Source organism: Dermacentor variabilis, chromosome 3, assembly GCF_050947875.1.
Source record: "Dermacentor variabilis isolate Ectoservices chromosome 3, ASM5094787v1, whole genome shotgun sequence".
NCBI classification, from domain to species: domain Eukaryota; kingdom Metazoa; phylum Arthropoda; class Arachnida; order Ixodida; family Ixodidae; genus Dermacentor; species Dermacentor variabilis.
Genome location: NC_134570.1, coordinates 65,718,252 through 65,790,340, shown reverse-complemented (window position 1 = coordinate 65,790,340; position 72,089 = coordinate 65,718,252). Strand labels below are relative to the sequence as shown.

The 72,089-nt window shown below is 46.4% G+C and overlaps 1 protein-coding gene across 1 annotated transcript; it reads left to right on the top strand.

The window, feature by feature from the left end:
* The first annotated feature begins 19,331 nt into the window (after positions 1 to 19,331).
* Positions 19,332 to 54,285, top strand: LOC142573976 (uncharacterized). Its single transcript, XM_075683173.1, has 10 exons — positions 19,332 to 19,387; positions 26,913 to 26,969; positions 27,115 to 27,203; positions 29,863 to 30,438; positions 37,597 to 37,765; positions 38,357 to 38,496; positions 40,154 to 40,286; positions 41,205 to 41,372; positions 51,916 to 52,047; positions 53,275 to 54,285. The coding sequence occupies exons 1-10, from the start codon at positions 19,385 to 19,387 to the stop codon at positions 53,476 to 53,478; spliced, it is 1,671 nt and encodes a 556-aa protein (XP_075539288.1). The 5' UTR covers positions 19,332 to 19,384; the 3' UTR covers positions 53,479 to 54,285.
* The last annotated feature ends 17,804 nt before the right edge of the window (positions 54,286 to 72,089 follow it).

Sequence of the window (72,089 nt, the reverse complement as noted above, 5' to 3'; positions counted from 1 at the left end):
ATCTCTGTTCAGCGTTCCAGTTTTTCGCGCATCTCTCTGCACAACATTGTAGCTCTTTGATGCCAAATTTATAATTAAATACGTAAAGCATAATGCTGTTTGGAGCGTCATCACCAAAACACTAGAAATTAAGAGAAATTCTTGTCGGCTATAGAGAATAAAACACCATGGATATGGGTAGCAAAACGTCCAAAAAGACCGAATGTGGCAGCGCACCTCGAAACAAGGACATAACACAGATGGAACAAACATGAGCAAAGAGTGTTTGTTCACTCCGTATTACGTCTTTCTTTCGTAGGGCGCTGCCATGTTCAGTCATAATTAACCAAGTAGCCCACCAGTACTTCTTAATGAAGAAGAGTGGTTCCACGAAAACTATAGGACTCAAGTTTCGGCAAAGTTTCTCGTTTCTTTTGACTATTTGAGATTGACTGGTAAAGTGTTACACTTCAAGGTGTGCATATTGCTTTTGAAGAATGCTTGTTGTGGACTGAACTTGTTTCTTAAGGTCTGGACTAGCAAGCATGTCAAGGAGAAAGAACATCCCTCTGATTTAAAGTGGGCGTCGAACAGCAACGCTAAATGACAAACAGAAACGAGCACGATAACATTCATGTTTAAGGCCTTTACGCAAAGATGTTTTACTGCACCACTTTCGCACAGTCCTGCGTGATAGCTTAAAAAATGAAAAACACCCACAAGTATTCTTTGTCTCTCGCAGTCTACCTGTTTTACTGCCAAGAAAGCCAGAGGCACTCAATACTACTTTGCTTGATTAATAACTTAAATAAAGAAACCATAAAAACTAAAAAAAAAAAATGTAACTCGTCGATCAGCTGAAACGGAGAGAACAGACTTTGATCGCCGCTATATAAGAAGACCATGGCAAGAAAAAAAATATTAAAAAGAAAACGTAAGAACAATGAAATAAAAAAATTAGAAAGAACGTAAGGGATTGTGGATACAGCGGACGTTGATCAGAGAAAGAGAGAGAATGAACTTTAATGAAAAGGGTGGCTCAATGGCTTAAGCAGGGGCGAGGGTAAATGGTAGGAAAGTACGAAATCTCATCAGAGCTAGCGACTGCATTTGGGATCGCAAAGCAGCACCATGGAAGAGAAGAGGTTTTTAGGCTTATAACGAAATAATGAGTGAGGTTTCCCAATCAGCATCATGTGAGAGCTCCGCCAAAACTTTTCACAAAGAGCAACCAATTTTGATTCATTTGCGAACTATCGATACGGGTTGAACATTTTCTCTCAGTTTTGTAACTGTGGTTCATTAACGCGGCTGTTTGGGCACGTTGGTATGACATGACTGAAGCATTTAGCGCCCACCAAGAGGAGGACGAAAAGCAGACATGAAACACACAGCGCTCGTGGGTTAAATTAATTCATCAAATTATCCGGCTCTGTGTGCCGAAACCACGATCTGATTATGAGGCACGCCGTGTAGCCGGGGGCTTTGGAATAATTTGGACCACCTGGGGTTCTTTAACGTGCACCTAAATCCAATTACACGGGTGTTTTCACATTTCGCCCCCCACGGAAATGCAGCCGCTGTGGCCGCGATTCGATCCCGCGACATCATGCTTAGCAGACCAATACCACAATCACTAAGCAACCACGGCGGTTGCGCTCGTGTGCTTAACGTGTACTTCACTCCATCGCCTTGTTGTGTACCAAAAAGCTTCAATCATGCAACTGTGGGCCGCCTAAAAGTTTGCAAGGCTGCATAACGTGACAACTTATTTCCCAATTTGTTTCCTTCCTGATCGCTGCGTTAGTCTGGAGGTGCAGCAAACATATACAGTATAGTTTGTAGAGCTCAAAGTAGTTTTGAAGACTGTGGCGTTATATATATATATATATATATTCGTGCTAAGTGCAAGCCAAATAGCATGTACAGATGGCTTTCGACCGAATTTTACTGCATTGTGACATCTCTAGGGTAAATTTTTCACAAAAGGAAGTCGCGCACTTTAGCTACCTTTATAATCGTGGCGAAGATGGCGAGAGGTGTGATAGTTCAGTTTAAGGCAATCTACTCTGAATATTTTTTCTTTTTTTTTGCTGAGTGAAGTTTTTCAGTGTTTGATATGTTACGCACGAAAGGGCTTTCTTGCTTGCCAAGTATTCGCAGCGTTCTCTAGCAGAGCATGTGAATTTCAGTGCGTGGCGTGTTGGTGTAGCACTCAACATTTCTTCAACTCATCCTTCGAGGAGCGCAAATTCAACGTGCAATATATGTTCCCTCATCTTTCCACTTAAACATCCTGTATGCGTTCCGGTCACCCGCTATCTATCCTGGTGTTTGCAATCGAAGCGAGAGGCTCCTTGGAATGCTCCCTTATTAAACAATTCGGGAGACGATAATTTGCTTTCAAGTGGAGAAAAGGGAAGATGGCAGCACGAGATGCTATTTTTGATCGTTGCGTGCTGCCTGTAGAATAATGACTGTTCACTGTCTGTAATGGCTATATGCTGAAAGTTGCGCACATCTCCTCGAATTCAAAAGAACTACGCGCGCAAACACTCACGTTCTCGCGGATTGCACTGTGTCGCTTTGAAGGAGCCACATTGGCTTACAATTCACTAAGGATTTGGTAGCCCAGGAGGGAATAATTACTAATGCAACCACACTCAGAAGCTTCTCGGGCTGCATATTTGATAACCCGCATTTATAACATTAGGCACAGTCGCGCATGCGCGGGCAGTGCAAATTTCTTTTCACCTACAAGCAGTATCATTCGCGATGGGCACCGTGATCGTACCTACTCGCACTTGACCACGCGCTGGCGCAAGTGCGAGCGCAAAGAGCAGTTTAGGGGCACTTATTCTCCGTTCCATACATAGCAGTCAGCGCTGTGGAAGCCACGCAAGAAGTTCGCTCAAGAAAAGTGGTCACTCCGCGCGTTCCGTATATTCTTCGCTGGGCGTTCCATCCATGCTTCGCTGCGCATGAGCATGCACGTGAGGCTCCGTGCGACCGGTTGCGAAAAAAATACCCCAATAGAACAAACAAAATGATATATAGCAACACATTAGCAGTCCTATTCCACAGTGTGTTTGTTTCAAAGGTTTAAAACTTGCTTCGTTCAATACTGAGGTTATATAAAAAACGGTTGCGCACAATTTCGGGGAAAAAACATAGAACTATATCCATGTGCCAATGTAGCCACTGCAAGAAATCTCTAAAGCCTCCCCAACGTTGACTGCTATGTATGGAACGCAGTGTAGCAGCTTTTTTAGAGATAAGCAACAAGTCATTTGAATGAAAGCGGAGGCCTATACAACGTTTCAGTAAAAAGACGGCAACGTGTGCTGGCTTGTCAAACATGGACCATTCCATCGGGAAAGGAGATAAGTTCCGCCAGCAGAATTTTGCGGTCGTTTCCAGAGATTTCTCATTCGCGTCACTCGGTTCGTGCGCTTTTTTTGTGTAATTTATTGGCGAGGCTGTTCGTGTGTCCATGCTTGCTTCCTTTTCTTTGGAACAAGTACACTTTCGAACGTTTTCGCGCGACATATATAATTTGCGAGGCAGCGCCCATGTCGTGCAGCAGCGGGGGTGGTTGCGGCAGAGGATTGCAGGTACAGGCTGGTTTAACCTGGCGATAGAAGCTGGCTATTGCTTCGCCAGAGCGCCTCGTGGTGGCTACCGCATTGAGAAGCTGTGCGAGACTGCACCACCTTTTGGACGGACCGAGGTCGTAACGGAGAGAGTTGTAACGTTTCTTCCCTAAGTAATGAAACGTCGCAGTTTCGCGCGAAACGCTAAGCATCGATTGCGATAGCAAATTAGTGGACATGTGTACGATGTAAGGACAGTAGCTTTATCGGCTGTGTAAACTTGTAAACATAGGCATACTAACTAAATTAGCAAGCGTGGAGTCATGTTCGCGCAAGCAAACCTGGACACATCAGCTCAATTACCCTGGAAACTCGCCGTCAAGACGCTGGAGTGAGGACGCGCCGCAGCAGCAGCGAGCGAATTGACATTCGTGCTGCCTCTTCCCCCCCCCCCCCCCCCCCCAACGCGAACTTAGCCGCGAAAACACAGCGCACGGCGGACTCTGTCCTCGTCTCAGTTGGCTTCCAACCCCCCCCCCCCTCCGAACCCTCCCCGTGGAGCCTTGCGCGCGAAGGAAGACAGCGCGCTTCCTCCCCGTTTTCATCCCTTGCGTGCACCACGAGATTGAACCAGAACCCGCACACTCTCAACTTCTAGCGATCGCCACAGAGGGCGAAAAATCAACCGCAGCGCGTTCCAGCATAAGCGCGTATGTGGAGCCACTGTAATTTGGTCGCATACTTTAATTTGTATTTCTTCTACGGCTCAATATTTGATCTATAAATGTACACATAATAACCGTCAAACATAGTTAACGTGTAACTTTCAGCAAAATAAACAGACAATTGTTTTTATTAAAACTTACGCTATTAAAGCCTGTGCTTTATTGAATAAAGGTTTTGAGACCTCACTGACGTGTGACAAGCAGCAGCCCACTGGTATCGATTGCAGTCCGTGCCGTTTATCGATTAAAATTGTACGGCGGTTATATTTGCGAACGGGGTGGTCGTTTCCTTTGTGCAGCATCACGCTGGTTCGTCTTAATTAGCCAACAATAATATCTCAGCCAGTTTATGCATCCGACATTCGACAGCCGCTACCAGACGATCGTGTTTAAAGACTGTGAATTTCATCAGCTGCGGCGTTTCACTGGCATGATGGGTACATACACGGCTTCCGTCGTCAGTGGTCTGCCGCGTCTAGCCGCGTAATGACGGGTTGCTTGAAAAAAATGTGCTTGCTAGCGTGAAAACTCGTCGCTGGAACCGAGCACAGTCTGTCTGGAAACTACCCAAGAAAGCGGATTAACCTTTCAGCTTCTGGGTGTGTGCACCGGTGAGTAAAAAAAAACACTGGTTCGGCTTTTCAACTTTCAATTTCTTCGGTTGCAAGGCGGGTAAAACAGATTGCTGTAGCCATTTTTTTTTCAAAGTGCAAAATCGTAATGAAGTTATTGCTCTTCAAAGACGATTCAGACAAGGCTCTTGGTATTTTGCCACGTTGCTAAAATTCCCAACACGGAGTACAGTATAAAAAATAAATAGTTTTGGCTGTGTCTGCTTGAATGATACACTGCGATAGATTCGCATCAAATTAGTGCAAGCGTGCTTCCGGTGAGACAGTTTGAATAATATAATTTGATACATAATAAAGTTACTGTATTTATTACCTAGTAGCTGGCAAAATTTTTATCGAGGCTTCACAAAGCACGGCCCGCACAAGGACACCATTGAAAGAAATGCACGCTCAAAACAGTGTTGTGTGTGTGTGTGTTTTCTGTCAAGGAGCGTTTTATGCACTGTTCTTAGTCATACATGAATCACAAACCCACCCACGCTTCCACGATAGTAACTGAGGCTTTCTTCTTTTGCCTGCAGCCTCCAAGATGCTGCTCATATTTGATCACCACTTTAGACTCTATTGTCTCTGGACGTACAAGTCACCAGTGAATGTGTCACCACAGAGGCAGAATCCTCGCAAGGTATATATCTGAACACTTCAACTAGAACTGTGATTTGTTCATTTATCGGACAAACTTTTGTTTCACCATTCTTTGCGTGCATGTTTGTCATGGCTTCATGATTTCTCTTTTCAGGAAGAAGGACAAAAGAGAGATTATTGGTTTGCAAGCAGCCCACGCCAAGCCATAAGAAGCTCAACGGACACCATAATGAAAACAGGTCCTCTTGAACTACGTGCCTCACCATGATATGTTTGCAAGTTTACCATATAGAGGGCCGTAAGCCCTATCAGGAAAGCAACAGTCTACAGTTTTGTATCGTACCGAGCGGGAATGCTAAAATTTGACATACAAGCTTACTTAATTTTAAGGGCATTTTATGACAATCGGAGAAGTAACAAGTTGAGTTCCAACTTGTTTCTTTTCTCGTCATGTAGCAAGCTCCTACTTGGTAATGCACAAATTTTGTCATCTGCTATTTGAAAATCAGGTTGACAGGCATTACCAACAAGTATCACATGCTCCTTCATAGCGTTAATTTGTTACATGAAACTGCAAAGAATTTTAAAGCCTTCAAAACCACTCAGTGCAATATTGAGGAAATGATGCTTTATATTCACGGAAACTCTGGCAGTCACTCTTTACTTTATTATTCTATTTTTTATTTAAAGTACGCTCAGGGCCATATGCCATTAAAGAGGGGAGTGGTTACAAAGGAGTAGAGTAAGACAAACAAACAAGAGCAGTGAGTTTTGGTAATATAATGATTCTCCTGATTATACAATTCTAGCTAATGTATTGCAAAACAAAGTTTGTTATAGGTGATGCCTACGATACTTGAGAGAAGGTGGTTCCATTCCTGAGATGTATGGGGAATGAAAAATTGAAAGAAAGACTTTGTGTTGCAAGAATCAATTCCTGCGTTACTGCGATGATCGATGCAGTTTGAAATGTACTTGAGGCCGTGGTATGAAGTCGTCGCGAAGTGTGGTATGACGGAAAATTGTATGAAATAGCGAAACATGGCGACTAGCTAGGGGAATAAGTGCTGGTTAGCTTCATTAAGGTTATACTCGTGGTACAGTTATAATTAGAATGAATGATACGAGCAGAGTTATATTGTACTAGTTCAAATGAAGTAAGACTGACGCGACTGTGATACCATATTGCAGATTCACATTCAAGTTTTGAGCGTATTAGCGTCTTGTGAAGGTGTAGCTTTAAAGTGGACAGCGCTTTGGAAAAGTTGCACTGCAAGTAACCGAGCAGGTAAATTGCCTTGTTAATGACATACTCTATATTGGTCCAATTATTTTATTTGTAATGTGTACACCAATGTATTTATAGGACATGATGAAATCTAAGGGAGCATTGTTAAGATGGTAAGTGATAGGGTTAGAATTAGATTTGGATATTGCATTTTTCATTTGCGAAAACTAGTAACTAGGCTAGCCCTGCAGCGTAAGAAATGGCTAGAGCAGGCAACTTCACACAACTGGCCTACTCCACACTTCTCAAACACGACGAACCAAAATCAATTTTTCTTTGTCTTCAAACAGCAGATGACATACCTGAGGACACTGTGTTCATAAAAAGTTCTTGAAGTATACTCGAAGTTTGGCTTAACACTCAGCCAATAACAGTGGACGAGCAAGGGAAGCCTCAGCGTGGGAACTTATCTTCGTCACCGCCCTCACAGATATGTCTGATTTTTGAAACGCTGGCTACAGGCTTAGGCTTCCCTTGCTCACCTCTGTTACTCAACTGACGTGTTAATCTCCTTGTAACCCTTTTGCAGAGGAGTTTCCAGCACTACTCAATATAATACTACTTTCTTTGAGGCAACAGCTACAACAACAACTTCAAAAGCAGCCAAACGATTGCGGTGAAAGCCGAGGACAAGGAAGTGCGTGTCTCTCGCCTTGGAAAGGGGGGGGGGGGGCACCGGCTTCTTGGCCAAACCCCCGTAGCTGGGTACGTGCCATGATATAGGAAGCAAGAAAGATTTCCTAGTGGAAACGCTCTGCAACCTCGCCGGCTACAATTCGTAAGTTGCCATATGTGCGTAATGTAATTAATTCAGAAGGTAGTTAGTCAATTTTATTCACTTAGTTGGACATTGGCTTGGATTTCTCGCGCAATTAATGTCGGCCCCCTCTGAATGATACAGCTCAAGCACTGGAATTTTGTTACCAGCAACAGGGGAGTTCTAAAACATTCAGTAAAACCTAAAAATCATTGCCCTATCCTCTGTAGTGGGTACGTGCCACAGTCGAAGACGTTCATCATCATCATGCACCAGGCCACGTGACGCTCGAGAGCTGAGAAGAAGATTGGAATTCGTGTAGCACTGCCACGACTCTCACTGCTCTCTTTTCTCCAAGGCTGCCCAGTACACGCACCGGCATCGAGGCACACTTTTCCAGCGGTGCCCTAGGCTCCTCTGTTGTCCCACCGCTAGCCGACCTTGGGTAACGAACTTTTCAATTGCTTACGAATGCTTGCATGAACTATCGAATGCGTGGGTAGCCTTCTCGGGAACATTTCCTACTGACTGCGGTGTGAAACTGCACTGGTTTTATTAACCGACTGAATTCTAACTGACGCCGGTTGGGGTGGGCTTTACAAAAAAAAGATAAAGATATAAAAAATGGTATCGAAGCGTAGGCAAAGCCTCCAGCTGCTTCTTCGCGTGTCTGTGGCTGATGCACCCACATTTGGCTCGCCGGCTAACAGGCTCAAACATTGGAACGCTCTGGTCACCGATTCGGAATGCGTCATGCATTGTAGTACCGCGACCGCTGAATCACTGCCGCTCTATTAAAAAAGAAAGAAAGAAAGAAAGCTGCGGCCGGCCACATCAGGCGGGCTGCAATGGGAGCGAACGTGACAGCCGAAGTTGCATTCACGGCCGCTTGGCTGGGCAGAACGGCGCTAGCTCTAGGGGATGGCAGGCGTCCGGAAACGGCGTTCCAAACGCGCTCCTGACGCCTTTTCTATGCCGATCGCTGTAAAGTCCCTGTATATGGCTCCCGCAGGGAGCCAGAGTCATAGTGTTTCTCACTAACACCTCGGGGGAAATCTGGCGCCGCCATCTATGTCACATGTTTCAAATGTTTGTTTCAAATGTTTTCATTCACGCATATGACATATTCCAGTGAAGTTTACTCACCTACAATGAATAACCAAGCGAACAAAAACGAAAACAGACGACAAACGGTTCCAATGCGAGCACGAATCTTGTCGTCTGTCCTCCAACTTTAGCGTCCCGCTGATACTTTTTGCGTTTCATATGATTGTGCATGCAACAACAAGTTCTCATAGTTAAACAAAACATCTTTTTGTGTAATAATAAAGCTAAAACAGCTTTTTACGTGCTGTTTTAGTAGGAACTTAATCATTATGATAGACGGGACGGTGCTTGCCTGGCTCTCCGGGAATGATGCCAATCCGAAGTCACAATATACCGGCATTCCCATGCATACCACAGCGCAGCGGCGCCAGATTTCCCTCTACGTGATATAGTGAGAAACTCTATGGCCAGAGTGGGGCATATGCCCGCCATCTGTCAATCCACTTTTGTGCAATGGAGCGACCTGTCGTTTACGCAGCGGCTATTTCATTTATTATACCCTCAAGACCACGGAGGTATTACAGGCGGGATCCATCCCACAAGCTTGTTGAATCTACAAGAATTCTTAGCTAATAGGAAGGCCGAATGCCCCTCAAGATGTAAAACCCTCCAATATCGAGACGTGCTCATACGCGCCACGTCGTCTTCTCAGCGTCTGCTTGCCATCATGTTGCACGCTCCATGGTTGGTGGATTGACGCAGAAAAATGTTTTGACGCCGTAACCACAAGCTGCGTTTACATGCATGCCACAACAGAGCTTCGCTTTACCTATACACTTTTCCTGCAGTTACCTGGCAGCCTCCTTAGCAAGTAGTACGGGCGAATGCCCTTACAAATTTTCACCTGCACCACGGCGTCTATTTGGCGTCTACTTGGCGTTTCCTCGCTACCGTCATTACGTACCATGCTAGAGCAGGGTAGTAAATTAATGATGCAGTGAATAATTAGGCTTTTATAGCTTTCCGCATCGTGAGCGCATCGCCAATGCTAATGCTGTGGCGCCACCTGCAAACTAGAAACCAAACCAGTTTTACGAGTTGGTGGCGTGCCTGCAGTCCTAGCAGCGGGAAAACAAACAGCCGATCTCAATAATTACGACAAGGCATACCTAATGAATTGACCTCAGCGGGACATGAGACTTAGCGATGGCGGATTTTGCTGCTTGTTTTTTGCTGACAGGGTGGAGAGCCAGCAACAAACGCGAATTCGGATCGAAGCGGGTGGTCGACGCTGCATTGGCGCTGCCATGTTGCAACGGTTAGGGTGGCTTCTCCGCAGTAATTCGGAGTTCTACGTGACTGCGCTTGGTGAATGGCATTGCTAGCACGTGGAAAACGGGAGCCCAAAGAGTCATATACAGTAACTCTACCGACCCCAGTTCAACAGCCCCGCCTGGTGACGCGGCGGCGGATGACACCGTTTTCGATGGAAGCGACAGGCCGCACATTTTCTTTCTTCTTTTTGTTTGGTGCACTGGCCGTGTTAGTACGAATAGCAACACACGGTTAATGACGCACTTGCATTATGGTGCCTTTGTTTGCGCATTTTATTGTGGTAGCAATTGCACGGACACTCTCAATATGTGCTATTCTAGATAGATGTTACGTTATGGAAATACGAAAGTTGGTCTGATAACCTTTGGTGGTCCTGACAAAGAATTTCATTCGTGGTGTATGCCTTTGATCACAAAACATTAAAGAAAGATTAAACCTTATTTCCACTCATCTCAACATGATGTGGCACCGGCGCCAATGCTCTTGGAGGTTTAATAGTTCAGTGGGCGCTGACTAATGCCGAAGGTATCTCGCCGGGTTTCACCCTAGTTTCTATCAATCTTTATATTGTGCACCGTTGAGGTGAGACGCCTCCAACGCCACTGGCGGCGCACATTACGCTAGCGTTCTTGTAACTGCCTGCGCACTGTTCCCTCTGCCCGGCAGTAGTGGCCTTGCGAGCTCTTTCGACAAGGAGGGTTACAGCAGCCCCTTTTTTTTTTATTGCGACATCAATTATATAGACCCGCCAAGCGAATTGTTACCGTCGTCGTCGCTGTTGTATATGTATGATACATGCCACGCCGTGCAATATGACATGCGGTATGTGCGGGATTATATTGCGACGCCATTCTGTCACTAAAGTTGCTCATAGCAGGTCTTACATTCTTGACAAAATTAACCCTCGGCATTTTGAGAATGAGAGCCCACAAACGCATGTCATGAAACAAAACAGCGACAGCGCACGCCTTCTATTTTAAATCTTCTCAGACCTAAATGTTAAAAGTGCGAAGCTCAAACTGAAAACGATGTAATCTTATTGGCGCGGCCGTGCACCACCTCGGGGATGGCCCAGAAAAGTTGTTTGAAACATACCCATTAGGGAAAAGCGGTGTTAAATGTCGTTAAGACAGACGTTGGCTTTAAATAATGCACGTATATGAAATTGTACGATGACATGATACAAACGGAGGGCCCCCAGCACAACAGCTCGTCCTTACCTAGTCATCTTACGGTTACTTCAGTTCATAGTGCCATTACAGCTACGGGTATTACACTTCGTTTAACATTCTAACATGTTGCTATTGCATTCAGTGCTTCACCCGTATGGCGAAATTGTGACATTTTTGAAACCTCCTTGGGTTTTCGAGCCATGTTGCAGCCGCATATCGTTACAACACCGTCCGAGGACTTCAAGCGCCTCGCTAAACCTTGCTGTTGAAGTCGATACTTCACCCTTCGTGTGAAGCTGCTTTTTTTTTCTTTTCGTATGATCATCCTTTCTCGCTGATGCAACGCGTCCTCGTTGGCGACAGCACGCATCGGGCCATTGCACTGCGCTTGGAATAGGCCCATTAAGGAAAGCCATGCATTACGTAATCTGTACGCTGGCGGTATACTGCGTGAAACAGTGCCGACATTTGGACGAGCTGGTACAATTATACAGGGTGAAAACTGTGCGAAGGATGACGAAACAGAATGAAGAGACAGACGAAAGCGCGGACTCGCGAAACTAAGTTTTAATTTCCTTAAAGGTTCGCAAGGTGCGCTTTCTCAAGTGCACACGTAACGCCCGTGCTTAAACGGCAGAACTGCGGTTCGCTAGATTCAACTTGCGTTTGAATTGGCCCTTTAGCTTCGCCAAGCAGTTATGAGTCAGAAGATCCAGGTCGCCGTTTCTGTGCGTCCGTGAGTCGGATACATTCCAAGGTGCTCGTACGTGGAGGCGTTGATGTAACACGCAACTCAGCAACGAGGAAGGCGGGCGGGTGAGAAGAGCTGACGAGCGCGCGCTGTAGCACCGACATCGAGCTGCTGTCAGCATCCAACTCGTGAAGTCGAACTAGTCTAATTTGCGTTTACGCTGCGTGCTGCACGCGGAAACGAGGCGGGCGAGAGTGCTCGAGCGAGGCGGAGCTGCTGTCACACACGAAGCAGCAATATAAGGAAGACAGGTTGGTGGGAAGTGTTGGGCGCGCAGAGGCTCGTATGAGAAGACGCCGACCTCTACCTGCCTCAACGTCCAACCCTTGCCCGATTATTATTACTATTATTTTTTTAATAGGCACGATTTGCAGCAGGACATCGATATTAAGAGAGAGTTACATAAAAGCTTCGAACTTTGCGTTGTGCAACTAGAGCAGCGGTATCTCCGCAAGCCTATTGTTGATCACCCTACAATTGTATAGTTGTACAAGTTTTCTTACTAGCTCGCTGTGTTATCACGCCGCTGTCTCTGCTTAATTGGCGGAAGGCACTGGGGTCCTGTGAAGCCGAGAGGGATGCTTTGCGTCGGCCTACCGATGCTGAAAAACCAGAAATCTGCCCCGCTTCAGAGAGGTAATGCATTCTGGCATTTTGAGGTAACATGTAAACATTATAATGCGAGAACATGGACATAGCATGGCATTGAAGATGTTACCTGTGCGCCGCATAAGCAAATAGTACACGCGATCACACGTTGCTATCATGCGATCGCATTTATTGTTTAAAGCATTAAAAGAAGTTCGCAGCTTCGCCCAAAGACCGAAGCATTGGCAGCGATGGCCCGCTTTCGCGTTGTCTTCGAACTCCTCGGACGGTCTTCCGTGTCGGCGTGTGATGCAGTGATGTAATTTTACAGCGAAGCGAATTCTTGTGCGAATCCACATGGACAAGATACGGTGTATCACTTGTTCTGCAAGACTGGATCACCACCGGAAACCGTACGCGAGAAAAAAAAAAGAAAAAGAAACGCGCCTGTCTTTGTGAGCGTTTGCGCATTTCGCTGTGGTGCACTATAGCAGGTGTGAAATGGGCATGCACGTTTGCGTGCGTTTAGTCTTACCTAGGCCCTCGTTCAAAAGGGAGGCCGCGGTTCCCTCTTTCCACTTAATGAAGGGAATTAACCAATAGGTCAATTTTTGAAATTAAGATTTTGGGCATTGAAACATACAACGAATAACATACGACGAAGTGAGGTCGGGTCCCACATCGAAACAACGTGTCAACGTGCTCGTATACCTTGGACGCCAAATGAAATTTGTTTTATCTCTTTTGCAATGGTCTCCTCTCGCATTCAGACGAAGACATGCATGGCGCAGTCCGTGGGACCCACGCGACCTCTGCACCGCACACCACGGCCAGCGAGGCGACTGATGGCAGCCGAAGTTCAGCCAGCGGTACCAGCAGCGCTACAGCTTCCGGTACCAGCCGCACGAGCACGAGTTTCACCACATTGGGGACTGCCACATCGTGTGAGTCTAGCCTATAGACCAACTTTCCGCAATACCATCTCAGCAGTGTTCGGCTTCAGCCACCTTGACGAGCAAACTCCTAGATTTGAGTTTTTTAGACGACATTACTCAACAGTCTTCGGCTTCAATTACCTTACTCTTTTAAAAAAAAGAGTAAACTTCTAGATATCCTTCTAAAAAACGACATTCGCATCTTCTAAGCATGCCATAGGAGCGCTATGTAGGCTTTTTTTATCGAGACACTAGAAGTACACTCATGCCAGACTTGAGTGGCGCTTTGTTCCCACTGAAAGATTCAAAGGTTTGTTTAGCGCAAAAAAGGAAAAGAGAGAAAAACTTACAAGTCAACAAATTCGGCATAGAAGGCTATCTTTATGTCCTCAAATGGCATCTGAGTGTCGTCACACATTCTGCAGGACTTAGTCTAGTAACTGCGCGTTTACTTTTGTGCTTCTCTTGAGCTGGCAGTTAGTACCTTCTCAGTCTGGTCACACAAGTTGAACATTTCCGGCGACTATGCTCCACTTATTGGAACATGCGTAGATCGAGATTTAGCGTGTCTGACTGTTCACCTACGGCCTAATGTGTGTTGCTTCTTCAGCGTCTTTGGTTTAAATTCAGCTCAATCTTTTTTCTTTTCTTTTTTTTTTACTGCGAGGTCAGTTGCACATGGTGTGAAAATTGGTTGCTATTGTCTTCCTGCAGGATGGTATTATCTTCTTATTGTGTATCATCTGCATTTATTTGATCTCACTCTCGCGGTGTTTACAATTTAACATGATGTTTGTGGTTGTGACCAACCTTTCCTCGCATGCAATCGTCTCTGGTTCGTTTCTCTCTACGTATTCCGTTGAAACTTATAAAGCCTATGCTATTTTTTTTTACATTATTAGTGTAAAATAGCACCGCAGACTTGGGAAAGCGATTCAGACGAGTTTCTACTCGCACGGACGTCTTCTGTGTGCTTGCGAGTGCGTGCGTGCGAGCTCATTTGATTACACGCCAAATAACTGTGCAGCTTTTAAAACTTTTTGTGCAACTTTTTATAGTCTAGTTCTCTGTAACGACTACCTAACGACTAAGATAGGGCAGTCTGCAAATGTTTGGCCGACCCCGAAGAGCAGCGCAGTTTATTAAATTTCGCAGAACCCAACTTCGGGTTGAACGTCGACGTAATGCGGCTAGCATTCAAACAATGTAGCGACGCAACCTTATCGTCACTACCAAAAGAACACCTCACGTACGAGGCGTATGCGCAGCCGGACGGAGCCTTCTTCTTTCTCTTCGACCTCCCTCTGCTGCTTGTGGTAGTGGCCAGTTTGGCCAATGTATACACTTACTACTACGGCTGACCAGAATCTCGTGTAATAATTAGGGGCAGAGAAGATGATTGGGATAACGTCTAATCTTAATCGCACTAACGTCGACGGCCGTCTTCTTCCTCTTGGAGCTCGCACTACCGCTTTTCAGTGAACTTCTTTGGCGCCACAAGAACAGCAAGGAGCACCATGCGTTGCATTCCGTATCAGTTTGCAACACGTGGTAAAAGCATGAACCGTTCGCTGCGGAGAACTACTCTCTGCCAAACCGTGAATGCTTCGCATTGCGTTGACGCTAACTGAGTGTTTTTTTTTTACTTGTGCTTTCACTGTTCCTGCAGTGCCGTCCGTTCAGGCGATGCCAAGGTCTTCGGGAATTTCGAGTGGAGGTGAGAAACAGCTCCACCCCATCTGGTGCCAGCGCGCACCAACCGTCACTAAAAGCTCAGTACAAGAGTTGATTCTCTCTCTCTCTCTCTCTCTCTCTCTCTCTCTCTCTGTGACCTGAAAACGAGGGCGCGCTGGCAGCACCTTTGTACGGCAGCGACTGCTCGCCTCATACATAACTCTACCTTGGGAAGTTCTCGCCCTTGCAAACGAAGTGCGTTTACTGTTACAGCGCACAATCGGAGCGAACGTGCTGAACTGGAATGTGCGATAACTATCGATGATGAAGCTAAACTTCAAAGTAATAGTTAACCCTGTGATCCGTTATTTGCGTAAGGTCGAGCATGCTGTCCGAATCATATTAATGCATAAGCGAGCACAAATGAGAGCGTGACATAACTGAGAGCACCACTTAAACGAAAATTGGACACTTGATAATAATACAGACTTCTTGTAGACTGTATTCTCTTCGTGTTCATCTTTAGCTTCATTATCGTCAGACTAATCGACTGCCTATTGAGAAATACGATGCATGACAGCAATGAGATGCGCTTTGTCAGGGAGTGACGAAGAATAATCGATGCTTCGATCGTCCTGTCAATGTATATTTCTTTGCCTTTTTCATCTATTCTTTGAGAAGTAATTTGCACATTCAGAGGCCCCTTTAGCAATTGTTCAAGTACATTATTTGCCCAGTGTATTGACTTTCCCTCGTCAACAGGGAAGACAGCAAAACTATTTTGTCGGTTGTACTTTTCCCGCAGGTGAGAGACCAAGACACCACGGATCCTGGGAGCGTCTACATTATGGTACGCTGTTCTACGACTAAGTCTCCGGAAGCGCTATATATATGTTTAATGGAATATGTTTCATATTTAGGAAGACCTGTGTGACATACATTTGCGAGTTGCTTATTTTTTCCCGGGAAACGTGTCTGCCATGCAGTGTGAGAGAAATTTATGCAGGCAGCCCGGCGTATTGACTTTCCCTCGTCAAAGGGGAAGACAGCAAATATATATTGTCGGTTGTACTTTTCCCGCAGGTGAGAGACCAAGACACCACGGATCCTGGGAGCGTCTACATTATGGTACGCTGTTCTACGACTAAGTCTCCGGAAGCGCTATATATATGTTTAATGGAATATGTTTCATTTTTAGGAAGACCGGTGTGAGAATAATAATAATAATAATAATAATAATAATAATAATAATAATAATAATAATAATAATAATAATAATAATAATAATAATAATAATAATATTCAGCCTGGTTACGCCTACTGCAGGGCAAAGGCCTCTCCCATACTTCTCCAACTACCCCGGTCATGTACTAATTGTGGCCATGTTGTCCCTGTAAACTTCTTAATGTCATCCGCCCACCTAACCTTCTGCCTCCTCCTGCTACGCTTCCCTTCCCTTGGAATCCAGTCCGTAACCCTTAATGACCATCGGTTATCTTCCCTCCTCATTACATGTCCTGCCCATGCCCATTTACTTTTCTTGATTTCAACTAAGATGTCATTAACCCGCGTTTGTTCCCTCACCCAATCTGCTTTTTTCTTATCCCTTAACGTTACACCCATCATTCTTCTTTCCATAGCTCGTTGCGTCGTCCTCAATTTAAGTAGAACCCAAGTAAGCCTCCAGGTTTCTGCCCCGTTGTTGAGTACTGGTAAGACATAGCTATTATACACTTTTCTCTTGAGGGATAATGGCAACCTGCTGTTCATGATCTCAGAATGCCTGCCAAACGCACCCCAGCTCATTCTGATTCTTCTGATTATTTCCGTCTCATGATCCGGATCCGCCGTCACTACCTGTCCTAAGTAGATGTATTCCCTTACCACTTCCAGTGCCTCACTACCTATCGTAAACTGCTGTTCTCTTCCGAGACTGTTAAACATTACTTTAGTTTTCTGCAGACTAATTTTTAGACCCACCCTTCGGCTTTGCCTCTCCAGGTCAGTGAGCATGCATTGCAGCTGGTCCCCTGAGTTATTAAGCAAGGCAATATCATCAGCAAATCGCAAGTTACTAAGGTATTCTCCATTAACTTTTATCCCCAATTCTTTCCAATCCAGGTCTCTGAATACCTCCTGTAAACACGCTGTGAATAGCATTGGAGAGATCGTATCTCCCTGCCTAACGCCTTTCTTTATTGGGATTTTGTTGCGTTCCTTATGGAGGACTATGGTGGCTGTGGAGCCGCCACAGATATCCTTCAGCATTTTACATACGGCTCGTCTACACCCTGATTCCGTAATGCCTCCATGACTGCTGAGGTTTCGACAGAATCAAACGCTTTCTCGTAATCAATGAAAGCTATATATAAGGGTTGGTTATATTCCGCACATTTCTCTATCACCTGATTGATAGTGTGAATATGGTCTATTGTTGAGTAGCCTTTACGGAATCCTGCCTGGTCCTTTGCTTGACAGAAGTCTAAGGTGTTCCTGATTCTATTTGCGATTACCTTAGTAAATAGTTCGTAGGCAACTGACAATAAGCTGATAGGTCTCTAATTTTTGAAGTCTTTGGCGTCCCCTCTCTTATGGATTAGGATTATGTTAGCGTTCTTCCAAGATTCCGGTACGCTTGAGGTCATGAGGCATTGCGTATACAGGGTCGCCAGTTTCTCTAGAACAATCTGCCTACCATCCTTGAACAAGTCTGCTGTTACCTGATCCTCCCCAGCTGCCTTCCCCCTTTGCATAGCTCCCAAGGCTTTCTTTACTTCTTCCGGCGTTATCTGTGGGATTTCGAATTCCTCTAGACTAGTCTCTCTTCCATTATCGTCGTGGGTGCCACTGGTACTGTGTAAATCTCTATAGATCTCCTCAGCCACTTCAACTATCTCATCCATAATAATAATGATATTGCCGGCTTTGTCTCTTAACGCATGCATCTGATTCTTGCCAATTCCTAGTTTCTTCTTCACTGCTTTTAGCCTTCCTCCGTTCCTGAGAGCATGTTCAATTCTATCCATATTACACTTCCTTATGTCAGCTGTCTTACGCTTGTTGATTAACTTCGAAAGTTCTGCCAGTTCTATTCTAGCTGTAGTGTTAGAGGCTTTCATACATTGGCGTTTCTTGATCAGATCTTTCGTCTCCTGCGATAGCTTACTGGTATCCTGTCTAACGGAGTTACCACCGACTTCTATTGCATACTCCTTAATGATGCCCACAAGATTGTCGTTGATTGCTTCAACTCTGAGGTCCTCTTCCTGAGTTAAAGCCGAATACCTGTTCTGTAGCTTGATCTGGAATCCCTCTATTTTCCCTCTTACCGCTAACTCATTGATCGGCTTCTTATGTACCTGTTTCTTCCGTTCCCTCTTCAGGTCTAGGCTAATTCGAGTTCTTACCATCCTGTGGTCACTGCAGCGCACCTTACCGAGCACGTCCACATCTTGTATGATGCCAGGGTTAGCGCAGAGTATGAAGTCTATTTCATTTCTAGTCTCGCCGTTCGGGCTCCTCCACGTCCACTTTTGAATATCCCGCTTGCAGAAGATGGTATTCATTATCCGCATATTATTCTGTTCCGCAAACTCTACTAATAACTCTCCCCTGCTATTCCTTGTGCCTATGCCATATTCCCTCACTGCCTTGTCTCCAGCCTGCTTCTTGCCTACCTTGGCATTGAAGTCACCCATCAGTATAGTGTATTTTGTTTTCACTCTATGCATCGCCGATTCCACGTCTTCATAGAAGCTTTCGACTTCCTGCTCATCATGACTGAATGTAGGGGCGTAGACCTGTACAACCTTCATTTTGTACCTCTTATTAAGTTTCACAGCAAGACCTGCCACTCTCTCGTTAATGCTATAGAATTCATGTATCTTACCAGCTATATTCTTATTAATCAGGAATACGACTCCCAGTTCTCGTCTCTCCGCTAAGCCCCGGTAGCACAGGACGTGCCCGCTTTTTAGCACTGTATATGCTTCTTTTGGCCCCCTAACTTCACTGAGCCCTATTATATCCCATGCACTGCCCTCTAATTCCTCCAATAGCCCTGCTAGACTCGCCTCACTAGATAACGTTCTAGCGTTAAACGTTGCCAGGTTCATATTCTAATGAGTGTGAGACACATTTGCGTGTTATTTATTCTTTTCCCGGAAAACACGTCTGCTGTGCACTGTGAGGGAAATTTACGCAGGCAACCCAGCGTATTGACTTTTCCTTGTCAACAGGGAAGGCCGCAAAAGTATTTTGTCGGTTGTACTTTTCCCGCAGGTGAGAGACCAAGACACCACGGATCCTGGGAGCGTCTACATCATGGTACGCTGTTCTGCGACTAAGTCTCGGGAACCGCTATATGAATGTTTAGTGGAATATGTTTAATTTTTAGGAAGACCGGTGTGAGATACAATTGCGTGTTATTTATTCTTTTCCCGGAAAACGCGTCTGCCGTATGCAGTGTGAGAGAAACTTACGCAGACAGCCCACATATTTCATGGCAGGCTTTGGGAGACCTCTAGATTTGGCGCTAGTCGGAGTGGACAGAACTTCGTTACCACCCGTCTTTATTTCGGCAAGATAACAAGTGCAGCATTTGTAATAATAATTGAAGGAACATGGTTTATAGCCGTTTGAACGCTGTCATTTGAGTACTGCACAACTTGCCAAAGGGGATTTTTAAGAACCTGTTTGAGTAAAAAGCAGGCTGTATATGAAAACCTCGATTTAACCTGGATTTAGATTGAAAATTGCGCGATGGGACGTTACTAGTACAACTATTATTTCCCGCATCAATTGGTGTTGCATCAATTCTTCCCGGCTTGGGTGAAACTGCCAGTTATATATATATATATATATATATATATATATATATATATATATATATATATATATATATATATATATATATATATATATATATATATGTTGTTGCGGTGGAAAAGAGGACAAGGTCGTTGATGGTAATGACGACGAAGTGGCAACAGTGTCTCGTGATTCTCGGCTGCTGCTTATATAGGCCTTGTAAATACATCTTGTAAAGGGTTTTATACCCGTGACATTTGGTGGACGTGCGAGGTACGCGTCTTCGCCACGGAGCTCCGCAGCGGGCGTCTCACCCAGCCTGCGACTACGCTTCCAGTGGAAGGCACCGCATCTGCAGCTGGAATGCCGACCACGCATACCCTGTACGTTGCTCTACCTCAGCCGCATGACACCGGCAAGTTCACTGGCCTCGATGGGGTTGACGTTGAAGAATGGTTGAAGATGAATGAGCGCGTCAGCAAGATGAGGAGGTGGGATCCGACCATAACGCTGGCCAATGTCGTGTTCTACCTCGACGGAACACCGCGAACGTGGTTTTACACACACGAGGAAGAGCTAACCAGCTAGGTCATGTTGAACGAAAAGCTGTCCGACGTTTTTGGCAATCCAACCGCATCACGAAGAAGGACGTCTACCCATAACCTCGTATCGATGATGCCCTCGATTGCCTATACGGTGCACAGTATTTTTCGTCCATCGACCTACGGTCACGATATTGGCAAATCGCTTTCGATGATCTAGATCGTGAAAAGACCGCCTTTATAACGCCTGATGGTCTTTACCACTTAAGGTTATGCCTTTTGGCCTATGCAACGCTCCGCCTACCTTTGAGTGTATGATGGACTCATTACTCCAAGGATTCAAGTAGTCGACTTGTCTCTGCTACCTAGATGATGTTATTGTGTTCTCACCCTCATTCAGCACACACATTGAGCGCCTTTCAGCTGTACTTGCCGTTTTTCGCAAGGCCGGTCTACAGCGCAACTCGAAGAAATTTAACTTCGGCCATCGTGAGCTTACGGTTCTTGGACATGTCGTCAGTTCAACTGGCATCCGACCGGACCCAGAGAAAATTCGCGTCGTGAAGGAGTTCCTTGTTCCTCGGTCCGCAAAAGATGTCCGAAGTTTCGTGGGCCTTTGCTCCTACTTCCGCCGCTTTGTTAAAAATTTTGCCATCATAGCACGCCCTCTCACAGAGCGCGTGAAGAAAAGTGTGCCGTTTTCATAGGGATTCTCTCAGGCCACCGCCTTTTCTCGCCTTACCACAATGCTCACCACCCCACCGATTCTAGGACACTTCGATACTTCAGCCCCTGCAGAGGTGCGCACCGATGCCAGTGGCCACGGAATCAGTGCCGTCTTGGCAGAAGCTCAACACGGCCATGAACGTGTCATCGCGCACGCTAGCCGTCTTTTGTCACCTGCGGAGCGGAACTACTCTTTTACCGAGCGCGAATGTTTGGCCGTTGTGTGGGCAGTGGCGAAATATTGCACCTAATTATACTACAGGCCCTGTTCTATTGTATTGGACCACCCCGCCCTCTGTTGCCTTTCGTACTTAAATGATCCCACAGGGAGGCTTGGATGATGGGCTTTGCGGCTACAAGAGTATTCCTATTCGGTGGTGTATAGCTCTGGTCGCCTCCACAAGGACGCCGACTATTTGTCCCGTTACCCTGCACACACGCCAGCCAACGCCGGCATGGACGCTTCCGCAAGTGTTATTTCCATTTACCAGCTTTTGGACATGGCCAACGAGCAACGCCATGACACCACTTTGAGGACCCTCATTGACCGAATGGAATCTGCTCCTACTGATCAATCGTTACCGTAGTTCGTTCTCAACGACGGGATATTGTACCGACGTAGTTTTCATCCTGATAGTCCTCCCCTTCGCCTTGTCGTCCAACACCTACACTCAACCGTGCTTCAGGAGCTTCATGACGCCCCAACTGCCGGACACCTTGGCTTTGCTCGCACTTATGACCGCGTGCGCCGCCGCTTCTACTGATTATGCGACGTGCTATGCCATCACTCGAGCACTTCACACGAGCTGCGTAACCAACGTCGCAGATTTCCTACTCCAAGATATCATTTTAGTACGTGGCGCCCCGCGACACTACCTTACCGACCGCGGCCGCACTTTCTCTCCCAAGTCATCGCCGATATCCTACGCTCATGTTCTACTAAGCATAAACTGACCCCCTCCTATCATCCCCAGACTAACGGCCTTACTGAGCGACTTAATCGGACCATTACTGACGTGTTATGAAAGTACGTTTCACCCGACCGCAAGGACTGGGATGCGGCGCTGCCCTACGTCACGTTCGCCTATAATTCATCACGCCACGATACTGCGGGGCATTCCCCCTTTTACTTGCTTTCGGTCGGGACCCAGTATTACCATTGGACGCTTCCCTCCACTTGATACAGGATTCGAGGACCGAGTATGCCAGCGATGCCATCGCCCACGCTGACCATGCGCGCCAGCTTGCCCATACTCGTCTGTTGGCATCGCAGGAATCTCAACGACACGCTTACAATCGCCGCCATCATGACACATATTTTTTACCAGGCTCTCGCGTACTACTTTGGTCCCCTTGCCGCCGAGTGGGGCTCTCCGAGAAACTCCTCCCGTGCTACAAAAGCCCTAACCGTGTTCTACGTCAAGTGACCAATGTCACTTACGAGATAATCCCCGAGACCTCCGTCATGCCACCCGGTTCCACACCAACTGACGTCGTACACGTCTCTCGGCTTAAGCCGTATACTGTGTCCTTACCGACGGCCCCGTCTGAAGCACCGGGATGCTGCTTTTTCTGCCGGGGGTCGTGTTACGGTGGAAAAGAGGACAAGGTCGTCGACGGTGAAGAGGACGATGTGGAAACAGCCTCTCGGGATTTTCGGCTGCTGTTTATATATGCCTTGTAAATACATCTTGTTAATAGTTTTATACCCGTGACATCATATATATATATATATATATATATATATATATGTATAGATTGTAATGGAGTGTTTGAACAGTTCATTTGGCAGCGTCTGTTCGTAATCGAGAGGGAAGGTCCCGCAGAGCAGGAACAGCTGGCTGCCCGAACGGCTCAAGCTCTTGCTAAGCACTGGCGATCCGGCTGGCCCATTGGTTCCACTGCAGGCACGGAACAGACGATCTGGCTGCCCTTGTCCTTGTGCTCTTCTTCTTCATTCCAATTACCCCCGGTGCAAAAGCGGAGCCATCCTGGCGGCTTACGACGTGGAGACGAGCGGGTCATAGAATCGTTTCAGGCGGTGAGCGTGAACAACATCCCGTCCACGGCGGCGCTTGTCGGATGTCGGTGTAAGCGGCTCTATGACATAGTTGACCGGAGAGGTGCGTTCGACGATGCGGTATGGTCCACCATACTGCGAGAGAAGTTTTGTCGAAAGTCCAGGCGTGGTAGCAGGCACGGACAGCAGGACAAGTGTGCCGGGAGCGAAGTTCGGATTCGTAGTGTCGCCATCACGATTGGCTTTTTGTCGTCGTTGGTCGGCGGAGGTGAACTTTCGGGCTAATTGACGGCATTCCTCGGCGTATCGGGCGACGGCTGAAACGGGAGCACACTCTGGCGCGTCTGGCGTATAAGGCAAAACCGTATCGATGGTATGGGAAGGATCGCGACCGTAGAGAAGAAGGTATGGAGAAAATCCTGTAGTGCTTTGTGTAGCCGTATTATATGCGTACGTGACAAATGGGAGGATGAAATGAGGATAAGGACCGGGCGCTTGGCTAGTGGCCTGTTCGAGTGTCGACAAAAATAAGTGTCTTGAAAAGGTTGCACGTCGGCGTAGGGAGGCGACTGCACCAACCCATCAGAGTGCAGCATGTGGCGGCGGCAGAGTCGTGCAACATGGCCGGGAATACCGCAGGCATAACATATGATCCTGTTGTCTTGTGTGCGCCAAGGATTAGCAAACGCAGGAGCAGGTCGATGAACGGGATGACGAACGGGTGGTAGCGGCCGTGGATGTAGCGCAACGAGTGGTTGACGAGGAGGCTGCGCCGCGACGGATGCGTAAGTAGGTGGCGCGGGTCAAGGGTACAGCTGATGCTGCACAGGTAGAGCCTCAGCAACTTGAGGCTGCGCGGCGACGGATGCGTAAGTAAGTGGCGCGGCGACAGGGTACTGCTGATGCTGCATAGCTAGAGCCTCAGCAACTTGCTCTTCAATAACCCGCCGGAGCGTAGGGGCGAGCTGTGTAGGAGGCTGTGACGGCAGCGGCTGCTGTTGGGGTAGCTCAGCGAAGGGCAGTAGAGAGATCTGACGTGCAATTTCCTCCCGCACGAAAGCTTGGATTTGTGTGAGCAGGGGGGAGCGATCAGGGAAGTCGGTCATGGAAGAGAGGGCCTCGTCAGCCACTGAGGGGCGCCTGGTCAAATCGCGCTGCCTCCTCAACTCGTCGTAGTTTTGGCACAAGTTTATGAGCTCTGCTACGGTGCGCGGACTCTTGGCGATCAACCTTTGAAAAATGTCATCGGCGATGCCCTTCAAAATGTGCTTCAATTTCTCATTTTCGAGCACAGAAGCATCCACACGTTTGCACAGGTCCAGAACCTCTTCGATATAGCAGATAAATGTTTCACCGGGTTGTTGCGCTCGCTCTCGTAACCGCTGCTCGGCGCGCAACTTGTGGACGGCGGGGCGACCGAAAACTTCAGCGAAACTGGCTTTGAACGCGGACCAGGACTGAAAGTCGGCTTCGTGATTCTTAAACCACAGGTGAGCCACTCCCGCTAGGTAGAATATGACGGCATTTAACTTGGCGGTATCATCCCATCGATTGTGCAAGCTCACCCGTTCGTACGTAGCCAACCAGTCATTGACGTCCTGTTCGTCCGTACCGCTGAAAACCGCTGGATGGCGTTGCGGGACAGCGCCAGAGCAGGCAACGGGGGGTGGCGGCGGCGTCGGCTGACGAGAGTCAGGCATGACGGGAGGCAGAGTCCGAGACCGGAGTTCCAGGGTGTAGATGTTCTTGAATACCCCGCACCTCCACCAATTTTAATGGAGTGTTTGAACAGTTCAGTTGGCAGCGTCTGTTCGTAATCGAGAAGGAAGGTCACGCAGAGCAGGAACAGCTGGCTGCCCGAACGGCTCAAGCTCTGGCTAAGCACTGGCGATCCGGATGGCCCATTGGTTCTGGCTGACGATCTGGCTGCCCCTGTCCTTGTGCTCTTCTTCCTCATTATAATATATATATATATATATATATATATATATATATATATATATATATATATATATATATATATATATATATATATATATAATATTTGCTCTATATAGGGATTTGTAACCCTCCGAATTTAAAAGTCCCTTCTTCATTGTAGCGTGGTGATAGTGAACGCGAACCTAACACAGGGACAGTGACGCAGCGTCAGGCAATCTCGGTCGGTATTCTCACACTTGGTGGGCTAGACTGGTTAGAAAAGCGGGAACTGGCCGATTATGTTAGAGGACACATTAGTGAAAACCGCTGCTATTGGGCGAAAAGTTAGAAAAAAGTATTTACCATGGTACAAATGTTGAAAAACAACATTACCCTGCAACTTTCTTTAAGAGATATTTTTAGCAACTCGTGCTTAGTCAAGGCGGCCAGCGAATGGAAAACAACCCTTACGAACAAAAATCTTCGTGAATTAAGCCACAGTTTCGTAAACTGGTGTTACAAATGGAGTTCGCCGCCGTGCCCTTTCAGCACACTGAAGTCTGCCCTTGTAACAGAGAATTTAAAACGAACGATAAGGCAACGTCATATATCTAGTAAGGCTATGTGACATATTTCTTGATCGCTGTCAGGCTTTTGCTTATGTAGCGCACGTTGTCCTTCCTTTTTCAGGATCAGTGTAAGTATTGTCAAATTTCATTCTTTTATATAACTGCTCACAGTGGGAGCGCAGCTTAGCGTTGTCGGTGCCTAATAAGCTACGGCAACAAGAAGCAGTAAAACAAAAGCAGTAAATGTGTGCGCTGTTGATCATTTCCATGTCGTCTCAGTTAGCACGGCCGAAATTACGAGCATATGTGATAGATACTTTGGTTAAGTGCTGCAACTCGCATTTAATTTACTCTTGTACGGTTACCATGAAAATAACTAGCTGCCTGCACATCAGAAATGATGTTCCTGGCATCTAGCTCGACCATGACTGCGGCATTTCAGAAGAAAAAGAAAGACGCAAGCAATCTCTGTAATGGAGACACCCGCATTATTGGTAGGCATTCCAATGCATGGCCGTGTAGCGGGTTTCTGCAGTGTTACGTTGTTTTCTCGTGTTCGTGTGAGGTGATCCTATGAAATAGCCGGACGTGTATTTTCCAGCAAATAGTTGATGCGGGCTAGTTGGCAATCCATACGTAATACTGGTTTAGCGCAGAATTGACAAAAGGCACAATTAGCACAATTAGCAATTAGCACAAATTCGGTGCTAAAACAGTATAAAGTGTGGATTTTAGAGCAGAGTGCACATAAAATGGTCAATACCTGAAATGGGTTCCGCAAATCCGACGTGGAAGTCGATATATGTATATCGGGGAAATTATCCTAACTTATTGATTTACAGGAATGATAAATAAATGGAAGTGAAAGGGAATGAAAGAACAAACGGCCGCTGGTGGGATATGAACCCGCGTCTTCGCATTACGCGTGCGTTGCTCTTGCCAACTGACCTACCGCGGCACCGTTTCCGATCCACTTTCATCTCCATTTATTTATCATTTCTTTAATTCAATTATGAAATACGGATAATTCCCCTATGCTTTCTTGGTGTCCTTGTTTGTTGGCTTCGGCGCATTCGGCAAAGCTTGGGAAAATGCTTGACCTATTTGGGCTTAGAAAGAGAGCTCTAATTTGTTTTACCTCTGAGTGACCTGCAGTTCGGTCTCCTGCTGGTGCTGTCCGAATGTCAACTAAACTCGAATAACGAGCGTATGTTGTGGAGTTTTACTGCTCATCGCAGAATGAGGCTTGCGGCGTTGTTTTGCAGCCCGATGACGTTCTACGTCCGAGGCAGGTCACGTTCACCTGTGTCCGAAGTACCACAGTACGTATACTGCCAACTTTTTTATGGTCACTCAAGGAAAATAGAAAACTGTTATAGCCAGTGGCTGTAGCAGTCGTAATAATATTAACACTAATCATAATAATGTGACGATAACGATGATGATGATGATACCTCCCTCACGCAGGCAAGCGAAATGGCTCCTTGCAATGCTCTGCGTGTTCGTGATGCTCGTTCTGGCGCTCTTATGCTACGCCTTGTTCATCCTCCTGACGAGTAAGAAGTTCGCCGATTTTCCTGTTTACATTTGTGTTAAGCGTGAAAACCCTCTCATCTCAGTATAAAGTCGCTCGACCGATTTGGACGGAAGGTGTACCGTTTAATGGAGGAAGCTTCGTTCTACACGACCGTAGGAAACAGAGTTTTGATTTAGGGCCAGCATTTGTTTACTGGCACTTGAAGAGCACTCGAAGCACGAAGTTTGCAAACTCATAACTGAGTTCCAGAAACACGTATCGCAGTTTTGCAACTGGCTCGTTTAGAGAATCTAAATCGGACAAACGTGATATGTGAGATACAACTTACGTGAGATCGTTACAATATTTATGAGGGTTTTGCGGAGGTCCCGCTCGCACATTAGTGGCATATTTCTGAGTGCTTTATAGTATATCAGTTGTGTCCGCTTTATATGTATCAATATGTCGCTTACAGAGTTTAGATAGATTTGTTTATTGCTAAGTTACATAGTTCCTCAGTTTTTATGTAATGTTTAGAAAGTCAACGATGTTTAAAAGAAATGGCATCTTCGTTAAATTTGGATTTAAATAGTCGGTAAAGTTTTACTTTGTCGTTGAAATGCGACAAATCTCATAACATTCAGCGCAGCAGTTGTCAAGAAAAACAACTTATCCGTCGTTCCCATCTATTTTACATCGGAGCTCCTCAGATAAAGCCTTCTCTCAAGGATTTAAGCTATTACCTTAGGAGATAACGTACAGAGACGAAGGGAAGAAAGATCACGCTCTGTTTGGCTTCGCTACAGGCTGGAATAGAAATTCTAGTACTGGAATCTGAAATGGGGGGGGGGGGGGGAGGAGTAGGCATTCATGGCCGAAAGTGGGCTTACGTGCGGGGAAACACGCAATTATGAAGGCAGTCCTTAAAGGGCAAAGACTGAATGGCATAACTGCTGGTGTTTTGATACTGAACTGAGACGAGCCTCCCCGCGCCTCAGGGAGATTTATTTCTAAATTTACTTAATGTCCTTCAACAGAACAAATTATGTAATTAACCAGCCGCCGTTGGCTTGACAGGTAGCCGGTGGCGAGAAAAGAGCACTCGCCACCGGTGGCATGGGGAGCCCAGCTTGGCCTAAGCAAAGGTCGAGGCAAAATTAGGTTAGGTCCTACGCCTCCCTGCGTCCCAACACGTGACGAAAATTTCTCATTACAGTTATGACGAGATGTCGTGGGATTAAAACGGGCAATAGAGAGGTCGCAAGACATGTACGATGCGTCCCCAATATGGTGTTCTCTATTTTTTTGCTTCGTATTTTAAAGAAGTATGACCCGTCTAAAAAATTTGTATCACATCGAAATAAATAGCACACTGTGAATGCGGTTCTTAGTTTCCGAAAGTTTGATCTGCTTTCTTGGGTTTTAACTGAAATCACTGAACCCTGCATATAAGTAATCATTCAAGAAGAATTCATAGAAACTTTAAACATATTGTAACTCGGAAAAAACATTTAAAGAAGACATGGCTTACATGAAGGAGCAAGATGTTGCGGCAAACTGCGTCCTAGTGGAGGAGGTCAAGCATTAGAACTATTGTATTTCACTATAATCAAATGGCCTTTTTAAAGAGCACTTCAGTAATTATGCTGTCTATGTGTGCTTATGTGCTGATTTATGTTTTTCGTGTTCATTTCTTGTTGCTCTTCGAAAGACGACAATATCAGTTTGTTAAGCAGTGTTCTGTGAGTTCCTCAAAAAACGCGAATATACTTTTTGTTCCGTTACACAAGATATTCCGCGTAGCAGCGAACCCCATTCTACAAAAATAACTTTAATTCATTCCTTTGCAGATTGATATAACGTGCTAGGACTCTGTTCTAGGGTGAAATGTTGTCCGAGTTGTCGAGAACAATATTAAGAACTTTGCATACGAAAACGTCGGTATTCATACACAATACGTGCAGTAGTCAAGTCGCAGCCACACCCTTGTTAGTGAAGACCCTGCATGTGGGAAAGGCATGCGGTTTTCATACTGGCCCACCAGTCATGAATGATACAGAAAAGTTCATTCTCGTTGCTTGAATTGCGTGCAATCACGACCCATAGGCACAAAGTGGCCTTCTCTGAGTTTAGTGAAGTTACTTTTGCGCAAACTTATACGTTGAACACCTCTTACGTGAATGTTTCAGTTCGCGCAATTATGGCATATTTACGTGTGAACAAACCAGCCTGACAAATGGTTCTTTTGTCGACGTCGTCCTATATGGCATCACAGTGATCACAATGGCATTGAAATGTTATATCCGGAATATTTTTGTTGGCATTTTGTGGGTGCATTCCTATCACGCACCCGTGAAAGTGCATAGGCTGCCCGCAAAACTGGCTCGATGCGACTTGCAAAAATAAAGCAGTAAAGGATGGTCTGAAATTTTGGACAGGTCTAATATGGATGCATAAAAATTAAGGTTGTTTCCATAAAAGAAATCCTAATTAAAAACGAGCTCAGTTACAAGTTTTCCATAATTGTCTATGGTGTTTACAATATAGAGTATAGTTGTTTGTTTTGGTGGCATTATTCTTCAAAACGGAAAATGGGAATGTGAACTATAGGGATATGTTACTTTTTCAATGTAATAAAAGAAAATGGTGTAAAGCGTCCCTCGCACTAAAGGATTGTGTGCGCCACATCTTCTTTCCAGTTCCCCATCCGACCGTCATCATGCCACCAAGAACCACAACTACCACTACCACTACAACTTCTACTACTTCCACATCAACGACTACTTCTTCCACTACTACCACCACAACCACCACAACAACCACCAGCACTACCACTACGACTACCACTACGACTACCACTACTACCACCACAACTACCACTACTACCACCACGACAACCACCACGACTACCACCACGACTACCACCACAACTACCACTACTACCACCACTACTACCACCACGACAACCACCACGACTACCACCACGACAACCACTACAACTACCACCACAACCACCACAACTACCACCACAACAACCACTACAACTACCACCACAACCACTACAACTACCACCACAACAACCACTACAACTACCACTACTACCACTACTACTACCACTACTACTACGACCACAACAACCACCACAACCACTACAACTACCACCACAACAACCACTACTACCACCACCACCACAACCACTACAACTACCACGACTACCACCACAACAACCACTACAACTACCACTACTCCTACTCCATCCACTCCATCCACCCCAAGTAAGTTTACTTTTTTGTGGTGCACCTGTATTTTCAGCTTTAGACGTATAAATGGCTAAAATGTGGCGCAAGCCAATACCAAGACCAAGTGTTATTTCTCTTAACGACATATGGTAGCGTGAAGGCACAATCACAAAGAAGTCACAGAGACGCACGTCACAGGTGACATTACGATTGTGCCTTCGCGCTACAACATGCCGTTAAGTAAAGCCAACTAGCCCAACAACAGGTCTTCCTGCAGAATGTTATTTCTTTGTATGCCGACGATGACGCAACGGCAGGTTACAACAATAACTGCAGTGACCGAGGCCTTTTAATACTGCACACACACAAAAAAATCAGACTTGTGAGACCTTCCATAATCGCAACCCGATTTCCAGCGACGCTATTTATTTCGATCGGTTTATTTACGGATTTCAGTGGCCTGATAAAACCATATACCTTAAGGCGTTGCAAACATTTACTAACCCGTTTTAAAGCTTGCTCATATATGACGCTTTCGAGCATCTGTTAATTTTTTTAAGACGGTAATTCATCCGCCTAAGTTCAGCCACGTCCACAGGCTATAATCTTTGTTGGTTATAAAGCGCAAATATAACGCTCCGTATCGCTCGCACACGAATCTACTGCTTGGCCCATAATTAAACCACGAACATTCCGTTTAGATTACCTATAACCTGCCCCTGAGTACATTCATTACTTCACCGAAAACACTGGGGAAGCTACTTCTTACAAACCGTGCATAGCATGTAATAATGTAAGAAAAGCCCAACAATTCGCTAATAATTTGCAACGATTCCATTCAGGTAAAAAAAAGCATTAGCGTTTTCTCAAACATTGCACTTAACATGAACCCCGTTTTCTACGAAATATAAACAATGTGTAAAGCAGATATTGTTTAACTGCGCGACATGGACGGGCGCAGTCCATGTCTCATGTTGTCTTTGTGGTCCGTTTGTTCACGCAGTTAAACAATGTTCGCCAATATCTACCAACTCGCCCAACAACAAGTTCTTCTAAACTACAAGTGTAAAGCAGAGTTCTCTCGGGACATTGGCATACATAGGTGGTTACGACCTTATGACACTTTGAAACACTTGCTTAAAGGACTTTTTCCACCGACCATATTTGACGATCACGCACTTCATACCACACACAGATGTGACATACCGTTTCCCCCCTTTTCCCCTAAATTTGAAGTTCACGTAGCTAGGAGTTCTGCTTTGGAAACGGGCTCAATTCGGCGCCGCTCTTAAAACATACTCGTAATGCTTCGGAACGCTTGCATACGTAATTCCTTGCGAAGGACTCAAACAACCCACCCACTTTTACTTTACTTACACATCACCTATAATCTGGTCCTTAATTTCACCAAATAAAAAGAAAACAAAATTAAGTTCTGGGGTCTTACGTTGCCAAAGCGACAATATGATTATGAGGCGCGCCCTAGTGGGAGACTCCGGGTTCATTTTGACCACCCGAGCTTCTTCAGCGCGCACCCAATGTATGGTACACGGGTGTTCGTTTCTTTGTATTTCGCCCACATCTAAACGCTGCTGCCGCGGCTAGGATTTGATCCCGCGCCCTCGGGCTTCACAGTGCAACACCAAAGCATGAAACACAAACATGAAGAGGCCTCGTTTACTTCTCCTAGGACACCGGGGAGGACGGTTTAGTAGGTATTAAAAAGAACGAGGCTTCAGTAATTATTTGCAACGCTTCTAATTAATCCAAGAACGTGAAAAAATCACCACACTTAACATGCCCTCCCATTTACAATTATTCCAAGAACGTGAAAAAATCACCACACTTAACATGCCCTCCCATTTACGTAGAACTTCTGCTTGGTGTCTTTTGCAGTTGTCTTGCGATTTCGGGAAACAATACGGATAACGAGTTTGACAGTCTGGAACGTTTGCATAATTCATTACCAGGGCTGTAGTCACAATACATAGATTGCACATTCATCGTTCGTCACTCATACCATGTTTACTACTACAACGAAATAATAATGACGTAATAATAACGAAATTGAGGTTTCTATCAGAACAAACTATACAAGGAAGGGAGGAATCAAACGAAGAAGCGTGCCATGCCGCAGCATCTTGCGTTCTGATGTAGCGATCCCGCGTGGTCATCTAAGCATGGCCGAAGTTGCCTCGCAAATGCTGAAGCATTCGGTCACGCGATTGGGTGCAGCCTGCTGCAGCCGACATTGCCCGGCATGCAAATCACCGTTGGGTGAAGAAACGTAACAGCTGTCGGCTACAAGATGTTAGGCGAGTAACACGGCTCAATACGATGGTACTGTAGCTCATCAGTGCGAGAAACGGATCGTGCACCCAGTACACATTCCTTTAGATGAACTGTGTGACTGGTGAATGAAAAATGCTGCCCTTGGCTGTTATATTTAGTGTGCATGAAATACGGGCGAATAGTCGCCAATTCAACGAAGACGCGTAGTTCGCAAGCGAAGTTGGTTCATTGAACGGCGTCGGCCTATGTATACTTTTGCCGCCGGAGCTGCACACGTACGCACACTACTTGCAGAGCGGCACCGTCGAAAAGCAGCTGCTGGTCGGAATGTCGAATTTCAGGCGAAAGACGCGGAAAAAGCCTCGCAAGACGTGCAAGCACGCAATGGAGTATAAATAGGGTGGTTCGTTTACGGGTAAAACCCGATTTTACCCGATTTCTGCACCCCGAACGTGTTCCTAAAATATCGGGTAAAACCCGATTTTTCCCGATTTCTGAAACAACTGTGCCCACGAAAATGCTGTGCCTCCAGTTGGCGCGCAGGCTAGAGGCGGCCAAAGCGGCCGACAGACAGACAATCGTTGAGTGCAGGCCCCGTGGCGCAGCAGGCCCCAGGCCCCGTGGTTCCAGAAGCGGCTGCTGAGTCAGTCGTTTGATGACTACCGACCTCTCTTTAATTCCGTGATGGACGATGTAGGCTCGCTTCGCGAGGAGTTCAACCAGTACTTGCTGGAAGCAAGCCCCACAAATAAAGGTGTTGAAGTGATGGACTTTTAGAACGACGCAACTGTGCGTTACCCAAGGCTAGCAAATGCAGCGTTATCATTGTTGTGCCTAGCTAATGGCAGCTGTGACGTTGAGCGAACGTTCTCTCAGCTAAGGTACCTGCAGAGACCAGACAGGTCTCGTATGGAAACCGAGATGTTGCGCATGCAGATGATTATGTATGTTAATAAGGACGTGTAGAACGTCGATGACAAGCCCTCGTGAATAAGATGTTTCTTTTCTCAAGACTGACCGTTGCCTCTCACTGCGAGTAATAATTAATTCCCAAAGAAACGCCAAATTTTGTAATATTTTCTTGAAAGCAGCCCAAAATCTAGCCCTAATTGTTACCCACCGGCTAGAGCAAATCGAATAAATTATTAGTTTGCAAATTTAACCCGATAAAACCCGAATTGCGGAATTTTTCCACGAGAAACCCGATTCCTCCCCTATTATCAAGCCGAAAAGTAACGCCCGATTTTTACCCCCCGAATTTAAAAAAATATAAATCCCGAAAACGAATAACCCTAAGTATAAATAACCGGCTACTAGAACCCGCTCGTGTATGTATCCCTTATAATGGCGACCGAAAGCCAGCTACACCTCCGCACTATATCTCCTGACTGCAGCAGGGAGTTGTCCGCTTTATGCAAGCGTCCCCCCCCCCCCCCCCCCCCCCAGCGCACGAAAGTTGGGAGAAAACAAGTATTCAGTAATTATTTTCAAAACACACATTGAACCTACACATTTCAAGCGATTGCCGCCGCTTTTTGTTCTGCAATGAATGCAAGGTAACATTGAAAAAGTTTCATATAACACCTCTAATATAGCTGAAAACGATGGTATTGCTATTTGTAGGTTACTCCTAATTAACACACCGACTTTAATGTTAACCCAGCCATCGCCCCTAACGATTCTCACATTTGCGCAAGAAGTAAGCTTCTTAAGTTGTATAGCTGAGTGCTTCTCTCAGAAAACCGCGATAGCAGGCAGATATAACATTTTTGAGCGCTTTCAGAAGCAATCGTAGCTTCGCGGGAAAATTGAAAACCATGCGGCTGTAATTCACCGCAGTCTGACAAGGGAGAACTGACACTGTGGCGCCCATTCAAATCTTCAGTAATTGTATTTGATGAGTAATATGTAGGCGCGTATTTTTTAATCGGGAGCTTTCAGCGTCTGCTCGAAAGGCACAGGAGTGATGAGGTGCGTTCCTCATGCAGTGGGTCACAGACATTGCAAACGACCGTTACTGAATCGGAATTGCTTATTCGTTAAATGAGAGCCACAGATACACCGCTCGATAGCACGGCGCATCGAGATGACGCCCTACGTTTTTTTAGGCGGCCTACACGGCCAAGTCGAAACGGGCCGCAAGCGTGTAGGCGTCTATGGCCCTGTCAGGTGCGTACATTCGAGCGAGCTTGAGTGAATTGCGGTCTAACACAATGCCGGTTAAACCCCATCCACGCATCACTTTTAAAGAAGACTCGCACGGATTCCGCACTGCTTACTTATGCGGCGTGCCTTGATTGTGCTCGAAAATTTACAGGCAGCTCGTCCAAATTCACTTTCCTAAGGGCCACACTTCTCTTTTTGTCAGTGTCTTGACTAGGTATGCCTCTTACACCGAATGTTTCTGGCTGTTTGAAAAACCGGGAATACTTTTTTTTTGCATGATAAGAGCGAACGCTGTTGACTTCATAATCTTTTTTGTGCCTGCACCACCGCGCAAGTGGTGCCCTGCTAGTCCTTAACATTGTCACGGTCGCCGCCGCTAGGCACGTTGCGGCCGCGCAGTTGTAGGTAGTCGTGAGCACACTCGCGGATTCATTCGTGATTCGCGCCATCAGTGGCGTTAGATATGCCTGCGTCTTTAACACGTTTCGCAAGAATGTCCGAAGACAACGTACTCCAGGCGTGGTGCCTTTCTTTTCTTTCTTTACATTTTTCCTGCTGATTATGAGCAGCGAAGTTGAGTGGCCGCTCTTTCATGACTGTAGCTTTTATTCGTACAGCAGCGTATACTGAAAGAGGCCATGTGACAGGGGCATTATACATTGGCCCGTTGAAACACGTTAGCTTCATTGCAATGCACCGAAAGCTACCAAACTACACGAGCAAGAGCTTAGAAATTTCAAGATCATCACAATTTTCATCACAACCATCAAGGAATTTATCTCCACTGCAGGACGCCGACCTCGCCCAGCAATCTCCAATTACCCCTGGCTGAATCATCAGCTCGCGCTCAGTCAATTTATTAATTTTATTAGTGTTAACAATTTACCATTGTTAATAATTTTGTCGCGTCCTCGCTAGTCTTCGGCTGCGTTTCTTTTACTTTGTCAACCGTTAATTTTCTCGTAATAGATCACAGGTTTGTGCTTACCTAGGTTGGTTAGTGCACGTTTTGAAAGTAATTCGAGAGCTCAAAAGACGGGACGTGGTGGCGCGTCTGTCGTGCTCACTAGGCACTGTCTTTTGCGCTGTTTCATTCGATTCAAGATCACAAGTTATCTGCCCTGTACGCTATACAGAGAAAATTTTCAGTGCGCACAGTGCATTCTCTTGAAATTTGTTCCAAAGCGCGACAAATGGCAAACGCTGAGTGTGCGTCGAGCGCGCTCAACCACAGCATTCAAGTCGCCACCCATGCACTGTGCACTGTGGAACTTCAGCTGGCGCTCCCTCTTTCGCTATCCCGCTCGCGCAGCGATGCTGTCGCCGGGTCCCATGCCGCGCAACCTGGTGTGGTGCACGTTCGGCACCTTCCCGCAGAATTACGACCACATCGACACGGACGGCTTTTGCGACTTCGCCTTCATACCGATGTACGTGCGGCCCAGCAAGGACACCCTGGTCGACGACAGCCACGCGGACTTGCAAAAGTTGTTCGCCATGGCCGCACGACCTGCTGCTTCCACCAAGTTTGCCATCAGCTTCCCGCACCGGCGAGTAGTTGTCCACGTTGTTTTTTCAACTGTGCGCGTGACAAATGACTGAGTGGAAGATGCGGCGAACCTTTACTTTCCAGCTGGGAACCATTTTCGTTTGTATGCGCGGGTAAAACTGTCATGCGTGTTGCGCGCATTTGTACTTTTTGTGTTGATGTATGGAACATTCATCGGGCTGACATTTTTTTTCCCGACCTACGTTCTTCAGTACAAAATTTTGATGACGATTGAGCAATATACCTGTGTATATTTTAAGACGTTTATTTCAAACAACCTTTAGTGTATTTCACACACACACACACACACGCACACGCACACGCACACGCACGCACGCACACACACACACACGCACACACACACGCACGCACACACACACACACACACACACACACACGCACGCACACGTACACACGCACGCACGCACACACGCGCACGCAGGCACGCACACACGCACACACGCGCACGCACACACGCACACACGCGCACGCACACACGCACACACGCACACACGCGCACGCACACACACACACAAACGCACGCATGCACGCACGCACGCACGCACACACACACACACACACACACATGGACTGCTACTAGTGCCACGCTGTTAGTAGTTAGCTCGTAAAAAAATTTCCTGGGTTTCACGTGCCAAAACCACTACTTGATTATGAGGCTCGCTATAGTGGGGTATTCCGGATGAATTATGACCACCTGAGGAATCTTTAACGTGCACCAAATGCACAGCACACGAGCATTCTTGCTTTTCGCCCCCATAAATATGCAGCAGGTTCGACTGAGATACTATCCCGCGACCTTGCGCATAGAAGTTTTAACTCATGACGTAGGATTCAGCATGTAATACAGACTTATATGTAGCGCAAAAAATGGTATGCGGGTTTTGACTCTGCCTTGAGCTCAATCTGGCAAAAATGGGAAATGTCTGTACCTGGTCAAACAATGTACTGGTCAAGACGCATAGCCCTTATCACTGCCGTTTCGCGGGCCAGCTGTTCTTGTGCACATTGCGGGTAAAGGGATTTCCATTTTGCTTTGCTTAGTAAACGACGTCATTCCGGGAAGCTAGAACACTATTTCTTGAAACCGCAAGGCAATTCCGGCGCATGCAGCACTTGCCTGTTGCCGGCACTCAGTGTCATCGGTATTAACTCTTTCACCTTTGCAGAAAGAACGCCGAAGTTATTAAGCATGTCAGGGATCCTCAGGGACAGGTAAAGCTCGAAGATTACTGGAACAGGAACATCTACCATCACGCCGTCCTTGACTTGGAAGTCAAGCCCTGGGAAAAGCTCAACATCGAGAGTGAAGTTCGGGCGGCGTTCGACTTACTGAAGGTTCGCGCCTCTCCGCAATATTTGTACCCATTGCATTAGCGCTATATGCAAAACGAGCATGCCCTCAAACACAACCCACCAATGCATTAAACGGACATTTGAAATGCGACAGCAATTCTTCACGTACTCAAACCCAGTTTTGTGAATCTGGCTCGCTCTCTGCCGTCGAAGCTGTATCAATGAAAAATAGAAAAAAGAACAAGCGACAACTCCATATTTTTTGTACAAACATGGAAGCACGCTATTGTGATATGAGCATTCTACTGCTACACACGAATGCACCTTCCGTATTTTTAAAGGTTATCAAGCGCATGCACGGACACAAAAAATGCAGGGAAGCACGCGACCTTCCTTGTCCGCTCCCTCGCGCGGGCGCTACGATTTCAGGATGGCCTACCAGCAGATACTTAGGACTACACTCGTCTACTTTTCTCGTAGTCCTGGCGTCTCGATGGAACACCAGGCCAGTGCTCTTGACGTGACGAAAAATTCTGTAGCCGAGATACCGTACAGGCTTTTGAGCGACGTTATGTTTTTGTATTTTTCGGACATTTATTTCTGGTCTGCTTTGATGGGTTCGCATGTGTGCAGGAGCTGAGAGGCTGGCAGCAAAGAGTGAACGCGAGTCGCCCCAAGTCCGGCGCACCCCATGGTGGCTTCGTAGTCCTGGGCATCCGAATATGGCCGGCCAATAGGTCGCCCTTCCTCGGAAATGTCACACATCAGATGGAGTAAGTTAGCAAGTGACGATAGCTACTGGTGTGCGCTGTTGCGTTCTCCTTGGTAGCGTACCCCACCGCTGCCGGCCAGTTGTTGCGACGCGTGGTTCTTCAAGCTCGACCGACGTTACTATTGGGTAGTGTGGCGTGTTGTCGGTGGACTGCAGGCGTCCGGTACACCATGGCGACCAGGCAAGGACGAGACGATTTCTAGTGCGAAACTTGCACGGTATATTCAATGGTTGGCGAAGCATGAGAAGAAGAGAATGAAGTGAAAAAGTACATTGCGGGGCCCTTTAAATAGGCCCACTAAAATCTTGGGCGGGATCTTGTTCGCGTCAACGTCACGTGACATGCACTGAGCCCCACAGTGCTAGGCGCAGGCACCCACTTTCCCAGGACGATGTATCCCCGAGCTTGCCTCCGCTGGTGGCAACCCGCGGGTCCTGGGGATCGTCGGCAGCTGATTCCTTCTCTTTGGTGCGTTGCTGGTTCGCGGAAAGGGCGTCTGGTTGTGGATGGGCGATTGATTCATTCTCTCAGTTGACGTCTTCACCAGCGTGCCTCTGCTGGCGACAGACCGGGGATGCTGTCTGGTTCGTGGAAAGGGTTTTCACGCACACACACAAAGGGGCCTGTGAACACTGCGGGGCGGCCGCCAGACCGGTAACCACTCAAGACAGCTACAGCAAATTAGGAATCACCCTTCGTTTCAATGAGGCATGGTGGTAGGGCATCCTTATTGCCCGGGGTGTTACATGCCAACCGTAACAACACCTTCCCGTTTAACGCTGCCCTTTAGCTGTAAGAGACCGCACGATACCCATAAGAAGATTATTTTACCAGGAGCAAGAATATACGGCCACGAAGCACTTCGACAACAGTTTTGAGCAGCCTCTTCCTAATGTATAAAGGTGGATCCACCTTGCGCCTTTTACAGCGAATAGTGGTTTTTGCCATGTCACCTGACTGTAGAACGTTGCAAAACCAGCCGCATGACTGAAAAAAAAAAAGACGCATATCCTGCGCGCTCCGAGAATACGTTTAAGCGAAGCTTTCTAGGTTGTTTGTGAGGAACGCTGTTATTGTTTATTCACCATTTGCAAGCGCAGATACCACAAGACGTTGGACACGTTTTCACCGGTAGACGCGACGGCGTCAATGGGAATGTTACCAATTGCTTAAGTGGGAACAATATTGGCTACGGAAAACTGACATTGATATATTCTTAGTTGGGTTGAGAACCATTAACCAGTGATCACACCAGCCTTTAATGCTGCTTAGGTCTTTATGCAGCAAAATGTGGTCAGTCATGTTAGCGATAGATTGGCGAATAACACAGTCGTCGGCAAACATCCGAATCTGAGAGGTAACGTGTAAATGGTAGATTGTTTATGCATGCTATGAACACGAGGGGACTTAATGCCGATCTTTGGAGAACGCCAGATGTGGCGGGAAGAAAGTCTGCAGTATTGCTGTTACTACTGACCTATGTAAATGATATTACACTTATCTAATGACCTTCTCTATACCATCGTATATCTGAGTGATTGCCGCACCAGAGATTGCTCTAGTAGCTTTTGTAGGAAACTCTGGAGTTTGAATTATACTTGCGCGTGGGTTGGCTAACTTATTCTGCCGTCTTTTTGGCATACGGCGCATTCTTCAGGCAGTTCCTAGTGGACGGCTTCCTTCCATGGACCCACTTCACGGAGGACGAGTTCACCGCCAAATACCCGCAGTGCGTCATCACGGGAGCGTCGCCACTCAAGGACGTCAACAACAACAACACCATGGACATGGTGAGTGGTTGCCCGTATTCTGTAATGAAAAAAACAAAATAATATACCAGTATACTCAGCCAACCTTGCGCCAGTTCCGTAACTGGCAACTACTTGAGTCATTCTAGAAGTAATTGTGCGAGAACTCCTTGCCACTTGCGTCCGGCCTTTCAACCGTGGGTTAATTTTCCCACAGATGTCGTTTAGGCAAGTCATTGTCTGCATTCCTTAAATCTTCGCCGATTCGATATTGCGCCCGAGAGGTGCATCTTCATCTGTCACTCAAAGCATCCTTCAAAGATACGGGGACCGGTAGTTTGTGTGTTACGAAAACAGAACACCCTGCGGTAATTAAAGAAATGCTTTGTTTTGCTGTAATTACCAACAATACAAAATCTAATTCATCGGTTCCGGGTATTTTTCTCCCTCAAAAATAAAACTATAAGTCGTACCCTTGAGCGTAGTTTTAATGAACTGGAAAATGCGTTCATGGGTGCGGCACAATGGACTTCCCACACTAAACTAACCACGACATCATGGATTTTTTCGCGGCTTCGCTGCAGAAATTATTGTACTATAGGCGAACAAATCAGGATGAAGCTTGTGATGTAAAAGCACAAAAGGCTCTACATAGCAAGTTTTGAGGACTTTCTGCTGTAGCAAAACCACCCATACGTGGCGAAAGTATGCTTTAGAAACGGGTACTTCACGATCACCTAGCAGCGCTAAGGCTTAACGCACAATTAGAGAAACTAAACATTTGCCCTTCATTTTCTTCGTAAATTACCACCGTTTCTTTTGCCATGTAAACGAAAGGACCTAAAAATACTTCAGCAGTCTCTAAATAATTATGGGTTGCTATTTAGTTGGCAGTTTAGAGGTCGCCGCTTTCCTTCCTTCCTCGATCCTGGATTTATCGTCACCCCATTTCGCTCGCAGTTCCAGGTGCTGGACTGGGTGAACAGCAGCACGACGTGGAACGTTTACCCTTCGCTCGCCATTTCGGTGTCGATGTGCACGCGCATCTACAAGACCAGCACGGGGACGGACGCAAAGTACGGCGACCCGTGCGAGGACAACGCCACTCCGCCCGGCCCGTCTTCCGCGGTAAGCAGTAACACTAGAATCAAACGGCGGTAGGAGTATAGGAGCTCGCGCAAGCGTGCAACATCTTCTAGGCCAGTATACATATAAAAAGTTCTTACGCCAGCTTTGTTTTTAAGCGAAAACAGTGGCCATCTCTCCCGTAGGCGAAGCATTCGAAGCGACAGCAAGGTTTAGCGCCGCACTGGAGCTCCGCGCACGGTGTTCTAACAACACGCGGCGGCGGCATGGCGCAACGCAATACGCGAGACAACTGCTGCAGGAACAGCCCTCCTGGCAGATGCCGAGCGTCTCACAACGCTGGCGTGGTGGTGAAGTACGCCGGTAGTGGAGTTACCGGTGTCGCAGCTCGATGGTGCACGAGCCGAGACCGACGGGAAATCGTCGGTGTTTGTCAGTGCTCAATCGATAGGATTAGACTTAGATTGCCGCTGTCAATGTCGCTGTGGTCAGTGTATATGATGGTGCAAGATATATATTCTTTAGGTGGGGATACTTCTCGGTTTGCTTGCGGGACGCGATCGACCGTTTTATCTGGGGACTGTTTGGGATCGGACCGCTGGTACGATCTGTTGGGAACTCGGCGCTGACGCCCGTGGTTGTACCTGGGTCGCAAGCCCCAAGGGTAGCGTTGGCCTGGCGGCCTGGGGTACAACTGGAAGCATCCGAAGGTCCCGGCAAAGCATGAGTCGACTGGTAACAGCAAAACAACTTGTTTATTTTAACATCGCAAAGAGTTGGCGGTCAGGTTTGACCGAAGTAGAGAGACGGGAGAGCACTTTACTCAACAGAAGAAATCGGAGCCCTCCTTTTGGCGTCCGGGGGCAGCTGTTTTTATACTCTCGCAGTTGAGGGCAAGAAGGAACCCCTCAAAAGACGAGCACGTGAATGTACAATGGGCTAATGGTGACGCACACTGTCGTAGCGATGCCGTAGCACCATGTCGAGCACGATCTCGTAGCACCCTGTCGTGGCGCTGCCGGTCGGACACAATGACTGTAATGAGAGGATGGTCCCTGCTTTGGCATCGCCTGTTTCGGGCATAATGACTGGAACGAGATCCCTGCTTTGGCATCGCCTGTTTCGGGCACAATGACTGGAATGAGATCCCTGCTTTGGCATCGCCTGTTTCGGGCACAATGACTGGAATGCGAGGATGATCCCTAGGCGGTCGCATCGCCGCAGTCGCGCCTGGAAACACCTGGCGATGAGTGTTGCGGCGACGACGATCGGGCCAAAATGTCTGCCGCCCCGCCGCAGTCGCGCCGGCAAAACCACGTGTCGCAGGCGAATCGCAACAGACCGCCCCGCCGGGGGAAGGAGATCCCGATGGACAGGGGACTGCATCCGCTGTCCGGAGGGATGTCGCTCGATGATGCTCATAACCGAAGTCGGGCGTCCCTCGACGTTTCTTGAGCGCAGCGCACAGAGAAGGCCTCGTTCTCTCGTTCAGGTTCGCACGGGACACTGCAAAGTGACTTCGGGAGAGTTCACATTTTTGTTCTCGTTCCCGGCAAGCGTTAGAACTACGCTGAAACTCAACCGCTCAGTCAGCAAGCACGGCACAACCCTCACTAAGCCCTGCCAGGCTCTTTCCCCTTTTTATACCACTGCCTAGTTCATTACAGTAGTCTAGCATCACTCAGAACGCGTCCACAAATTGAAAACTTGCACTAGAAAGCATATCATCACTTTGAAACACTAAACAAAAGCAATATGTTAAAAAAAAATCCTGCCTCAGGAAGAAAAACATCAGTAACAAACAATTTTGAGGCTGATTCCTACGTTAGGGGCTTCGACTTAAGCCATCGGCGTTACCGTTGAGACTCCCCTTTTTGTAACGCACCTCAAAGGAATATTGTTGTAAAGCGAGGCTCCAGCGCAGGAGGCGGCCATTTTTGGGAGAGATGGTCTGCAGCCATTGGAGAGGGCAGTGATCCGTCTCAATGATAAACCTCGAGCCGGCTAGATAGCATGACAATTTCAGAACGGCCCACACGAGACATGCACACTCTTTCTCGGTGGCGCTATACGCCTGCTCACGACTGGTCAGCTTACGACTAGCATACAGGACGGGGTGTTCTACTTCTCCATTTTCCCGTTGGCACAGTACAACGCCCATGCCTCGCTCACTAGCATCGCACTGAACAATGAACCCTTTTGTATAGTCTGGCGATCGTAGCACAGGCTGGCTTGTTAGGGCACTCTTTAGGGCGCTAAAAGCTCTTTCCTTGGTCTCGTCCCAGACGACTGTTTGAGGCTCTGTCTTTCTTAGAGCATCCGTCAGGGGAGCCGCGATATCAGAGTACCTAGGGATGTACCTCTGATAGTAGCCGGCGACACCCAAGAACGACCGAATATCGGTCTTGGTGCGCGGTTGCGGAAAGTCTCGCACAGCGGCCACTTTTATTTCAGAGGGGCGGCGACGACCCTGACCAATCACGTGACCGAGGTAGACAACCTCGGCCTGTGCTAACTGGCACTTAGGAGCCTTGACTGTCAAGCCTGCTTCGCGCAGGCGGGTTAGCACTGCCCGCAAGTGTGTCATATGCTCAGACCAGGATGCGGAGAATATCGCTACGTCGTCTAGATACGGTAAAGCGAATTCTTGCTGTCCCCGCAACACTTTATCCATGAGACTTGAAAAACAGTATGGCGCGTTCTTCAAACCAAAACTCAACACTTTAGGACGGAATGTTCCCATTGGTGAAATGAACGCCGCATACCTACTAGCCTCTTCTGTAAGTGGAACCTGCCAATAACCCCTGACAAGATCTAGGGTGGAAAGAAACTGAGCGCTACTAACTTTCTCAAGGCGCTCCTCGATGTTAGGGATCGGATAAATTTGATCCTTAGTGATGGAATTAAGCCTGCGGTAGTCGACGCAAGGACGAGGTTCCTTGCCCGGTACCTCAACTAAAATCAAAGGGGAGGTATAATCACTCTCACCTGCCTCAATAACACCGAGCTGTAGCATTTTCTTTACCTCAGCCTCCATAATATCGCTCTGGCGGGGTGACACCCGATACGCCTTGGATCGTACTGGCTCTGGGGAGGTAAGTTCTATATCATGAGTAAGTACAGAAGTCCTACCAGGCCTCTCAGAGAACAGACCTTCAAACTCTTGTAATAGCTGGTGTAGTTCGGTTTTCTGCTCAGGCGACAGCGGTGCTTTACTGATAAGGTCACTAATGACTTGACCGGTGTCTTCCCTGTTCGTCACTGAGCCTAGTCCCGGAAGCTCGACCGGAAGCTCTTCAGGAACGTTTACCATCATGCACACCACTGCTTCCCTTTGTCTATAAGGTTTGAGCAGATTACAGTGGTAAACTTGCTGTGCTTTCCGCTTTCCTGGCAGACTTACCACGTAGTTAACGTCCGACAGTTTCTGAACAATTCGCGCTGGGCCCTCCCACTGCACGTCTAGTTTGTTGTTTAGCGATGTGCGCAATATCATGACCTCATCGCCAACCTCAAAACGACGGGCCCTGGCTGTCCGATCATAATAAACCTTGGCCCTCTGCTGGGCCTTTGTCATTGCTTCACCTGACAACTCCTGTGCCCTTCTTAAGCGTTCGAGGAGCTTAAGCACGTACTCCACCACGACTGGGTCGTCGCCCCTACCTTCCCATGATTCTCGAAGCATGCGAAGCGGAGATCGAAGCGAGCGACCGTACACCAGTTCAGCTGGCGAAAACCCCGTAGCCGCATGCGGCGCGGTCCTTAAAGCAAACATCACCCCAGGCAGACACAGCTCCCAGTCAGTTCGATGTTCAAAACACAACGCTCTCAACACGCGCTTCATGACGGAGTGGAGCTTCTCAACGGAATTCGACTGTGGGTGGTACACTGAGCTGTGTAACAGCTTTACCCCACACCTTTCGAGAAAAGTTGTCGTCAAAGCGCTAGTAAACACTGTGCCCTGATCTGATTGAATTTCTGCAGGAAAACCAACTCGCGCAAATATGGACAGTAGAGCATTGACTATCTCCACTGAGCTGAGTTCTTTAAGCGGCACTGCTTCAGGGAACTTTGTCGCTGGGCAGATCACAGTCAAAATGTGTCTGTACCCTGTGGCTGTTACCGGCAGAGGTCCCACAGTATCAATAACGAGCCGTCTAAAAGGCTCCGTAATGATAGGTACCAATTTCAACGGCGCCCTTGATTTGTCCCCTGGTTTGCCCACCCGCTGACAAGTGTCACATGACCTCAAGAAATGGTCTGCGTCCCGAAAACACCCTGGACAATAGTACTCTTGCAAGAGACGGTCCTTAGTTTTCTTAACTCCTAGGTGTCCGGACCACGAACCCCCGTGTGACAAGCGCAGCAGATCCTGACGATAGCATTGAGGCACGACCAGCTGATCGAACTCCACTCCTCTGCGGTCTAGATACTTCCGGTACAGGACTCCACCTCTTTCCACAAAACGCGCAGTTTTCCTGGCGATACCTTCTTTGACATTGCAGCGCACGTTTTCCAGGCTGCCATCCTTTTTTTGCTCGGCTATCAAAGCCGTCCGGCTGACTTTTAGCAACCTATCAAGTCCGTCTGACGTAGGCGCGATGAGCAAATCAGTAGATAGCTCTTCTAACTTTCCCGAATCGGGATTTTCCTCTCCAGTATCTGGCGCCTTTAACGTTACAGACTCAAGTTTATTCAGTTCGGGCGTGCTCGGAATATCAGCTTGCTGCGCCTCTGACCCTTTTTCGTTGTTTGATAACGTCGGCCCCGCAACTACCGCCTTTGCAGCGAGCTCCCGAACCTTCGATCTGGTTAAGGCCTGAACACTAGCTTCACCAAACAAAAGCCCCTTCTCGCGCAGGAGGTGATCGGACCTGTTTGAAAATAGGTACGGGTACTGGGGGGGCAGCATAGATGACACTGCCGCCTCCGTCTCAAGCGCTCCGAAAGGTCCTTCAATAAGCACTTTTGCTACCGGCAGACACACGCTATGAGCTTCCACGGCTTGCTTGATCCATGCGCACTCGCCCGTGAACATATGGGGTTCTACGTAAGACGGGTGAACTACATCCATCGTAGCTGCGGAATCGCGAAGCACTCGGCACTCTTTCCCGTTTACGAGGAGGTCTCGCATGTAAGGCTCGAGAAGCTTCATGTTCTCGTCAGTGCTGCCTATTGAAAAAAACACAACTTTTGGTGTTGTTTCCGGACACTGCGCCGAAAAGTGACCCGGCTTCTGGCACGTATAACAAACGCCCGCTCGCCTCATCTCGAACCGCTTTCTGCGTTCGGCTTCGGCTGCCGCCGTCTCCTTAGGTTCGGTCGCACTGCTTCCACTCGCATCCGCACTACGCGTGTTCCCCTTTGCTCTCATGGGTGCGAACTTCGGCCTCTCAAACTTCGAGCCAAATTCACCCTTTTGACCGTCCTTAGCTCCGCGAGCTCGACGCGTCACAAACTCCTCGGCTAGCTCAGCGGCTCTAGCCACCGTACTCACGTCTGGCCTATCCAAGACCCAGTATCGCACGTTCTCCGGTAACCGACTATAAAACTGTTCTAGCCCGAAACACTGCAGAACTTTATCGTGGTCACCAAACGCTTTCTCTTCTTTGAGCCACTCCTGCATGTTCGACATAAGCCTATACGCAAACTCTGTATATGACTCACTTCTGCCTTTCTCATTTTCCCGAAACTTCCGACGGAACGCCTCCGCAGACAGCCGGTACTTTTTTAGAAGACTCGATTTCACTGTGTCGAAATCCTCTGCCTCCTCTCTATCCAAGCGAGCGACTACGTCGGCCGCCTCGCCGGGTAACAAAGTGAGCAAGCGCTGTGGCCACGTTTCCCGAGAGAACCCCTGCTTCTCGCACGTTCGCTCAAAGTTAACCAGGAACAAACGAATGTCCTCTCCAAGCTTAAACGGGCGCATCAGGTCAGTCATTTTGAACAATACGCGTTCTCCTGCACCGTGTGCCTGACTTCCATTACGAGCGCGTTCCATTTCTACCTCAAGACGCTTCATTTCCAAAGCGTGTTGACGGTCACGCTCTTGTTGCTCTCGCTCTTTCTGTTCTTTAAGTTCGCGCTCCTGTTTCTCTTTTTGCTCTTTAAGTTCGCGCTCCTGTCTTTTTGACCTCTCCTCAATAGTCTCAAGGCATTCCGACAGCTCGTCATCCTCAGCCTCTAACTCAAGAATAGCCTTTATCAGTTCCGGTTTTCTTAGTTTGTCTGAGACATCCAGACCCAACTCTCTTGCAAGCTCCAACAATTTCGGTTTGCGCAACGACTTCAAATCCATGGCTGCTCTGAATGCTGCTTTCTCTACTGCTTACTATTGTCTTGCCGCAAACTAACCCGGCAGCAACGACAACCACAATTACCAGCTCTGTTTCTGACACTAACAAAAAGCCTGGCAAAGCTCAGAAGAAGAAAGTCCCGCACTCACCAAACCTCGCAGGCAGGAATTCCACGCAGTCGTTCCGCTGCAGGCAACCAGTCGTCACACAGGGCTCGTTGCACTGCTCCCGGATCGTCGTTGAGCTGCTCAGCATACCGTCAACTGCATCTCTTCGCTGCTGGCCTCCGTTGTCGCGATCTCACCGCTGGCAGACAGTTGTTTGAAGTCGGAGGCGATCTCACCGCTGCCAACCAGATGTTTGGGATCGGACCGCTGGTACGATCTGTTGGGAACTCGGCGCTGACGCCCGTGGTTGTACCTGGGTCGCAAGCCCCAAGGGTAGCGTTGGCCTGGCGGCCTGGGGTACAACTGGAAGCATCCGAAGGTCCCGGCAAAGCATGAGTCGACTGGTAACAGCAAAACAACTTGTTTATTTTAACATCGCAAAGAGTTGGCGGTCAGGTTTGACCGAAGTAGAGAGACGGGAGAGCACTTTACTCAACAGAAGAAATCGGAGCCCTCCTTTTGGCGTCCGGGGGCAGCTGTTTTTATACTCTCGCAGTTGAGGGCAAGAAGGAACCCCTCAAAAGACGAGCACGTGAATGTACAATGGGCTAATGGTGACGCACACTGTCGTAGCGATGCCGTAGCACCATGTCGAGCACGATCTCGTAGCACCCTGTCGTGGCGCTGCCGGTCGGACACAATGACTGTAATGAGAGGATGGTCCCTGCTTTGGCATCGCCTGTTTCGGGCATAATGACTGGAACGAGATCCCTGCTTTGGCATCGCCTGTTTCGGGCACAATGACTGGAATGAGATCCCTGCTTTGGCATCGCCTGTTTCGGGCACAATGACTGGAATGCGAGGATGATCCCTAGGCGGTCGCATCGCCGCAGTCGCGCCTGGAAACACCTGGCGATGAGTGTTGCGGCGACGACGATCGGGCCAAAATGTCTGCCGCCCCGCCGCAGTCGCGCCGGCAAAACCACGTGTCGCAGGCGAATCGCAACAGGACGTATTCTGCGACGATCACTTTCGGCGACAGTATCGCCTTGGCGATAGTATCGCCGTCAGGCGCGCGCTGATTGGCTGATTGAGCGAATTCGGATGGCGTTAAGGCTCAACCCGCCAATAAGCTCGTCCGATTTTGTTGAAACAGGCAGTCAGCGCATGCCGATGGCAAAGGCGTGGCCAAGGCGATAGCCTCGCCGAAAGTGATAGTCGCCGAGTACACCCCCAGATACAGTAGTAACGGCGCGCGTCCATCTACCCGGTGGCGGCAGCGGATACCTATCGGCGGGACGACGCAACGTCAGTTCAAACGCAGGCGAGAGCTTGCGCGGGCAAAGAACGCGCGCATAACTCAAGCAACCAAAGAACGGCGTCTGCAGGCGGCATCGCGTCGCCGTATCTGCTCCGTCGAGGCCATAGAGTTTCATGGTCGAGTTTCATGGCCTCGTCTCGGTGACCTACTTTTGCGCGTCACTGAGTCATTTCGGATTTCCCGCGAAGCGCGGGTTGCTGTACCAACGGGCGATAAAACCAACACAACATTTTTAAAGCGAAAGCTTTACTGGCCGCGAACTTGCGATTTCGCCGTGGCGGTGCTCCGAAGATGCGCATGACGTCACAACGCGCGCCTCACCGTGTATATTTCTCTCTCGCTCCCTAGTCACTACTGCGCATGCGCCACTAGTAGCACCAAGCCGCAGGTGTGGATGGATGAATGGATGTTATAATAATAATATTTGGGGTTTTACGTGCCAAAACCACTTTCTGATTATGAGGCACGCCGTAGTGGAGAACTCCGGAAATTTTGACCACCTCGGGTTCTTTAACGTGCACCTAAATCTACGCACACGGGTGTTTTCGCATTTCGCCCCCATCGAAATGCGGCCGCCGTGGCCGGGATTCGATCCCGCGACCTCGTGCTCAGCAGCCCAACACCATAGCCACTGACCAACCACGGCGGGTGAATGGATGTTATGAGCGTCCCCTTTAGAACGAGGCGGTGGGTTGTGCCACCAAGCTCTTGCTATTATACTGCCTGTCCTACCTAGGTTAAACAATGAAAAAAAAAGGAAGGCGCGACGCCGCTACGCCGCGCCGCACCTATCCGACTCCGCCGTTTGTATGACGTCACACCACGCTCCTCGTCGTTGCGCTCGCCTCCGCTCGCTTCGGCAGCTGCGTCGCATGCCTGACAATATGTCGGAGGATTGAAAAGGAGAGCTCGCGTGCGCCGCAACCACAGTTGAGGCGGCAGTATGGAGGGCAACAATTCCGATAAGCAGGAGGAGGCCTATAATCGACATCGGAACGAGATGAAGAGGAAACGAATCGCCCAGGAAACAGTCGAACAGAAACGCCGCAACATAGCTAGACAACCAGACTAATCTGGACTTGCAATCAAGATTAACCAAGGCTAACCATGCTACGCTTTAGCTTTCGCTACGTATATCCTGGCATAGCCGAGCTAAGCCACTGCCAATTTTTCTGACTTGAAGTTGCGTGGTCCCATCCGATTGGTACCCGCTGCCCTCGCCGGGCCGATGGACGCGCGCCATTGCTGCTTTATCTGGTCGATCGCTTCTCGCGCGCGTCCTTACCTAAAGAGCATATATATATATGAAAGCGTGGTGAATCTGCACCACAATACACAAACACAGCCGTTCGAGACGCACGTTTGTGCGCACACCGCTCGTGCCAGCAGCTATATAGGACGCTTCCTTGGCTCCGGCAGAGCCGATTGAGCGGAGCGTGACGGTGCGTCCACTTGGCTTCGTCACGTGTGCAACCAAGCGTAGCGCGCGTTTCTGGAGGCCTTGCAGCCCTCACCGCGAGGGCCACGCACGCGCCGTGAACATCGGGGCAGTGTGAGCGGCGCTGACGGTGCAAAAGCGGTTGGAGTGTCCATCTAACTGCTATCGCAATAAAAGTACCAGCCGGTAGTGACAGCGAACACGTATTAGCGAACGAAGCTGAGGAATGACAAAATTTCGACCATTCTTATTGCAGTGTGCTACAGTGTATGCATTGCGTGCTGTATTGATTTGTCTTGTGTTGGTTGTGAAACAAGCGCGGCAGCATACAGGACGCTTAAGCTTCACCTTTACAAGTGGAAAGCGTTAGCATTCAAGGACCCCTGACTGCTTCTCACGCTTAACCGTAGCTTATGTAACCGTAATGTTTAGCGGAAAATACTGGAGGCAAACGCTTTTCCCGAAGGCGAGCTTTTTAGTAGAAACGTGGCCTCTTAAGTGTGCCGATCCCGGAGGCTGTGCACAATCACGCAAAAAAAAAAATCATTTTCAGGTTTCTGTTATTGTTTTGCGCATTTAATGTTTTTATCTGTGAAGTTTTAACATAAAAGGTATACGCTATCGGTATTTTGTTTCATGACGTTTGTGAGCTGGCATTTCCAAAATACGGAGAAATGACTTCGTCAAGAACGTAAGGTAAGGTATGAGGGACTTTAGTGATAGAATGGTGTGTAACTACAACAGGCATATACCGCATTTCATATAGCCAAGGTGTGACATATATATATACTTAAATATATGCTTAAATTTTCTGGAACGGGAAACGCCGCCGACGCTGACACCGGATTTTCGGCGACATGGGACCCTTAACGCTATCGCGTTAATAAGTGACACAGTACTTGCCCGCTTTCTTGAGCTGGCGAAAGCGTAGGTTTGAGCGCCGAAACAAAGAAAATATTAGGCATGCTTGCCGTGAAGAAGATGGAACAAGCTGTCAAGCACTGTTGTCACAAATTAGTCGGATTTGAGCGCCGTATCAGCTGCTATTTGCAAAATAGCGCTATCTCATTTTGTTGCCGAGTTATCGCGGAGTGGTGTTTTTTTCTGTTTAGTTGTGTTTTTTTACTTCCAATTTATTACTTCCAATTTATTTCCCTAGAGAACTGAGAGCTTAAGCCGATGATATCCGAGCAATGGGGTCCATAGAGAGACACTTTCTTTGTCGAATTTGAGAATTTGAGGATTTTTTGAAATCGGCTCAGCTTTGCTTATAGCGACAGATGTTCCGATTTTAACGTATTTCGAAACCTAAGCCTTCTATTGAAGCGTTCGTGTTTCTGATGCTGGCGCAGCAGACGACCGTCGATATCGGCTTGACTCATTGTTATATTCATTCTTTTCTCCTTTCTTCTCTTTATTCCAGTATTGCGGCGACGCCAAGAAGTACTACCACACTTTCGATACTCACTATCCAGACCTGGCAGGATACTCATTTAATGCAAACTTCAGCGCTTTCATCGCGACCTTTGAACTGCCGTCAGCTGTTACGGAAAAGGTGACGACGCAGTAGTCTGGTTTCCTTTAGAGCCTGTCACGGCGATCGACACCACAAACATTACAAAACGTTTAATTCCTTATATTATGAAGTATAACCTTGTTACCCCGAACCGATTTAGGCAGGATAGAATTATTTTGAAAGTGTTTAAAGATGATCTTATTGTTCAAGAAGCCCGTAATAAATAAAAAAACATGAAAATATTGAAACTTGCTCATTTGTTTAGTTGCAATGAAATGAGAAGAAGCAGAATTGAATATACTGAGTGGAACAGTAGATCGTCGACGTGACCCCGACATTGTATAAGCGCGCGACATTGTCAACTCCGGCGGTTGCTGAGTATGGCGTGGCCGCGCGCTGGCGCGCGGACCCTATCTTGAAAGCGATCTGCGATGAGTGCACAGCCTAGGTTCGCCGGGGGCTCATAGCTTCGTGTGCGCTGTGTTCTCGCCGCTTGGTTTGCGTTAAAGCAAGAGGCAGCACGAAGGTCAATTCGCTTGCTGCTGCTGCCGTTCTTGCTCACGTCAGCGTTACGACGGCGAGTGTCCGTGCTCATCGAGTGAGATGTGCTTGTTTGCCTGTACATACGTGACACCATGCTTGTTCATTTTATGGTGGTGTATAATACATCAATTTTGTGTGCTTTAGATGTACCATCAGACTGAGTTAAAAAAAAACTGTGATATCGTTTTTATTGCTGAGTTAGAGTTGTAAGCTTGATGTCTGTCCGTCTGCGCATCTATCTATCTATCTATCTATCTATCTATCTATCTATCTATCTATCTATCTATCTATCTATCTATCTATCTATCTATCTATCTATCTATCTATCTATCTATCTATCTATCTATCTAACTGTCTGTCTGTCTGTCTGTCTGTCTGTCTGTCTGTCTGTCTGTCTGTCTGTCTGTCTAGATGTATGTATGTATGTATGTATGTATGTATGTATGTATGTATGTATGTATGTATGTATGTATGTATGTATGTATGTATGTATGTATGTATGTATGTATGTATGTATGTATGTATGTATGTATGTATGTATGTATGTATGTATGTATGTATGTATGTATGTATGTATGTATGTATGTATGTATGTAATCACACTCGCCTCCTCTGCTTCTTGTGCAAATCTTCAGTGCACCGAAATTTTCTTTTGTTTAAACTAGTCGGGTGCGCATATTGAGGGAAAAAAGTACATGTACGGCTTCGTCGGAATGCTTACAGCTGTGCGAGGTCAAGCACCGGTACGAGAGCTTGGATATCAGCTTGGCGCTCTTCGACATCGAGTGCGAAGACTGGGCGGACGCGTGCACCACCAAGGACTCGAACGTGGTCAGAGGCAAGAGCAGGATCCGCGCCATCCACCTGTACAGTTCTGGCACGACGCTCGCAAAGCTGAAAGCGCGGCCCGACCCCGGCTGCCCGTGAAAGGACGTTTGCCCGTGCAGCGAACAATATTATCCACATCGATCGGGGGGGTGGAAGGCGTGGAATTGCTGTCGTGCTGTACGTACGACGCCGGACGATAGAGTGGTCCCTGCACTTGAACGCTGGGCGAGAATTCCGGCCCTATGTTTTTGGCACTCCGCATTTTTTAGAGAAAAAGGGAGTACTGGGACTTCTTATTATTGGGAGGAGGGGTGGGAGTGGAAACAAGGTGTGCTTCTCTGCTAGCTTTATTTTTTTCGCATACTAGTACCCTTGCGATATAGTGGGACAGCTCTTATGTGGACACGACCAGGGTAAACGTTAGACTTATATGGGAGCTCTAGAACGCTCAAAATTGAATTAATTACGGAATTAATTACAGTGGCGCCTGTATAAAGGAGTCGCCATCACTGCCTTTGGCTGTAGCACGCGCTTGCACCTGTTATGTGCTTTGTGTGGGGCCACAATTTCGTGGAGAGAGGAAAAGTCATCTAGCTTCGGGGACTTGGACGAGCCTTCATTCACTTCTACGACGGACCGATATAGTGTGGAACTCTAGAAGCGCTTGCAGCGATTGTATGTCGTGGTATTACTATTTTATTTGTTACTCAACTCGACATCACTTCTAGCAACCAATGCAAACGTTCACGATTTTGAGTTGCATTCCTTACGCCTGGTTTCATTATCTCTATTTGCGTGGTCTCTTATATTTTCATTGAATTGCGTACCGTACACTGCTTCATTTTTTTTTGACACTATTGGACGTGCAGCACGCAATACGTTCGTCGAGAATAATAAAGTTAGTGCTCACTCTCATGTTTACGTTCTGTCGCAGGACTTCGTGGTTTTCATTTTTTGTGAACGAAAACCAGTGAACGCCCCTGTACGTGGTACCATTTGACTAAAGCTTGCGCGCTGCTTGTGTTTTTTAGTCCTCTCACGCGTGTTTTGACGCGTACGCACAGCAGAAAATGATTTACACGAGCTTAGATCTTCAGCACAGGATTCTTGCGCACTCGCAAGAATGGTTGTGTTTCAGAAATGACTGGAATAACGTACTCTGCTAACCAGTCAGAAAAGGCGATTGACGACGTCACACTACATGAAAAGTATACAGATCCGAACCACGTGTTGGAACCTGAGAAACTGAGCTTTCGTCAAGCGGTTAAAAGAAATGTCGTGCACCTGATTATATTCTGCGAAGCATTTTGCACCATAGCGATTTGTTACCTGCCTGGCAATGAAGACGGAAAGATGAGGAGCCCCCCACCATGTGACCCACGTGACCACTGTTAGGATCGGTCTGCAGGGGTACTGCTCTGCAAAGCTATTTCAGCCCGCTGCAAGTGCGTCAATCGATCCGCGGTGGGGGGCGCCCTTCAGAGAACCAGCGAGGACAGCACTAACCAACCATGAACTTACTTCAGAGAATGCGGACTAGGGCAGCTCTGGAATTTAGAGGCGCCGGACAAGGGACAACCGGCGGCCACGCGGCTGGGGTCGGGCGTGACCACCTGGCTATGGGGACGCAAGACAATGGACACCACGACGGCCACGCTGCAGGGGTCAGCTCGGGGAATAAAAGGCATCTTTCCTGACACAAGCCCCGAGTTCTACGAAGTCCGTCTGACGTCGGCTCCGGAGCGTGAACCTCGCGCAAGGAAGTGTGTGTGTGAGTGTGTGTGTGTAAACCGTCCCGCAGAGAGGCGGCTTGCTTACGATGACGTCGAACGTTTTGCCTCACCTAGGGATCTGGGAACACGAAGTGTTTAAAAACGGCTGTTTGTCGGCTGCTAGGTGTGCTTGTCATCGTGCTCGTCGTCGTGCTCTGTGATCGTACTCGTGAGCTGTGTGCTCGTTTGCTGTATGCTTCGTCTCGCGGGCTCTATTTGGGAGTCTGGCTAGACTGTGTAAATGTATCCCATGTTTAAAATGTAAATTCTGTAAATAAACCCTGTACGCCTACTTCCTCCCGCGTTCCTCTCTACGACCTTCAACCCTCACAAATGGTGGCAGCGGCGAGATCGTCCGACAGCTCCTACAACTGGTAACAGCGGTGGGATCGTCCTCAAATCTTGCAACTGTATGCCAACGGTGGGACCGGCCGTCGAAATCTTACACCACCCGTTACATCGACTCCAGGATTGGCCCCATTTGATATGCCAATGTGTCCAAGGTCGGCGCGCCGATCCTGGATCTCGCGCAACGCTAAACTTCACTTTACTCGGCGAACGACCAACCAAGCAGATGCGCCAAGCCCCAAGCTTTTGGAAACTGAGCTCAAAGAGTTTCTTTATTAAATGAATTGTGACGTCTTGACGACGCACATTTGTTGCAATAGGATGTTTATGTTTAATTTCTTTCATCACTTCGTAACTCTGTAAAAAGAAAAACAAGGCCAGAAGCCAGGACACCTCTACGGGTAGCAAAGAGTGTTGTGCTTTCATGCGTGTGGGCTACTTGGTAGAGAGTCCAGGGAGGGTTAGCGAAGAGAGCTACGCTTTAAAAGTGACTGCGGAAGACCCTTTCTCTGGTTCGCGAATGGCGGCCTCTCGGAATACCCAGAGAGCTGGGCAGCAAGAAAAAGGACAGATGACGAAATTATTGACGCCTCGCAATCCGGAAATTGCACTCGTACCACGTGCTGTCTTTCAGTGCACGTTTCTGCAAAGCTAAGAAAGTTTCGCATACGTAGACAGACTTACGGTGTTGTTTTTTTTTTCTGGCTGTCATTTTCTTGTTTACCATTCCTTCTTTCTTTTCCGCTTTGTGTCGCGCCCTCTCGGCGTGTAATGCGTATCTGTGTTCGAACTTCTTAGAAAAGTTAAATAATTGACCGCACCTCCAATTAGCCGTGTATAATTAATTACAGGTGAGACATAAAAGCATATGCATATAGCCCTTCCACCCAAAAGGTGATCGCGCGTTCAGTTATGCTTTAAGCTGGCGCCGAGACGCCGCGCTTCGTTTTTTTTCTTTATTTCTTCTTTATAATAACAAAATAGGGAGCTAAAGCGTCTGCAATATCTTTTAGGATTTCATACATAAAGTCCTCAAGAAAGCGCCGTAGTTCTGGGCTAACTGCGGAAAGTCTATGTGAATGTAAAGAAAGGACGGTAAAATGTAAAGGCATTAGCTCGGTTGTCTGAGCGTTGTTGAATTAAGCGTAAATAATATATTAGGAAAGCGTTCATCACCGCTATTGTTTGTATTCAGTTAAAAAAACTTCTTTTCTTCAGCGCTCAAGGCAATACAAGCTTTCATGCTGGTTTCTTTTTTTTTGTGCTTTTTTGTGGATAAAGCTTTTATCTGCTCGTGCCTTCTATATAACGTGCGTTCTGAAAGTCAGTCATGCGAGTTCGTGTTGTTGCTTAATGGCTTTCTTTTTCTGATGACGGAAATTCGGGCCACGTATGTAGACTACTTGGGTGCTTGTACAGCCATGAATATCAGAAAACAAAACGCTAAAAGCGCCTCGTTGTAAGTAGAATAGGATTCCGGGAAGTTCAAAGACGGCTTTAAAGGCTGTGAAAGAGCAGTGATTAATTAATAACGACCATGTCAGTTAATAGGCTTTTCCTCTCTTCTTTTTTTCTCTCTTCCTTCTTTTCTCTTTTTTTTTTTTGTATGCGTGAAATATGTGAGTTTTTTTGCCTCAGGCGAGACTGAGTGAAACGGTGGACCCTGCTCTTTCCTTTCTTATAGTTTTGTGATCGCTTTCCGATTTTTTGAAAAAGATAAGCGGCAGCCGTAGGATGTATACTATCTTCTTTTTATTTCTTCAGATAATCGTGCAACAATGCTATCCAGCGCTTTGTAAAAGAAATTCTTTTAAATAAACTTTTTGTTTTTATTTTGCGTTCAAGTGTCTTGCATACCATTTGCACAAGCTATCTTGTCTCTTGCTGAGCCCATTACAGTTTCTAATACCTCAGTTTTGCCCGAGGCTCCTCGTCGGAGGGATTCTTTATTTCGTTTACTTTTTCGATTTCCTGTCTAAAAACATTGTTAAAATCTTTCGTATGACCTGAAGGAAATAAGGCACCTTATGCTTGGCTAGTCACGGCGCATTTTCCGTCTCTCTTTCTACAGAGGACGTCTCTTTTTCTTTTGACATACTTTGTTTAACCTGTTCCAGTTTACGCTTTACTGTGTCGATCGAGGCACAAACGGGCACGTGTGTTTTTGTTGATTATTCCATTAGCTGAACGACCCATTCGCACCATTTGCACTTCTTGTAGTGTTCTCGTTAACCCAGTTGCAGTGTAGCCACAACTTGTCATCACAGGAGGAAAAGGCAGCTAAATTTATTTTTTCTTCAGAAAGCGCGATAGGTTCATTGACCTAAACCAGCATCACGACAATGCTGTAGATAATCTCGAAAATATAATCTCTAACCTCGAATGTCCATACAAATAGCAACTCTCCATACGTTGAGCCTCTTTTAGACACCATCGTGGTTGTTGTTGTCGTTGTTGTTATTGTCGTCGTCGTCGTCGTTGTTGTTGTTGTTCATTCAATGGTTCCCAGGACAAGATGAAGGAAGCAATGGATATCGCCAGCTTCCCCGCAATACTGTAATCTCTCTTTTACCCAATATATTGCACTTACATTTAGGTTCCTTCTCACAGGGCGCGAAGAATAATTATGGTGTAATTACAATATAAGAACTTCGTTCCTTTTCTTGCACATTTGTAGCAGGCCATGGAGGTAGAAACAACTGTTTTTGAAGACAAGGTCTTCTGGTTTTCTTTTGCGGCTTCACATGGGTCCGGCGTAAGTGGGATCATGAGATGCAACTGGCCTCTTGGTCAAAGAAAAAAAGAAAAGGACATTTCGTACCTTTGGAGTGTCGTAGCGAGTCTCAAAAAGGTATCAAAATGTAGGTCTCAACTTGGTGAGAAGTGAGAATCAGTCACATAGTCGGTAAATATAATGGTACGGGCGTAATTAGCGCGAATATCGACAAAAATTAACCTCGATCATTGCACCATAGACTGCACTGGCTCCGGTATTTGCTTACGTGGCCTCTTTGTCAGTAGAAAGAAAAAGAAAGGCGTGTCAACCAAAGTCGACGCGAAAGAAGACAACGTAGACGTACTACGTACTACGTATTACCAACTAGACGTACTACCTTCGGCCTAAATATAAGCCGAAAAAAACAACAACATGAAGACAACAAACACTGGGTCCGCAAAGAAATGTAAGGTCTGACAGCCGAACGACCAAAATATGGAAATAATTCAAAAATATCATGCAAATATGCAACATCGCATCGTCTTAATTGCCCTGATTTCGCTATATGTACATACATAGATACATCGACTTTGTCTTTTTTCGGGTTGACTTTGGTTGGTGCGCTTTTTTCTTCTTCTTCCCGAATGACAATCGAGTAAGAATAATTCAAGGTTGGACCCCATAACACGAACGACAATAGGGCAAGCATCATGAAGACAGCGAATTAAGGACAGCTAATTTCGTTCATCATTCGTGTTTTCTTACGTTATCATTACTGGCTTGGAAAAGCGTTTAGTTATAAGCGGTGACCAGTCAGACCAGTCAGCTTCTATTTTCAATTTTTCATCCAGGCATTAGTCAGGCTTCTGCCTTTTATTTCATATTTACTTCTCCAGTGCCTCATTTTTCTGAAAGACGTTAAGGTAAACATCATGAATTTATATGTATGCCGGATCTTCGCATTGTAATCCTCGCATGGAATACTCGGGGGGCCACTTTTATTCTTGCTTCTATTTTACCTAAAATATTGCTGCTCGTAACCTGCTCGCATAGCATTTCGTAATTCCCTCCCTATGTCATATAACTCTTCTCTTTGTGTAGTGATATGTACAGAGATTAGAGTTAGTTAGTACTCGGAAATAAAAGGGAAAAAAATACTTCAGTGGACAAGCTATACGATAGAAATGACGTGTAGATTGCAGCGCTCAAGCGTTTGCGGAAACTAGGAAGGAAGGAAGGATTAGTTCGAGAGAGATAAATGATTAAGATAAAGCGAGCGCACTTAAAAATGTTTCATTTTCAGACTCCAGCAGTGAAAATGCCTGCGTTCCTTAGCTACGTTCCACTGGGCGAACAGTCGCAGGAGCGCTGGGATCCAATGGCAAAACAGGAGAAGTTTCGGCACGCTGAGAGCAGTTGAGAGCGTAGCTGTTCAGTCTGTTCCCGCGCGGAAGGCGGAGTGTGAAGGATGTCAAGTGACGCAAACCGTAAGCGTCGCACCCTTTTATTTTGGTAGCATTTACATCGTTTCGGTTCAATGTGCGGCTACAATAGCGAAAGAGAAGCGCGGTTCGCGTGGTCGTAGTCTCTTTAAATGCCTGCGGTAAGGCAAACAATGTACATGGTCACGTGACACGACTTCAAAGTTTCAGTGGGTGCGCGAGCGGTCGTGCTCTGGCTGCGCTTCCTCTTCGCTACTCTTTGCCTGCAGCCTGCTGTTCTGCCAGTAGAGCGCGTCATCAGTTTCAACTTTTTCCACCCTGGGCAGGGATATTCACAAGCCAGGTTGCTTTTTAATCACGGCCAGGCCACTTCCATGCATGCGCGTGGTGCATTAGAAAAACAAGAAAACGTGGACGACGCTTCTGGTATCTGTTTCGCACGCGGCAACCTCGCGAACCAAAGCGTATGATGAATAGCTTCCTCAGATTGCTAACTAAACCTGCAACGTACCGTGGTTCTACCACATAGCGATAACACAGGAGCGAGGTTTCTCAGCTGAATCTTTATCCCATTAACGTTTTCCTTGTATGAGCGCGGAAAACGACAGCAATACAGAAGGGAAGGATACGCGACCAGCGCTCTACTCCAGCTTACTTTCATGAATGTTATTTATAAGCCACCGCTAAAGAATGATGCCTTGGGTGGTACATGGGTGATCAATTATATTCTGTTATAGCGGACATTCTAGCCGCGTTGGTGCCGTTGGTGCCGCTGTCACCGTGGTGTTCCCGACACTGATGATGCGTACGCCGCCCATGCGTCAGTGATTAAGGTCGTGCGATCTGTCGCGCGGGGGACATCGAAAAGATAAGGCAAGAAGGCTGGTGCGTTTTATTTTCGTATTTCGACGTACTCGTTAAATGTTACCAAAGGCGAGAGTGAAGGGCAGCTTGGGGCTGCAAAGACGAGGCGTAAATTGGACAGTTTTTCCCTACGTGCGTAGCATTCAACACGATGGCAAGGTTTCGCTGAGGCTTCCGAGGTGGTGTTCGAAGTATACGCGAGGGCGACATGTTGGCCTGCCTGACGCGCCACTCGAGGCAACGTCTGCCGCCCAGAAGCAACAGCGGCCTTGGAAGATAATAGGCTTAAGAAAATAGAAAACCGGGCAAGTTGCGTTTGGTTCATGCCTCGTAATGACATCACACTGAAAGCGGAGGCGTACACTGTAAACAAAAAAACACCCAGATGGGCATTTTTTGCTTGTCCTCTAGCGCATGCCCTTTTGTACATTTTTTTGCTCCCATTGAAAGGGCGTACGATAAAACTCCCATTGATGGGCATTATTTGGGCACACAACGGGGGTACCGTAATACGCCCACTTCACCCCCATTTGATTGGGAGGGAGGTACAATGGGAGTTTTGTGAAGGAATTAAAGGCATTTTAGTTTAGGTGCGGCAAGCACGTAGCGAAATGCTTGGTGGCGCGGGTCGCGCGCTTACGCAGCACCAGACGGAACACCGCAGGCTGAAATGTCGAACGCTGGCAATCAAGGCTCAAGGGAACTCGGCCGTCCGTGAGCTACCACCCGAGCAGGCGTCGCACCTGCTCGGAGCGAACGCCGGCGTCCGACACTTTGGCCTGCGGTATTCCGTCTGCTGCTGCATAGGCGCGGCGTACCGCCACGAAGCATTTCGCCGCGGGCTCGCCACACGTGGTCCAATTGACGGCACAGGGCCACCGCTGAATCGACCAAGTCACGCGCACACGTGGTCCAATGGCGAATGAACCAGTCACCGCACGTCTTCATTTCTTTCCTTTCGCTGATCACAGGCCCCCTCCTTGCAAAGCTTTTATACAGCCGTCCTAGCTTATCGGCAGTGCCTCCGAGGCCAGCAAACGCCTTCGAGAGCAGTTGCTACTTACTGAAAGGAAAAATGCACGAGACACACACTGACAGTGAAGAAAATTTATTAGACATCAAATGTAAGAAACATAGTATGTTTACTTCCGGGCCCAAAAGAAAGCACATTTCTGCCCCAGTAAAACAATTTTCTGGATTTTAAAAAAGAACAATGTACATTGTAAGCATGCCAGTTACTAGTATTCTACATGTCCTAACACAATGAAATTAGTAAATGAAAGAAATGCTAAGAAATCTTACCTCGTTTCATACTGAACTGTAACTACAGAGCCATGTGTTTGAATTGTTACTTTGTACTGACACTCCACACTTTTGCACAGACTACATATTGAGCTTGCTTGACTAACAGTAAAACTTCATAATTCAACAACATAATTCTGAACTTAAACTTACAGCGCAAACACCTAAGACAGACCACAAAAGCCAGATACGACACACACTGGCGCTAACTGGCTTCTTTATTTCTTCATCGTCTATGCATATATAAACCCTAGGCCACACAACTGCACAGGCGCCCAGATTACATTACAGAGATCTACCAAATTATCACATATGCAAACGTAGCAAGTCAAATTCAGATGGGTGCAGGGACAAAGATATGTCATTGATGCAATTATCACCTTGACTTTTTATGTGGTAGGCTTCTAAGGCAAGCCGCACGTGCTCATTCTTGCTTTTGCCAAGAATCGACGTGCCATCAAGTCGTGTCTCACAACTGTTGCAAGGGTTTATATGCGCAACAAGGTGCACTCCTCCATCTACATTTTTGTTTACTTTTTGCGCATGTTCCCTGCGTGGTCCCTTAAACACATAAGGTCATCTATCAACTCAAGACAGTTGCTTGCAGGCAGAGTGTTCCTTTGGCATTTTCTGCGCCGAACAAGCTTTTAGAGCTATGCTTCCACATCTGCAGAGAGAGCAGAGGAGGATGCCAAATTCGGCATGCTGCTTTATACGTGTAGCGCGCTGTCGGCGTGGTTTATACCATTCCACTCTCATGTGGTAAGACATAGCTTGGCTAGATAGGGCATTGCGTCAATGAACGACTCGAGGAACATGCGCAAAAGTAAACAGAAATGTAAATAGAGGAGCGCACCTTGGTGCGCATATAAACTCTTGCACAATTGTGAGGCACAACTTGATGGGACGTCAATTCTTGGCAAAAGCAAGAATGAGCATGCGTGGCTTGCCTTAGAGGCCTACCACATAAAAAGGCAAGGCGATAACTGCATCAGTGAGATATCTTTGTCCCTGCACCCATCTGAATTTGACTTCCTACGTTTGCGTACGTGATAATTTGGCAGATCTCTGTAATGTAATCTGAGTGCCTGCGCAGTTGTGTGGCCTAGGGTTTATATTGCATCGACAACGAAGAAATAAAGAAGTTAGCGCCAGTGTGTGTCGTATCTTCCTTTTGTGGTCCGTCTTAGGTGTTTGTGCTGTAAGTTTAAGTTGCTTGAATAAGCCATTCCCAATTAACAGTCGCTTGTATAATGAGGCCGATCAGCGGCATTTTGCATGGACTAGCACACAAATATGATAAATGTCAAAGTACTAAATTAAGAAATTGGGACTCATCACACAAACAAGCTACATAATTTAGTGTAGTTATTGGGATGTATTTCAGAGCAAGCTATTAAAAATTATCGTATTTTACGAACCAGAACCCACCTTCTGATCATGAGACATGCCGTAGCAAGTAACCCCAGATTAATTTGGACAACCTGAGGTTCTTTAACATGCACCTAAGCCTAAGTACACGGGTGCTTTTGCATTTCGCTCCCACTGAAATGCGGTTTTGTTTGCGACTAGATTTGCGAAACTTCCAAACAGGATCCCCCCTATATTTTTACAGTGGGCGCTCTTTAAATGGAGCCTCAAGGGGCCAGGGAAATTGGTTCCATTTACCAGGTGTTCTATTTCTGAGAGACATTCCAGAGAGCCAACCAACTACCAGGATGGTGTCCTGTTTAAGCGGCAGTTTCGCTTAAGCGATTTTTGTTTATCGAGATTCCACTGTAGACCATAATAGTCGATGAGTTGTGTTCTGCATGGACACTTTGGCATGGCTACAATGTTTAGTTGAATATTGTGCAAGCAGCAACATTTCACTGTACCCAGTGCAATATATAAAGCCAGCAATGTAACATATTGCAAATGCAGCCACGAACAAGTACCTTCCCTGATCATATCTAATAGCAGCATCTTTAGACGAAATTAGTCATGCTTTCTCACGTTTAAGTGCCTTGCTTTCAGAAATCAAATCCTCCTTATCACATTGGCCTCCAATTGTGTCATCCCCCGAGCTGAGGTCATTTGGGATTGCATTTAATTGCACTTCAAATAGTATATTGGTCTTATTTAAAAAGCACATGGCATCACAGTCACCACCTAGACATAAAATTGAGGCTGCAACGCAGTAGCAGACATTCTGAGGTAGAAGTGTAACTATTCTTTAAGTGGGATGCATACTCAAAACACTGCAATGCAATTTCAGACAGGGCTGATAGTATAGCAACCAGGACGGATTTAACGGACATAAAGGAGCAAAATTGTGTGAGCTTCGAATTATTATTCTCCCTGAGGATCCATGCTGTCCAATTATAAAATGGGGATCAAAATAAAGTAATTGGATAGCAAACCTGCATTTCATTAAGTAAATAAATTACTGTTCATGCTACTTTCCAGGGTGCACACTACCTTCTCTTTGAATGTGAATTTGTTACCTTGCCATGGGTTGCCAAATGTATAGGTGTATTGTTGGTCGAGGGTGGTGGAACGGATATAGGTCTCAGGCTAGAGGAAATACTTCGACAAGGAGACTTGCCAGGTTGAACGAATGTCTCGGGCTGGAGCCATTTGGTTCCCTTGCAAAGATGTTGGCTCCAGCGTGAGACTTCCTTTGTTGGACAACTGTTGATGACTAATGTCGCCATTGTTTTCATTTACCCTCGCCTTATTCAACCTATTGCTCCACGCAGGTGTTGCACTTTCTTTCAAAAATAAAGATATTAATGAGCTCAAAGGCTTTGTGCATGGCTGCGTCCCCAAGTGCAAAAATTTCTTTTCAATGAATGAGAGTTGGTACCTTTTTTGGGGAATTCAATATGAAGAACCAAAAATTAAGCTAACAGACTGGCTATGACGACAAGTAAACATGAATTGATGTGGAGTGCCACTTCATTTCACACCAGGCTTGGGGCCAGCCGGACTTCTTCCTAAAATTGAGAAAATTTTTCTCATGAAATACATATTAAGAGTATTCTCTTCATAATCTGAAAATTAAAAAATGGTTATCTGGTTATTCATATTTAGTTGCGAACAGTGCGAAGGACACTGGCAAAGTAAGGGCTTATACAGTAATGACACATAGTACTGGCAGACAACAGATTTAATTTTAGAACAGACAAACAGTTACGTACCTTAAAATGCTTCCTAAAAGCCATAAAAAAACCAACGCAGGAAGCAGTTGTATGTATGTAATAATGTATGTGCATGAAAAATACATCTGATCATTGGTTTGCAGATTTACTTGTCAGTTAGCAAAACGTGTTGCACTGAAACATTTCTCTTACAATTTGTCAATTCTGTGGGCTTTGATTATTGCTCGGGTCAGTTTATTGCTGTTGTTACTGCTATTAGGGTACGGTGAAGTGTAATGAAGATGGGCTAGTGTTACTGACAACTATGAAAATTGGCAAATTTCGCTGCACCAGGATAACGCACGCATTGTCCTGCTGCAGTGAAACTTTCCAGTAAACTTTCAGTTGTCTGTAGCACTTTCCTGCCTGTCTCGCCTCACACTGTTCCATCTATTGCTTCACCATACTGTAATATGCACCCCCAACTGACACAAAATTCTGCCCTTCTGAAGTACTTACTGCTACTTCGAACTCGTCACATTGAGGCCGCCAGCCGTACTGAGCCCAATGTAGTATAAATGCATGGACTGGCAGCTCCTGCCATGGATTTATTCTGGTGTAATGACACCACAGAAGCAAACGAAGACAAAGACATGCAGGGCACAAGCGCCTATCCTCAACTCTGGCTTTAATAACAAAACAGACATCACATACAACACGTAGTGACATGAAGTGACGTCATTATTTCAAAAACAAATTCTTCGTGCAATGTAACTGAGAATGACTGATGCATTTGTCCTATTTGTGCTAATCTTCCAAAGCTTAATTATCTTATGTACGTCTGCTCATAATTTCTGGCTACGAGTTTTGAAGAACACAGGAACGAACCAATCTATTTTGCAGTGCATCACAATGTGCGGATGAGAGTTGTTGCACACAAACTTTATTAGCCTCAATCTCAAATTATTACAATGTGTGTCTATGCAATGCAAGCATGACTGGATGGGAATGGCAGACTGTACATAACCTCCGTTGCACAGTGCACCGCCTGCAAATTGTGCTGCATGCAACAAACAAATTGATTTGTTTTCCTGGCTTCAGTCTTTTTTTCTCATCAGAGCAAATCTCTCCACGTCTCATACAGAAAAAAAAATTTGTACGTAGGAACCAGCTACACAATTACCCATGAAAATTACAAATGCATACGAAACAACTGCAACCACTTTTTTACTTCATCATCATTCATTATATTCCATATCCATGCCTAATTTAGTTGCACAAATCATTGTTTTCTCAGGCCCTTGCTAGGAGAGTTTTGTGCTGTAACAAAAGGCAGAAGCCAAAAAAAGGAAAAGGTTGGCTGTGGCTTGAAGCACAATATGCATCTAGTGAGCTAGGCCGCAAGCGTTATGTAGTCTGCTGCCATCATAAAGCCGTGCCTACATCGGACAGATGGGATGCTCTATTAATGCGAAATGAGGGAGATTGAGGGAGTATGAGTCATCTGTGTGAAACAACCCTCCCTCACACGATGTTAGATACTGCAAAGAATGGGACTGCAGTCCTGTGTTCCACAAAACTTGCGTTGTAGCCAGGTATTACGACCTGACAACATGAAAGGTAATTGTGGCTTGCAACATTTAAAAAGAAGGACAAATGTATCACTGATCCATTAGTTGCACTGCATAAAGAATTTCTTTTAACAGGTATTATCACATCATGTCTCCACCTTTTATTAAATATTGCCTGCTTCCTTATTTTAAAGCTTGAAGTGAGATCCGGTGCTTGTGTCATTTGCGTACATATCTTTCTTCGTTTACTTTTTGTGGTGTCATTACACCAGAATTTGCACAACCAATGGCCACACACTGCTTTTGTCACGTTATAGTGGTGCTTGCAAAGCCTCGCAAACAGCAGCCTATTTGGTCCAAACATGCTTTTGTACATATGCTTTTCCAAAAAGAAAGCTGCCAAGAAGGTAACAAGAATCAAGAGCATTAAGTTAGATCCACTGCAATGCTTTGCTTTTTTGCCTTTATTCCTTACACCTAAGTGGATAAGCCAGAGTGAATGTTACAGAAATGCCCCAAATAAGTTGTTGAAATTATGCGAAAATGTTAACGCAACTAAGCGTAGATTTATGTGCAATAATAGACACCAGTCTCAGTTTCTTTCCTTCTGACACAAACATAGTATATCTTATTCCTTTGGCATGAAGAACAGCATATGTAGAGCAGACACGTCTATATTTGAATGAGCCTTCACGATTAAGCACCACTATAATGTGACCATTAGGGTACATACACTGTAAAGAGTGCAGATGACGGCCCGAATTTCACAAGTGCAACATGTTAGCGAAAGCAGTAACCATTAACCCAGAAACTAACCAAATCCCACAAAATAACAACAGCAAAAAAAGACGAATGCGTCAGTACAGCACCTGTTTTTTGAAGTTACAGGAAAGTGGCATGCTTGTTAACAAACCTACAACCATGGCACATTTGCATGTGACCACCCCCTGCCTCTTTATGTGCTTTCGTGCCTTTGACAAGGCGTTACTGGATATTTATTTGCTTGTCTGTTGCAAAAACATATCAATTATCAGTCAGTGCACAGTGCACCATGCCATTTATCTATGTTGACTCACTTTGTGTCCTTAGCACTGCTCTTACCTGTTCAGAACTAAGAATCGCAAAATGACTTGTTCTGCAGTTGAAATAGGGTAACTATAAGTAAAACGAATGACATGTTCTGATGAACTTTGTTTTCATAATCTAATTGTTTATTTGGGCACATAACCAGTCAGATCATTCATACTAAAACAAGAAAACAAATTCAATACACTGGTTTATACTGGTTGGTGCTCTATTGACTTTAGTACACACATTGAACAAACGACAGGCAGTGAGAAATGCCAGCCACCACTTACTTCCAGACGGCATTATTGGTCACATGTGCACATGATATAGCTACAAAAACCCAAACAAAAGTAAACAAAGAAAAAAGTACATTTTAACAGAAAAAGAACAAGACAAAACAAAGAAAACTTCTTTTGGAAGCTAAGTCACAATCAAGGTGCAAATGACAGCTATAGTTTGCCAAGCACACATTTCGTTATTTTGCTCAGTCTCTCGATATCACAATTTCTTGTTTGACAGCAACACCAACGGGACATCTACGCATATCTTTATTGCACATGCCATTTTTGCTCGCTCCAAAATCCTTTTGTGGTTATTCATTTAGTACCTGCTTCGCCTGTCCTGGCATTGCAGGGGGGTATACATTCTGTGTAATGTAACTTACATTCAAATCAAGCAGACAAAGCAGGGAGGGAATTATCTTTGAGAACTATGCAAACATTTGCAGGCGGAAAAACCTTGCAGTCACTTTGGTCTAAGGAAAAAACAAATGTGAGGCATCACCTATAAGTAAAAGGAAATTAATAAACCTGTTTAGTCTAATCTCTCTCTTGTGAGGTATGATGATAGCATGATATGAATTTCTCTATCTCTACATGTTTGGAACAGTATATGCTGTGAAATAACTTTAACTGAAGAGATTTCCTAGTCTTTTAAATCCTGCCACTGCAGCTTACTCTTACTATCAGTAATACAAAGCCTTTTAGTATGACTTCCTATTACCAATCTAACTGCCATATTTTGAACATTTTCAAGCATACCAGCTAACTCAATATTATGGGGATCATAGCAAACACATACTTATTTGATTAGTGAATGCACATAAGCAAAATACAGTTGTCCTTTGAGGTTTTCGGGTCGCCGACAAAATATGTATGGGTGGACACATGACAGCTACTACACCGATAAGCATTGTGGCCAACCAAAATTAAGTTTATTCCTACACGGGCGGGCACGGCGGAGTGTGAGCAGACGATGGTCGGCTTTTTCTGGAGGCATGTACAAAGGAACCCCAACATAACGAATCCACTAAAATCAGCAATTTGGTTTGTTGTACTGTGATTCCACCTTTTCGTCAAATAAGTACATTTGCAAATGGATTGTTTTCCCACGAAAAGGGCCGCAGTCAGAAAAATCAAATCTGAATGAGAAAAAAAAATTTTGAATTTGAGAGTCTGCGACCAAAGATATGGTTTCACGGTGTGTCAACGATACCTTCGCATAGGTAGTATGAAGCAAACCTAGCCTTGCTTTTGCATCCACTCTGTCCTCTTTGATACTGCCACGCGCAGTGGGACGACACCATCATGAAAAGTGCTGGCAGTGGAGGCGAACGCTTTGTCTGTCTCTCACTTCAATGCATCTCCGAAACTACAGATTATGCAACCCCCAGTACTAAACACGTGGGAAGACTGTGCACATAATACCACGCCATATCAACACGTCCACCCTTTCCACACGCAGCAGTTCACCTATAGAACAGGGTGCGCAGGCTGCAGATGTGCTCAGCTGTACTCACAGCCATGTGCAGCGACGGCTGCGCTAGAAAAGAAGAAACGCACGGACTAGGCTCCTCTGAGGGCCCCCTTAAAAGCTGTTCGTCATTTTTGTTTCTGTAATAGGCTAGTGCAAAAAGTGAATTTGCTTCATTCCTATTAAGAAATTTTGTACACATGGTAGAAAAATTATGAAAGTAGAATATTTTATTACTTTTCACCCCTCTCAGATGGAATATCGTACAAATGCATAAGCAGCCATTTTTGCCTTGTTTCATCTAAGATGTTTTTTGATGCTGAAAGAAAGGCATTTGTTTAAAAAATAAGCTTGGTTGCAATATGTAAAGAAATTCTGTAATGTCACAAGGGTTGCTGAAATGAAAACATATTTGTGATTTCCTTGCAACTGAAACACTCGAAAGGAAAACGACCTTTTAAACAGACCAAAAAAGAAGCCACTGCACATGCACCCATACTAAGCCAGGGACTGTATCAAGCTGATATGAGAAGACTTTCAAGAAAGAATCTTTCCCGGTTTGGTAAAATTTTTTAAACACTGGTTAACACCTGGCCCACGCCTTAAATCTAGAAGGAATAAAGTTCTTAAGTTACTCTGTGTTCTTTCTTGAATCCAACAAATGTGCCTAGAAAAATGGGCCAAGTCTACACGTGTGGCAAGGTGTGAACAAGAAACTCGCTTTAGCTGGCTGCAGTGCTCCCTGCGATGAATATTCAGGCAGAAAATTGTTACCCCAAATATGACTGTGCCCCCAAGAAAACCAAATCTGGTAGACTACATCAATGCGTATGGAAAAATCTTTAGTCCATGCTTGCTGGCACCCTGTGTCTGTATTGGCCTCTAGGAGAATTGTGGCCCCCACGTGCTGGAATCTTTCTGTGGCATAGAAAACAACATTGTGGTACCAGCTGTGAAGTGTTAATCAGTTTAATCAGCAGTTTAATCACAGTTAATTCCAAGTGTTTGCATGTTTTAAGCATTGCTTGTGGGCATCTTGGCTACAAAACAACCTAGACCTTACATCCCAGTCTGGTGTGTAGCGTAACAAAGGCTTTTATTGGAGCAACTTGATGCTTTTATATTGGTTATTCAGTTGGCATGATCTTTCACAAAAGAGTTATAGGCAATTTTGCTGCAATAACAGTACTGTTTTCATAGAATTCGTCATGGGGAGTGCGGCTTGCCCTTTTTGCCAGAGTTTTTGCTGAACGACGATTTATTATCAGTCTGTTATATGTGGAACTTGAACAGCTTATATTTTTGTCTCCTCAATCCACACTTCTGCTGCACTTCTGCCAGCATCTCTACACAGGGTGTTTTGACTGATGCCATACCAAGTGAGCACGCTACAAGCCTCGTGTGCATCGTTTTCATGACTCTTTCGATGACCAAATTTCATTTTCAGTGACTTTATCAACTAAGTATCCAGCAGCAGCTTGAACATGGGTAGTCATGAGAATTCGCACCAGGCTTGGTTGAATATGTCCAGCACTGCAGCACTGAGTAGTGAACCATGCTGTAAGAGTTGGCAACTAAATTGCCACCTTGTGATTGCAACTTTTCAACCTTACAATCAAGGCTTCAATTACCCAGCCAGCGAGCTGCAGCAAAGGTGTGAACTATAATTATCTGATGTCACATTCTATGTCATAGCGATAGCAGCTGATCCCTGCAGTGGTGGCCCTCAAGGCCAACAGGCATCCCTTTCTGTGCACATGCTTGTGTAGGACTAAGCAGATGGTGCCAGTTTGTTCAGCATTAACACTATGTTGACGCTGTATCGGGAACACATTTTCTTACTCAGTGCGATAGCCTTTGAACCTAGATAATTGCCACCAAGAGTCCTTATTCCGCCAACCTTTCCTTTGCCATGTCATTTGCTTCTGCCTTGATGTCATGGAGCAACTTCAGCTATATGAAGCAACGATGGTGTTTGAGTATATTGAGTATCCACACAGCCTTGCAGTTTTCCAACCTGAACATTGCTTCATTAAAAGCTGACATGATTTGGTCTCAGCAGACAGATCAGAGTTAAAAATGAACTCTCATAAACTTCTTTCAAAGTCATTCTAACCTTGTCAATATTCCCGTGCCTTTTGATGTGTTATTCAACATTGCCCAAAGCAAGTTGGCTCTTAAAAATCAAGATAACTTTGCGAGGCCAGCTACTAGGCTACCACTGTCTCTTCAGCCAGCCTGAAGTGTCTCGCAGCCATCAAAGCAGGAGTGCAAAAAAACAACAAAGAAAAGCGTGGCAGACAAAATGTTCATGGAAATCCATATGTTTATGGACTGTTACACTGACTGAAAAAGATGGTGGCTACCCAATACAGTCTTGAAGTACGTAGTTGTTTCAGTCACGAACAAACAGCCAGTTGCCCAGTCCTGCACAAGCACAGTGTACAGATGCTTATGGATTAAAATTTGTTGTGTGTGCATGTGGTTCAGTGTACCACATATCATTTTCCTGAGGCTGCAGTACACTGGGAAGACTGGTTGCTACTTCAATAGTAGGCCCTTAGAGTATTGCAGCCCTTTGTTTACATTTTGCTGCAGATTGTATCAAATGTGAATACAAACTGTTTTGCAGGACATGTCAGTTCAGTTCAAGCAATTAGACAGAGTAACCCAATAAATAGTTTAAGCCTCCAAAACGTCTTAATGCAGTCCCTAGTTTAGTACAGGTTTTCGCCTGATGTTTTGCCTTCTTC

Coding starts and splice junctions, on each gene's coding strand:
- LOC142573976 (XM_075683173.1), top strand. Junction 26,970..27,114: donor CCTGTGTCCGAAGTACCACA/GTACGTATACTG, acceptor TCCCTCACGCAG/GCAAGCGAAATGGCTCCTTG. Junction 30,439..37,596: donor ATCCACTCCATCCACCCCAA/GTAAGTTTACTT, acceptor TCACCTTTGCAG/AAAGAACGCCGAAGTTATTA.